This window comes from Aptenodytes patagonicus, chromosome 7 (assembly GCF_965638725.1).
Source record: "Aptenodytes patagonicus chromosome 7, bAptPat1.pri.cur, whole genome shotgun sequence".
Classification (NCBI taxonomy): domain Eukaryota; kingdom Metazoa; phylum Chordata; class Aves; order Sphenisciformes; family Spheniscidae; genus Aptenodytes; species Aptenodytes patagonicus.
The window spans coordinates 70,282,797-70,352,479 of NC_134955.1; the positions used below are offsets into that span (position 1 = coordinate 70,282,797).

At 57.6% G+C, this 69,683-nt stretch overlaps 1 protein-coding gene across 6 annotated transcripts; it reads right to left on the minus strand.

The window, feature by feature from the left end:
- Nucleotides 1-4,887: 4,887 nt before the first annotated feature.
- Nucleotides 4,888-44,346, minus strand: FRMD6 (FERM domain containing 6). Of its 6 annotated transcripts, XM_076345764.1 has the most exons (15): nt 44,182-44,346; nt 43,874-43,946; nt 15,732-15,914; nt 14,818-14,908; nt 14,395-14,537; nt 13,616-13,692; nt 12,696-12,882; nt 11,313-11,468; nt 10,252-10,317; nt 10,075-10,143; nt 9,704-9,878; nt 8,527-8,862; nt 8,288-8,413; nt 7,466-7,557; nt 4,888-7,346 (listed from the first exon to the last, which is right to left on the minus strand). In XM_076345764.1, exons 3-15 carry the CDS (start codon nt 15,828-15,830, stop codon nt 7,062-7,064), a joined length of 1,902 nt encoding a protein of 633 aa, XP_076201879.1. In that variant the 5' UTR covers nt 15,831-15,914; nt 43,874-43,946; nt 44,182-44,346; the 3' UTR covers nt 4,888-7,061. The 6 variants fall into 6 exon arrangements, with proteins under 6 accessions (XP_076201879.1, XP_076201883.1, XP_076201882.1 ...); XM_076345768.1 differs by lacking the exon at nt 44,182-44,346 and having other exon boundaries at nt 14,458-14,537; nt 43,874-44,102; XM_076345767.1 differs by lacking the exon at nt 44,182-44,346 and having other exon boundaries at nt 14,422-14,537; nt 43,874-44,102.
- Nucleotides 44,347-69,683: the final 25,337 nt, after the last annotated feature.

The window sequence follows — 69,683 nt, forward strand, 5'->3', positions numbered from 1 at the left end:
GCCGTGCCCGCAGCAGCAGGAGCACCGCTGGGTCCCGTGGGGTGCAGCTCCCCGCAGGCGGTAGGCACGGGCATCCTGCAAAGGGTGGTGGCAGCAGGACCCCCCCCAGGGCTGGCAGCCCTCCGCTGTGTCACCCCTCCGCTGGCCAAGCTCTGCAGGGTTCCTGGCAGAGAGGCGCTGGCTGCCATAAACCGGGTTTCCCCACCCGTTTCCACAGCAACGCTCGATGACTGATTTCCTTCGCTGCCCTGCGAGCCAGACGCAGGAGCTCGGCCCTGGCATGCCGCCCCGGCACCCACAGAGCCCACCCGCAGCTGCCCCCCGGGGCCCTGGCACCGCCCCCCCCCCCCGGGCAGCACCCAGCACGGGGCCGGGGCTGGCAGAGTCCCCCCACCCCGTAAACATCGAGCCACCCACCCCAAACCCAACGCAGGGGGACGTGCGATGCTGCATTAAACAGAAGCGTTGCATCCAATGATAATTTCAGGGTGCACAAGGTCCCCAGCCTAAAGAGACACCGGCACACGGGGTATTTTTGTAATTATCATCAATGAGTCGTCGGTGCCCGATTGGGGTGATGTCGAAGGGTATGTGCAGCAATGCTTGCTGTGGAAGGGCTGATAAAAGGAGGGTGCTCTGCGAGGCACCCGCCTGGGGACAGCCACCGCTGCATTAACGGCAGGAGGAAACACCGTCCGTTTCGATCTGGCGGCAAAATTTAAAAAAAAAAAAAAAAAAAAAAAGGCTACGACTGCAACATTTCCCTTTTTTAAAATGCATTTTGCAGTTGGCTCCGTAAAAGTGGCGTTTGCATGTTGTCGCCCTACAAATCCCAAGTCTTCGACTTCTCGGGCTGCCGCGAAATGATGGCAGGAGATGCAATATCTGGAAGCGGAGCGACCGGAGATGAAATGGCCCAAGTGCAGCCTTTTTGTGAAAGCTTAGATTTGTGAAATGGTAACGCAGAGCAGCAGAAGGGCTGCCAGCACCGGGGAGCATCCCGGGGAAAAGGCCAGCGTGGGTGTACGCCGGGATGGGAACTGGAGGACCTTTCCCCCCCTGGGGACCTCTCCCACGGTGAGATGAAGGAGCGATGGGGGCCAAGCCATCAAATGACTTCAAATGGGGGGGGATTCATTTAAAAGCGTAGCTGGGGGTACTAGCCTTTGCTAAACACAGCCTATGAGGAGGGGGGTCCCCCTCCCCTCCCTCTCCCCCCCGGGCGGCGGGGCTGGCTCACCCTGCGGGCTCATGCAAAAAAAAAAAAAGTCAACATCTGGTTTTAGGAAAATTTAGGTTTTTTATAGGCCAAGGGTGAAATCCGAAGGCTATACTTAATAGCAGACGATGCAGCCCCCCTCCCAGAAGTCGCTCGCTCCCTCGTGCTCCTCCGTCCTGCGTGAGGCAGTGAGCTGCCCCGAAAATGTCCGGTGGTAGCAGCAATCGGCACCGAGACCTGTGGCCGCCCGACGGTCGGCGCCCGCCTCGCTGAGGACGAGGGCTATTTTTAGAGGACAAAGGGAAATGGCTGGTAACGTGCAATTATTTTCGGAGCCCGTAGAAAAGGCGCAGGATGCTCCCTGGCACTGCTCCACCGCGGATGCCGAGGGTGCCAGGGGAGGGGGGGCAGCGGGGATACCCCACGCCAGAGGTGCAAAGCCCCGCATCTCCATCCCCATCCCTCTCCCAGGGTGTCTGGAGGAGGGGTGGATGGCAAAGGCGGGCAGGCTCTAGTGCAGGTCGCAGGGATGTCCCAGGCTGCTGAGGGGTGGCGGCAGTCTCAGCGGTCCCAGCGTTAGCGTGGCACGTGGTCGCATCCAGGCCCGCAGGACAGTGGCACGTGCTGGGAGAAACCACTCGGGAAGCTTTACTGATGCTGCTTCCCCATAGGAGAACAGGTGCTTCATCTTCATCTTCACCTTCACCTTCATCTTCTGCAGGAAATTGGGATTTTGCTGCTAATAATGGCCAAATCATCACATCAGACCGAGCAGACGGCCCTTATCTTCCTTCTCTACCACTTGTGTTTCAGCAGTTAGGAGCGGGCTGGGTGCGAGAGGCTCAACACACTGAAGAGCACGAGATGCTCAGGTAGCAGGGAAGGGGGACACGGAAAGGCTGCGGTTATTAGTACCTCACACGGCAGCTTTCCCTCGCCGGAGGAAGAAGGCGCCAGGATCAGCAAACCCGGCAAAACCAAGAAGAAAAGAGCTGCCTAATTATGTTCCAAGTTTAATTAGTGCTAGTGGCATGGGAGATGGGAAGGTGGCCCTGGGTGTTGGAGAGGGGGAAGGCTGCGGCACTGTGCTGGTTTTGGCTGGGCTTAGGGTTAATTTTCTTCCCAGTAGCTGGTACGGGGCTGTGGTTTGGATTTGTGCTGGAAAGTGCTGATAACACAGGGATGTTCTCGTTACTGCTGAGCAGTGCTGACACACAGTCAAGGCTTTTTCTGCTTCTCACCCCACCCCACCAGCGAGCAGGCTGGGGGGCACAAGAAGTTGGGAGGGGACACGGCCGGGACAGCTGACCCCAACTGACCCAAGGGATATCCCACACCATATGGCATCATGCTCAGCGTATAAAGCTGGGGGAAGAAGAAGGAAGGGGGGGACGTTTGGAGTGATGGCATTTGTCTTCCCAAGTCACCGTTACGCGTGATGGAGCCCTGCTGTCCTGGGGATGGCTGAACACCCGCCTGCCGATGGGAAGGAGTGAATGAATTCCTTGTTTTGCTTTGCTTGCATGCGCGGCTTTTGCTTTACCTATTAAACTGTCTTCATCTCAACCCACTAATTTTCTCACTTTTACTGTTTCGATTCTCTCCCCCATCCTACTGGGGGTGAGCGAGCGAGCGGCTGCGTGGTGCTTAGTTGCCGGCTGGGGTTAAACCACGACAAGCACAAACCCTCTATCAGACATTGGAGAAGCCACACACTTCACCCAAAAACATCAACTCGGGAAAGAGAAAATGAAGAGTCTCCCCTGCCCATGCGCTTGCAGAGAGCGGGGCCTTTTGGGAAATCCCCGCCGGGCACCTCGAGAGGAGCTCTCGGAGGCGGCAGCTCTGCCAGCGTCTCCACGCTCGGCCCGAGGCTGGACGCTGTCCCTGGCTCTCCGGCAGGTTCCTGCTCGGGGTCACGTCTTTAACTAACACGGTGGAGCCTCCCCCCTTGGGGAAACTCACCCCGGCGCTGGTACCAAATACCCATCCCACCCTCCCCAAGCGGAGCTCCGAGCAGAGGAGAAAGGGGGATTGAAGAGGTGGAGCGTGGTAGGCAGAGGATGGCCTCGCTCATCGCACTGGTGGCTGCTGCCTCTCCCGCTGCCCGAGGTGGGGAGCCGAGCCCCGGCTGCCGGCAGCCCCCGGCCCCAGCCCGCTCCCGCAGCCCCTCGCCGTGCTGCGGTGCCGCAGGATGGCAGCAAATGCCGCCGCTCGGCGCTGCCAGCCGGGCTGGGGTGAGGGGGAGCGGGGCTGGGGGGGGGCCTGGGGACAGGCTATGGCCCCCCCCCCCAGCCCGCTGCGGTCCCCGCACCCCAGGGCCCTGCTGCCACCATCAGCTGCCCAGGCTAAGGGGTGATGCCCGCGCTGGGCTTCTCTGCTCTGGAAAACGGGGGAGCATTTTTCGGGGAGAATCATTAGGAAAAAAGCGAATCGCACCTCGCCCAGTAGCCTGGCCAGGGCCAGGCGTGCCTGGGGCCAGCGTGGGGACACGGTGAGCCGTCGGCTAATGGCCCGTGGGGATGCTGGAGCCCGGCTGACGCCCCAGGGTGGCCCCTGCTGCAAGCGGGGGGGTACCCCGGCCCCGTGCAGCGCTGACCCCCACCCTTCCCACTGGGACTGCTGGGCCCACCCAGCTCTGTGACGGCAGCCACCGAGGAGGGGGTCAACCCTTTACGCCACAGCAAAGCCCCTCCAGCTCCTACAGGTCGGGGACCCCCCCTGAGCACCCCGCATGGGGCTCACCGGGACGCACGGCCAGAGCCACTGGCGTACCACGGCTGCAAGGAGAGCAGGCACCCCCCTCCGCAACGCTTACTGCGGCCATCCCCGTGCCCCCACTTATTTCAGGAGCTTAACCCCGGTGACGGCTCCTGCAGGTCCCCCTGTGCCTCCTCCCAACGCGGGAGCGCTGGAACCGGGCACCGCTTTCACAGAAATCACCAAAAAGCAGGATTGAAAGGATCAGCCCATCCATTCCCCCACCCGAGGCAGGAGTTGCCTTAACCCGCTCTCCGGAGCCGGGCGATGCTGGAGCAGAGAGCACAATAAATGTAACACGTTCGTTAAATTCATAAGTGTTTCACCACTCGCTTAAGCCCAGGAGCATTTTTAAAGAGTCAACGTGATGCAAACAACTGTCACTTTATTGTCATTTCCAGCCGTACCGCAAAAGGCACACAACAAACTTCATTGGTACAAAATAATTCGCTGCGGGGTTTTTGTACAGTTTTCCTTGTGTTTTTCTTTTGCAACACAGTCACTGGCTCTCCCATCGCCCTGATGGAAAGATCCTTTCACAGAAAGGACTATTTCGTTCGTGCAGACAGATAGCTCATTATTGCAGCGGCAGCGGCACGAAGGGCAGGCGGGCACGGCCACCCCGGCCCCCGCGGCCACCCCGGCCACCTGCGGAATAAATGGCACCTCTGTGCCCCCCCTGCTCCCTGGCACAGCCCCGCCGGCTCGCCCGGCACCGCTCCTGCTTGCCACGGGGTGAGCTCCATCGCAGCCCCCGACATCGTTCCAACCCTGGCTGGGCTGCTTCGGTCCGGGTTTGGCTGCAGGATAATGGGGCAGGGGGGGCAAGAAACGGAGAGGCCCTGGTCCAGCTGCCTGCCCCCCCCTCCCCCCCCGCCCCCCGCCACGCTTTTTGAACAGCGTCGGGCGTTTCTTTACACAATTTACTTTTTCGCTCCCTCCAGCTACGTGTTTCTGCAGAGTAGTGGGCGAGGGTCCCACGGAGGACACCCGGGGCTTGCCGGCGGAGGGGGTGCCAGCAGGACCCCCCGGCTGGGTGCTGTGGCCCCAATGCCTCGCAGGGGCTGGCACAGGGGAAAAAAAAAAAAAAAAAAGAGGCTGGGGATGAATTTAGGGGATTTTCCTGCCCGTACCAGCCCGTGCGGTTCCAGCACGGCAGACCCACGTTGCTGGTGGACACACCAATCCCCCCCCGGCACGCTGTAAACCCGGCCGTGGATGGGGGTCTGGAGTGGGGCTGCTGCTAGCAAACCCCAGCATCCCAGCCTGGGATGCGGTGCCCACAAGAGAGGCTTTTGGGGTGTTTGCTGCGGTCCCCCCAAAACCAGAGCGGGGCACGTAGCCCTGAGCCCCCAGCGCAGCATCCCTCCGGCTGCCCCGGGGCGGCTTTAGGGGCCACCAGCCTCCTGCTCGCCCTGCCAGCATTTGGCTATCATCGACTTTATTTTCCTGGAATATCCCTCGTGCCGGGTGAGATCAAGCTCTGGGGTGGGGACACGCTGTGCCGGTGCCACGGTCCCGCAGTGCAGAGCCACGGCAGCGCCCGATGCTCTCCCCTACCAGCTCCCCTACCACAGGAACACCGATTTTTTTTTGCACCGTGCCAATAGCTGTGCTCCTTTTCTTTTGGTACCAGTTCCCCCTTCTCGGCTCCCTCCTCCATCATTTCTTAGAAAAATAAGATTGTGCTTATTTATAAAATAATTATTTTTTTTTTTTTTTAAGAAAAGTTTCCAGTTAAAAAAAGGTAGTATATCAAAATATGGCAAAACTTTGGCTGTCAATCGCTAAACTCTAATTAAAAATATCAACTAAAAAGGCATTGTGCTGTGAATATTAGCTGCTGTAATGCTTCACCCTCCGGTACCGATGGTAAATATTACACCTGGGCAGGTTAGCTTCCCTAGGACATACTCAGAAGCCGCCCTTGGGTTTTTCTAGCACATCACCATCATCCTTTAGCAGATCTATTCAAACTGTAAGAGACTTAAAGACGCGTGAAAAGCCTTGGTAAAATACAACGGAGACTGCACCGGGAAGAGCCACACTTACAACGCGGTTGCATACATATTCTTCTCGAGAGGAAAGTCTATTTTCTCACCTTAGTGCTTAGAAAAAAATATGATTGTTTATATGGTTCGTTAAAGAAGAGAGGCAGATCCTTTGTATAAAAGGTATTTTAGAGCAGAAGTAAAATGCAAATGGGTCTATAAGATCCAGACATATATAAACATACATACCTCGATATATTTATATATGTAATCTCTATATACTCAAAGTTCGGGATGCATTATTGCAATATCCTTACAGATGACCTATTCTTTTCCATTCTCCTTTGCTTTTGGTTTTCTTGGGTGGGGTTTTTTCCCTCAAAAAATAAAAAAAAAGATGAAAAAAACCAAGCTGCAGACGGCTCCGAGAGCTCCCAGCCGCCTCGCCGGGACCGCTCCGGCCCGACCTCCGGCACGTTGTTTTTTGGAAGAACTGTGTTGATGCTCTGCCCCAGCAGCTGCTGGCCGTGCCTTCCTCCACGGTACATCACCCACGCCCGGAGATCCCCGCCTGGTTATTGCTTAATTCTCCCCTCCCCATACTGGCCTTTAGGGTATTTACATTTCTTTGGCTTGACTTGAACACAAGAGTCTGGCACGTCCTCTCCGGCGGCGGCGGTTGTCACCAAGGCACCGCCGGAGCCGCCGGCAGCGCTGAGGATGGGGGCAAGGAGGCAAAGAGGCCACCTCGCCACGAGGCAGTGAGAAAACACGGGCTGCCTTCTGCTAGCGCAAACGAGTTGTGCTTCTCCCCGGTCGAAATAAGACAACTTGTGTTTTGCGCAAACTCATCCGGAGGAGAAAGGATGCTGGGGGACCGCCGGCGGGACTCCGCCATGCCCGCGGGTCTCCGTCCCGCCCGCCGTCAGGGCGATCCTCCGAGTGCAATGGTTTCCACGGCCTCGGTTTGCAGGGAGCGGGGCGGGGCGGGGGGAAGGCGGCGTTGGCGGCCCCCGATGCAGGGCAGGGAGCCCCAGCCTCCCCCCCCCCCCACCCCGAGGGCGGGCAGCCAGTCCTGCCCCCCGCGGCGCTCAGACGACGAACTCGGGGACTTCGTCGTGGGTGAGGTCCAACGAGAAGTATTTGCTGGTTCTTTTGACGGGGAAGGTCTCCTGGATGTTGATGCACTGCTGGGCCAAGCAGCCGTTGCAGTAGAGCCCTTCCTCCTCCAGCCCGTGGGCGCAGCCGAAGGTGTAGCTCTGGGCTGTATCCTGGCAGAGGTTGGCCAGCTGCAAGAAGTCCTTCTGGTAGAGCCGAATGTCATCCAGGCTCAGGCTGTGCCGGTCCGTCGACGTCTTCGGTTTCCTGCACGTCGTCTGGGCAAAGCGGAGAGGAGGCTCAGGACCCGCCGGGGAGCCAAGGGGGTCGGGGAAACCCAAAACCCCGGTGCCAGCAGGGCTTTGGGTTTCACCAGAGCTCCACCAGCACCACGTACCTGGGGTAAGGAGTCAGTGCTCTGCCCCCGCAGCTTCACCACTGTCTCTGAGGAGCTGGAGGTGGAGGAGCTGATCTCTTTCACGATTAGCCCTGCATGGGGGAGAGAGGAAGAGGAGGGCGCAAAGGTTATTTCGAGACTTCTCAGCTCTCTTGGGATCCGTGCCCGCCGCCCCTGGGGGCCTACCCTTGCTTTGGGGCAAAGGCACCCTCAGCTCAACGGGGCCCCCCCAGTGGCTCCGCTTGCAAACAGCTTTACCTGCAAGGCATCCCAAATTTGCACCAAAATAGCATCCAAAACCTTCCCCAGGGAGCCTGGCACCCTGGAGACCTCCTAGTAGCACCCAGCACGAAGCTGGAAATGCGTGCGACTCTCTGGGTGCAGGCACAGCTCCGGAGAAGCCAGGCTCACACGTGTGATAACAGCACCCGTGCTCATGGGAACAAGCAAAGGGTTGTCCTGAAGATGAGAGTGGGGGCCAGCAATTGAGAACATCGCCAAAACTATGTCCATTGCCTGTGGGCAGCTCCTGCCATCATCCCCTGGTATCTCCAAATAATCCGGCGTGCTCGGGCACACCCCCCCGTGCCACGGGGCGGCTGCACGGAGCATCAGCCCTGCTCCGAGTAAAACCTGCACCTTTCCTGAGCAACCCCTTCTTTTTATAGCTTCACCAAATTTACCCCATCTCTCCTTCAACACACTGGGTGAACAGCTTTTCCCGGCGTCCCAGACGGACACCTCGGAATAATTTCGCTCTGCCGAACACCAAAGGTGTGACTGGCATTGGGGAATTGGAAATAAAAGCGGCCGCCGCCTTACCCGAGTGCCCGTTGAACTTGCGCGACAGCAGCATGTCCTCCGTGATGTAGACGCACATGTCGGGGCTCACCTCCATCTCGCCAGCCTGCTCCAGCTCCCGGGGGTCATCCACCAGCATCTCGATTTCTGCAAGCGGGGAGGAGGTGGGACGAGTCATTGACGTGCACCTTCAGAGCACCCTCCAACCCAATCACCCGGTGAGACCCAAGCCAAAAAGCCCGTGCCAGCTGGTGTCTCACCGTCATCCTGGGAGTCCTCCTCCAGCCGGTCCTTCCCACTGCTCTCCACTCCGGAGGTGTGGGAGCTGCCGTGGCTGGTCATGGAGCTGCAGGTCTTCAGCTTGCGGTGAGCGCCGGCGCCCGAGAAGCCGTCCTCGGGCCCCATCTCCCTGGGTTTGGGGTCGGTCTCGATGCCCGAGGTGTGGGAGCTGCTGTGGCTGGCGGTGGAGTGCCGGGAGAGGCGCTTGTGCCGGATGCTGCCGGCGCTGCTGCCGCTGGCCCGCGAGCGCTTCTCCAGCTGCTCCATGTCCAGGTCGAGGGTGTCGCTGATGTATGACTCGCGGTACTGCTTCTTCTCTGCGAGGCCAGTGGCACGCCGTCGGCACGCAGCAGCCTGCACCCCAACCCCCCCGGGGTGCCCTGACCCCCCTGGGAAGGGCCCGGCCCCCCTGCCCCCCCCGACACCCAGGGGTGCCGTCACCCAAGCCCGGCGGGATGGCACACCAGGAGCCAGCCCTGTCCCGGCGGCATTTGGGGATGACGAGGTGGGGAGCCTCAAACCTGCTGTGCTCTGTGCTGTGCCATCCCTCCAAAGGAGGATGAGGAGGAAGAGGAAAAGGAAGAGGAGGAGGAGGAGGAAGATGACGATGAGGAGGAAGAAGGTGAGGAGGAAGAGGAGGAGGAGGAAGGAAATGAGGAGGAAGAAGAGGAGGAGGAAGATGAGAAGGACGATGAGGAGGACGAGGAGGAAGAAGAAGAGGAGAAGGAAGAGGAGGAGGAAGAAGAATAGGAGGAGGAGAGGAAAGAGGAAGAGGAGGAGGGGAAAGAGGAAGGTGAGGACGAAGATCTTCCATTTGCACAAGGGCTTTCTGAGCTTGGAGACGGGACGCGGGGCACTGGGAAGCGCTGCATTGAGGCACTGGGAGGACCATCAGGGACCGCAGCGGGGCTCGTGCCCATCCCTAAGCAGCCGGGGAGGGGGAGGGGGGTCTGTGGGCACCCAGCCCAGCCGGGAGAGGGTTTGCCTGTCGGGCAGGGCCAGGATGCACCGATGCATGGTCGAGGGGGGACGTGGAGGCAGCCACCCCCGACACGCTCCCAGCCACGGGGCTGGCGCAAGGACCAGGCGCTCGTACAGACAGAAAAGCCGAGCGGGAGCTCGGCACCGGTGGGATTCACGCCCCGGGGGGGCACCTACCCTCGTTCTCCTCCAGCTTGCGGACCTGGCGCAGGACGGGCTGCAGGTTCATGTAGAGCCGGTGGCTGCTGCTGAGCAGCTGCAGGAGGTGGCGGGAGCGCAGCGGGCAGCCCGTGTAGTAGATGAGCTTCCTGGCCGAGGGCAGCCCGTCCGGCAGGATCTCAAACTTCTTGCCCTGAGTGGGAGAGGGGGAACATCAGCCCCGGAGAGACAAATACTCTACTTCTCGCCCAGTCCTGTTGCAGCCCGCCTATTAACCCCCCAGCTTGCAATCACCCCACTTGAGGTCTGTGCAACACCACCCCGTGCCCAAATCAAAGCCCAGCAGCGACACGGGCAGAGATGCTCTGCCTGGGGATGGCGGCACTGACCACGAACACCAGTTTCCCCACGTTTGTCCAGGGGAAGTCGTAGAGCAGCTGCTTTTCTTCATCCAAGTTCTGCAAAAAGAGGAGAGGCAGGCCCGGCTGAGGATGCCGGCAGGGGCTGCCCACGCCTGCCTGGCAGCGGGCAAGGAGCCGAGCCGTCGCCCTCGCTCAGCCGCCTACCTGGAAGATCTGGATGCCCCGCGTGGTCAGCCCCAGCGTCAGGGAGGCCTCCACCTCCCTTTTGTCCTAAGGGGGAAAAAAATTAGATGGTTTTAAATACACGATTTGCAGCACAAAGTGGATAAATCTGGCCCCTCAGCCCAGGTATCCTCCTCTAATCACCCCATCTCCCGTGCAGCAGCAACAGCCGCAGACAGTAGGTGCCACATTAATCATATAATTATTTAGGTTGGAAAAAGACCCTTAAGATCATCAAGTCCAACCGTTTAATTAATGACGCACACACACCGCCCGGTCGCACCCTCCCCAGCCTCACCTCCCAGGCACCTGCCACCCCCCTCACCGCCCAGAAACACCCCAGCTTAAGGGTCTGGAAAAGCAGTTTAACCTCAGAAAACTTGGCAGGACCTTCAGAAACAGAGCTGGGGCACTTTTACGCTTGAGCCCGACCCGCCTCTGCACCGGCGCAGAGCAGGTGACGGTGGGGCAGCCCACCCTGCCTGCAGCAGCGTGGGTGGCACTGGCCACGCACATGGCCACTGTCCCCCACGCACATCTCCCTGGGGGGCTGGAAACAAAGTTTTATTTTTTTTTTTACAGCCCTTTTTAACAATGTACCCCCTTGCCGTGCTCAGACACTCTCTGTATTTGCCATTCCCTGTGCTCTCCCGAAGGCAAACTTCTCTTTAACTTAAGGATGCTACAAAATGGTTTGCGAAGCACCAGCTCCCAGCAAACAAATTGCTTTGTTCCCAGGAGAAAAACCCAGCATATATTTCTTAGGGAGGGGATACCAAAAAATAAGATCCCGGAAACCTCACGGCTGCCTCCTCGCACCCTGGCAAACCTCTCGCCTCTCCATAGCGTGTAGAAAACGGCAGGACTATAAAAAGCTGCATCTCCCTGCCTCTGGGAGCGAAGCACTGCCCTCGAGACCGCTCTGCTCCAGCCAGCGAGTGCCAATTCAAATGCAGCTCTTCCCAAAATACCTTAGAAATTGCTCGGCAGTTGCTCCTTTCAATAAAAAGCAGCCCTGAATCCAAAGCCCAGCCCGGGCTCACCTTGTACAACCTGTAGTAGTGCACAGCCACGTCGTCCAGCCGGACGGCCTCCTTGATGTACTTGAGATGGGCTTCGGAGGCCGTCAGGGCAAACTGATCTTTGTGCATGTTTGGGACGTGCTTCAGGATGTAGTCCTTGCCCCTCTTCGCAACCACCTGTTTGGAGGAGAAAAGAAACTCGTCCGGGGGAGCCGCTCCGTGCTCGCCCGGGGCCGGCCGCCAGCCCCGGCGCTCCCGGGCAGCGGCGATTTCCAGGGAAGAGGGAAATCGGAGCAATACGCTCCATTATAGAGACCTGCAAGCAAAAATAAAATAGATAGCAGCAGCCAACAACTTTTCGCCGGCAGGATTTCCCACTGGGAAGTGGACGTTTGCTCCGCGTGCCCGTCCCACGGAGCTCACACCACCGGTGACACCCATGCCGGGGCAGGGAGAGCCACGCACGGGGTCCCTGCACGGCTGGGGACGCGGCCCCGGGGCCATCGCTCCTCAGCGACACGTACAATAAAAAGGGAAGCTGGTAGATTTGGGGCAAACCCCGGAAAGCACATGAAGTGGGCAACGGTGCCTACATCTTTTATTAATCTTCCCAGCATCCGCTGGCAGCCGTGGCCACGGGGAACCACGGGGGAGGTTCAGCTGTTCGGGGTCCAAGGGCACATCACACGCAGCCGTGCAGCCCCTCGCCGCTCCTCTCTAACTGATATTTACCTGTCTGGTAATAAACGGACTTGTTTTTGGGTACCCCGCAGAGGCTGGCCCAGGCCCTCGCTGCGGGGAGGAGGGTCCCAGCCGAAGGGGGTCCCGGCCGGGAGCTGCCTGTGCCACTGCCGTGCCATATGGGACCGCTCCCTACTCCACTCCTGCGCAAAGTCGTCGGGACGGCATCGCCCCAGTGCCTCACTCTGCCTGCCGGTCAGAGGTGACCTGAGGCTGGGTGTCACCCTGTGCCCTGCCTCAGTTTCCCTCCAGGACTGTCCCAGGAGCTGCCTACACCCATGGCCGCTGCCAGCACGGCAGACACCAGTTCCCAAAGGGCTGCAAAGCCCCAGGGGGTGTACACGACGATGGCTGGGGTGACGCCGCAATGGCACGTGGCATGCAGGGAAGCCCCCCGCGGGCATCCCTGCAGCACACAGGGAAATCCCCAGCAGCGGTGTGGGCTGCCCCAGCCACCGCACCGACCCCAACCCCAACCCCCCCTGCCCGCAGCTATTTGCAGCCCCGCAGTTGTCAGAGGTTATTAATAACCGGGACTAAGCCGGGAGACAGGGAGGCAGCAGGAAAGCCGCCCGCCCGGGAAGCCTCCGAGCAGCCCAGCATCAGCAGCCTTGCGGGGGTTCACGCGAGCTTAGAGCGGGGAGCCCATCACGGCGCGCTTACCCAGGCGGGGAAATAGGCTTCGGGCTCGAAGTACTTCCCGTAGTGCTTGTTGCGCTTGAAGTCGCCCAGGTCGGCTTGGAGGGCGAAGGCGGTGAGGAGGAAATAAGCCTCCTCGCGCAGCACGCACTGGGAGTGCAGCACTTGCTTCCGCAGGTGCCAGTAGTAGTAGTAGCGTGCCGTCCGGTCGCTGCGGGGGGAAGCAGAGGAGAGAGGGGAGGAGAGGGGAGCTAGCGGGACACCTACCCACCACCCAGGCCAGGGGGTGGGAGACAACTCCGGCACCTTCCTCCCGGCGGGAAGCTCTTACAGAGGGAGCAGGGCTGGGCGCCGAGTCGTTTGCCCCCTTTTCCCCCGTTCATTAAAGCCGGGGCTCCCATTAAGTGATGCAAAACAGCAGCCGCTTCGCTGTGCTGAAATTCCCAGGCCTCCCGCCGCCAGAATAAATCCCCCCGAAAGCAGCCTTGCGTGGCTGCAGATGCTGCAGATGCCGTCATGTCCCCAGGCGCCCAAGACCCTGAAAATCATTTCTACCCTGAAACGGGACCTCAAGCTCCCACCCAGCCACAGGCACACGCGTGAATTAAAATCAGGCTGTGCCGCGGGTTAAGCTGTGACAAAACCCTAAACGCCGATGTCCCCAGCCCCCCAAAACACTTCCTCCTCGCTGGCTGGGAGCAGCGTCCCCACCTGCCCCCGGCACCCAGCCACAAACGGCCCCAACAGAAGGGCTGAGCTTTTGGGTGCACGAGCAGCATCCCACGCAGCATCCCGCAGCATCCCGCGCAGCATCCCGCAGCATCCCGAAGCTGCGCAGCCCCAGTGAGCGGTGCCTGAGCCAGGGGCACCCCGGGGTGCTCCCCTGCCAGCCGCTCGCCCTGGCTGGGTGCCCACCGCGGTGGGGACGGGTGGGTGCACCCTACCTGATCAGCCTGCCGTTCTCCACATAGTACTGCACTCGGAAGTGGATGATCATCGGGGGGCCAAACTGGTCGATCCCCTGGAACGGAGGAGATATTCAGGGCTGCTGCGGAGACCCCAGCATTGCGCCCCAGCCCCCGACCCCTCGCTTCGGCTCGCCCGGGGCCGGGTCCGTCACGGCCACCCCCTTGCCCCCCACAGGGTGAAAGCCGCAGGGGAGAGTTCACTCGCTAACGCCAACCACATTTTTTTCCTGAATTAGAGTTTGACACCCGTTTTTTTTCCCCAATATGCTGAAACATGCAGGGGATTCGGACTTAAAGAAGCAGGCGGCTGGGTTCGAGACCCCCAGGGGTCTGCAGCCCCCCCACCACCACTGTCCCTCCCCAGCCCATCACCCATCAGTCCCCGTCTCAGCACCAGCACGGGAGCCTTCACACCAACCCCCTTGGCACGTTGCATTGAAATAATTAAAAGGTGCTTTCGGAGGAAAAGAGCCAAACGCTTGATTTTAGAAACTGGAAGAAAGGGACACCTTAAAAATTCTGCTAATATAAGGAAACGAGGGAGGAAAAAATTCCCACCGCTGGGGTGGGGAGCGTGGAGGACGCGTCCCCAGCTGGGGCGTGTGGTGGCACTTGGGGTGACGGCCATCAAACATCATCCGGGTTTTTGTTTTGCACGCCCGCCCCCGCCGCCCCACGCTGGCTAACAGCCAAGTGCCTCCCCCCCCCTCCACCCCCCGCCCCTCGGCTGCGTTTTCCCGTGTCCTGGAAGTGACCTGCGATGGGGACAGAGGTGGCCTTACTGCCGTCAGCTCTCCATGCAAGACCTCACCGCTGACCTTGCTGGCCTCCTTCTTCCACTCCTTGGGGCAGTACTTGTAGAGTTTCTGGGCCAGGTCCATGTACACGTGCTCATTGTCTGGGCGGGACAGAGGTGGCATCAGCATCCCCTGCGTGTCCCCTGTGTCCCACCGAGCCTTGCCCTGGCCCCCCCGACCCATCGGCGGGTGGTATGGGGGGGGGGTCCATAACCTCCTCACCACTTAACAAGAGGCCACCAAAGGGCTGGGTAAATTTGCACCCACCTTTGGGCAAACATGCACCCCCGACCCGGTGGCATCGTGCCTTGCCGAGCCGTGACGGCATCGGGCTGGACCGGCCACGGGCACCGAACCCACGGCATAAGCCCCCCGACTTACTCTGGATGACGCTGAGCCCGAAGAGGTGACAGTCCTTCAGCCTCAGGAGGTCACACACCCGCACCAGTAACTCGTGGCACAAAATCTTCACCTGCAAAAAAACACTACACGTGGTCCCCGCTGCATCTGCGCTGTGCCCAGCTGAGCCGGGCAGGTGGCACCGAACCCCCCGCCGGGTTCCCGAGCAGGACCGGGGGGTGACAGGCTGGGCTGCAGGGCTCATTTTTCCACGGGGCCAACGTGGAAGTCCCCAAAAGGAGGCTCCCACCCCGGGGTGCAGGACCAGAGTGGAAGTCCCCAAAAGCAGGCTCCCACCCCGGGGTGCAGGACCAGAGCTCTCCCGGGGATAAGATGCACGGGGGACCATGGGGCAGCTCAAGAGCAGCAGGCGGTGGTGGATACCTCGCTGCAACCAGCCCGGTGCCGGGGAGATGGCTTTGGAGGCAGAAAACAGAATATTGGGTGGTGGGGAATTCAAAAAAACCAAAAACTGGAAGAATTTTATGTTAAATACTGCATCTGAATCAGAGCCAAATCCCCCTCCTGCTTATTTGCTGGGGGACACGAGGCCAAACTGCCATCCACAATGGATGCGTGGAGTGAGGACCAAAGGAGGAAGGACTGCCCGCTCCTCGTCGTGCCACCCCTTGGGATGGCACGTGGCAGGTCACCCGCCGAAAATCACGGCCGCTGCCAGCAGCACATCGAGTCGAGAAGCAGGAGAGCCTAAAACGTTGCCGCAGCCTTCAGGGGGAATAACTCGCGTGCATTTCTCCGGCAGGGCGAGAGGCAGGGAGGCTTAAAATTAAAAACAGAAGCAAAACCAGCGCTTGCAAATGCACCCGGTTGCAAGCCCTGGGTGTGATGAAAACCTCAGTCCTCAGGGGGGTTCCCCAGCCCCTGCGCCGCCTTACGTTGATGATGATGTTGAGGGAGTCGTCGTTGGGGAGGAAGATGCAAACGCTGCGGCGGTCCTGCATGACTCTGTTGTTGTGGAAGGTCAGTTTGTTCATCGTGGTCCGGGCTCAGGGCTCGGGGCAGGCGGCGGGCACCTCACCGGTGGGCCGGGGCGGCCTCGGTCCCCGCGGGCGCCATCCCTGCGGGCGAGAGGGGGGCTGAGCCCCACGCGTGGCACCCTCGGCTTCCCGCATCCCAATGCAGGCATCCTTCCCACCCGTCAGCATGTCCCCCCAGAAGCAGGGTGTCCCCCAAAACTCCCGAATGCACCCCGCCATGGCCGCCCCGCATCCCAACCCCAGCGCCGCTGTTGGGGCAGCGCAGGATCGCAGCTGAGCCCAAAAAACCTGACCCAGCAGTTTCATTCTCCCGGCTCGGGTTCAGAAAAACCTCAGGAAAGACTTTCCTGGCATCATTAAAAAAAATAAAAGTCTATCTGCTGGGAACAAACCCGGCTCTGCCGGAGAGGAGCGGCACGGTGGCGTGGGAGGTTTTGCTGCCAGCAGCAGAAAGGCGAGGGGCTGGTGCGGGGTCCCGCGGCAGGACCCCCCGCAACCCTTCCAGTATCATTCCCCCCCAGCCCCAGCTCTTTACGGGGGTTAAATAAAACGAAACCAAGCGCTAACAGTGATCTGCAGAGAGGAATCGCCGCCTCTTGCCATTTCCCAGCGTTCGCCTAAATCCTTACTGGGGCCGAGCGGGTGAATCCATCCTAGCGCTAACCCCAGGCAATTCTTATTTTCAAGAGCAAGTATTCCTTCAGCCCTTTTTACCCCATGACCATGCCCAGGGACACAAATGCACGCGTGACACAATGAGCAAGGATCTTTAACCTCTAAACTAGTTCAGCCTTTTTCTAACCCATAGATTTATGCTGGCACCGAGGACAGTATAGTGTCTCCCTCTTCACCAAATATTTGCTTTGGTCTAAATGAAAATGCCTTTGGCTTCCAAAATAGTTTAACTTGCATATTTGTACAGCAGGGAAAAAAGTGCCCTGAGGTGACTTTGTGTTAGGTAGTTACTGGGGTTTTGCAGAAGTTGGGAAATCCAGAGGTGATGCTCTCTCGCCATGCCACTCTGGGTTTGCACCAAGGCCCCATGCAGCTGTGCAGCGTGGCCGTGCATTGCAGCCATGCATTGTGGCCATGCATTGCATCTATGCATTGCATCCATGCATTGTAATGGTGCATTCTGGCCATGCATCGTGGCTGTGCATTGCATCCGTGCATCGTGGCCATGTATTGCACCTGTGCATTGCATTTGTGCATCGTGGCCATGCACTGCACCTGTGCATTGCATTTGTGCATCGTGGCCGTGCATCACGGCCGTGCATTGCATGTGTGCATTGCATTTGTGCATCGTGGCCGTGCATCGTGGCCGTGCATCATGGCCGTGCATTGCACCCGTGCATTGTGGCCATGCATCGTGGCCGTGCCTTGCATCTGTGAATTGCAGCTGCGCGTCGTGGCCATGCATTGCATCCGCGCATCGTGGCTGTGCATCGCAGCCATGCCCAGACACGACTGATCCCAACTGGGAGCAAACAGTGCAGCGGACAGGTTGGTTTCAAGGTTCATTAAAAATCACAGCGGTGAACAAAACGGGGCTGAAGGTATTTGGCAAACATCCTCGCCCCAGCCGGGCGCCCGGCAGCTCTCGTGCGCCGACGTGGGGCTGGGCGTGAAGCGACTTGCCACAGGCTGTGGCAGGGAGAGCGCCGCGTCCCCGGCAAAGCAGCCGTGCCCCGGGGCACCCTCCAGCACCCTCCGTGCCCTGCTCCCACCCAAAGCTCTCCTGCAGCCCCGACGGGTGCACGAAAGCACCTTCCCACCACAGCCCCGTGGGCTACAGCCAGCTCAGAACTACAGCCACAGGTACAAACCGCCCCTGATTTATTGGTAAAACCATCACCAGGAGGTTGTTCTCTGCCGCCAGCACCGCGGCGTCAGCCCCGCACACTCGGGGCCCCGCAGCATCCCTGCCGTGGGAAAGAGCCTGGAGCAGCCGGTCGGGAACGGGTCTCTCCTCCGCCACAGCCTCTGCACCAAGCCCTGCTCGCAGTGGGATCCCCGAGGAAAACACCTTCTTAAAAGCACTTGGAAATGAAAACAAGTCTTCAGGGCGCTGGCAGAAACCCCAGTGTCACAGCTCATCACCTCACTGCCTCCAAACTGCCTTTAAAAACCAGGCAGGGGCTGGGCATCGGGCCCCACCATGCAGCCTGTGCGTCCCCCGGGAGAGCTCCCCCGCTGTACCACGCTGCTCTTGGCATCCCAGGGCTGTTCATTCCCCCGGGAGCCGGGCCAGTCGATATATTTACTCCTATTCCTGCAGCCTGAATTGGTCCCTGAGCATCGGGGATTAAAACACACAAGCTGGTGTCAGCGGAGCACGGGCGGCTCGGTGGGGATGACACCGCCTGAGCCAAAGAAAACATCTCCCCCAGCAGCAGCTCTGCAGGGCCCTACCTGCGAGAGCAAGCAAAACACCGCAGGAAAAAACCCCACGTACTTTGGTATTTGTACATAAAATGCTCCAGTTCCTGCTGCTGAATAAGAATGTCCCATCAGACAACCTCGCTCTCTGCATAGGGCACCACGGGGGTGGCCGGCGGCTTTGCGAGACCCCCCTTAGCTCCTGGAGCTTCCCCCGGGGCTCTGCCAGCCCTCCGCGAGCTGGAGCCACGGCAGATTTAGCGAGCGGGCACAAAAAGCCCTTTCCAGGGCAATGTGCCTCCAGCAGCCTCGGCCAGACGCCGGCAAATTCTTTCCGAGCATCTGCTGCTCATTCCTACAATGTCAGCTTTGATTCCCCGGGACCCCGTGCCGCTGCCCTCGCTGAGTCGCTCCTGCTCCGGCGCAAGCGCCGACACGAGGCACGAACATGCCCGTCTCCGAGCTGGAAAGAGCCTGGATTGCAGGGAGAGCCCCCCTGGAACGCCGCACCGGGGCGGGGGGGGGGGGGTGGTGACCTGTGTCAACCTCCACCCCGGCCAGTTTTGCGAGGGGTTTTCCATCTGGAGAGCAAAGCCGGCTGGAAAAAACACTGGGAATGAGGACTCGGGCATGGATCAGCCTCCGCAGCGCCGGGAGATCCAGGTCTTCCAGCCGCGCTTTCCCTGCTGTAGGGAAAAGAGCATTAAAACTCCATAGGAAGTCATTGCAAACCCCTTATGCGCTTCGTAACTCCGGGGCTATGTGGAGAAAATCTTTGGATCCACCGTGTTTTTCATCCCCGGCTGCTGTTTACCAGTCTCCCTCCCTCGTACCAACGCCACGGGATAAACCCCGTCGCAAAGCTCTGCTGTAAAGAAAACATCACGCAATAAACTTGCCGGCCGGCGCGGCTTGGAAAAGCAGCTCGGGCCGTCGCTGCTGACTCGGCGGGGGATTTATTCAGCACAGGGTCTTGCAAACGGGGCTGAGGGCAGGCAGAGGCTGGGCCCGGTTCAGCCGGAGGTGCCGGAGCAGTGTGCCAGGCTCTCATAGGAAATACACATTTGGATGCAATTCCAGGGTTGGGGATTTAACATCGCTTGAACTTGCCGGCTGAGGTGGGTTTTTCTTCCAAAGAAGCAAGCGCGCAGCTTCTGTGCATGCGAAGCGAGGCTGGTTTGCATGTGCAGCGTTTCTTCCCCCCTCCACGTATTTAATTACATTTAAAAGAAGCGGCTGAGTCTCCGTGCCCGCGGTTTCGGGTCAGGTTTGTACCCCTGTGGTACCCACCAGACCATCACAGCGCCGACTGCTCAACCCAGCCGCAACCCCCAGGCCCCAAACAGATCCAGCCCATTTCTCCATCACTCAAATTCATCCTCCCCTTGCCAAAATATCAATTTTTAAAAAAAAATTCTGCCTTATCAGCCATCTAACCCATCACCAGGCTTTTCTTCCAGCCCTCCCGAGCCACCACAGGGGTGAGGGAAGGGATTCGGCACGGGATCCACACATAGGCACGGGCTGTCCTGCAGCAAGAGGCAGCCCAAAGTGCCGGGCGAGATGGGAAGATGAATTCACGGGGCAGGAATTTCTTGTTTTTAAGAGTTTAGAGTTGGTTTTACCCCACATCACAGGGTGCAGGTATGCGCAAGCTGTTATTACAAGTTTTAAGGCCGTCACTTAATGCAGCCTCTACTAACCCAAAAGCTAGATTAATTCCTGCTTGTGGTTGCCCCGTAATTAAAATCGTCTCCAATTCTTCATGAACTCAACAGTTTCCTCCTAATGAAGAGAGGCAGATGAAAGAGACCTTCACTGGGAAAAAGGACTCGGTTATAAATATTACATTACTTCATCCGCCACAAAAGCTATTTGGATGCTGGAAACTCAGCCTGGGCAGCCGGGGGCCAGCCCCACCAGCCCCACCAGCCCCAGCAGATGCCCCCGAGCGCTGGAGGTGTCCAAAAAGCCTCTGCAAGGAAGGTCCCCCCAGGAGCTCGCCTGTCTCCACCTCTGCAACACTCCTCTTCTTCCTCCTCCTCTTCCTCCCCTTCAGCTGCTGCAATGGGACACCACCAACGGGCAGAGCGGGTGCTGGGGACACCCGGGGACGGCTGCAAAGGGCCGAGCCAAGCGCATCATCCCAAAAATGGGATAATGGCCCCTCTGTCACCTCCTATTTGCGTCGCAGCTGCAATCGCAGCCAGCACTGGGGACGAGCCCCGTGGGACGTCACATCAGGGCATGGGGAAACACAGGCAGAGCCACAGCAGCTCGGGAAACCGCTCCCCCTGCCCGTCCTTCTGCCATGTACGGAGCTGAATCCGGCCTGGAAGCGTTGATTTTCCATCCGCCTGCGATCCATGGCACAGCCATTCCAGGCCTCTTCATTCCCTTATTTTGGTGCACTAAAAACTAAATAAAGCTGCCCAGCCTCCGCCGAGGATGCACACAGAAATGGATTTCGCCTGGCACAGGCTCCAGCGAGGGAGGGACAGCGCCTGCTCTTCCTCTTCCCTCTTCTGCTATTGAACCAGCCCCTTCCATTTTATTTCCTTCCGGAAAACTTTGCCCCGAGCCTTTGGGATTAGAGCAGTATCTGCTGAGAGCATCCAGTTGGGGGGGACCGCGCTGGGGGCCAGCACAGAGCCCCGCAGGGCACCCCACGTCCCGATGAGGCCTGTGGCTCTGGATCCTGTCCCCCCCCACACGTTCCCGGGGGCTTTATGAACCATCCCCTGGCATCGCCAGCGAGAAGCCAAAACTTCCCAGTGCCCAGGCGCAGCTCCCGGGACCACAGGCATCACTCCGAAGGATACATGTGGATGCGAAGCAGCACCTTCGCTCCCCCCTCCACGGGCAGGCTGCAGCCCACAACAGCAGCATCCGTAAATCCCTTGGGATGCGGCCCTGGGCCTTGGCTGCGGGATCTGCTCCCTGGACCACAAAGCAGCCACAAGGGCCGGTGTCACCGTCCTGCATCCCCACGCCGCAGAGAGCACAGCCCCGAGTTTCCAAACCATGGACGTCCCTATTTAATAAACCCTTCCCAAGATGCTCCAGCCCTGGGCAAACCCTCCCTTCCTGGGGGAAAGCGCTTTTGGGGAGCCCCATCCCCAGCGTCCCGCTCCCGGGCACCCTCCTGTACGTGGGATCGGCGCCCAAACCCATCCCCGCTCCGGGGAACGCACAGCGCTTTGTGCACATGGGGAGGGGAAGGAAAAAAAAAAAAAAAAGGATGCGAAGCGCTCCGCAGACAGCCGAGAGCCCGAAAACCAGCTCCATTTTATGCCGAAACGCACATAACTGCGCCTGGACTACCCAGAGCCCCCTCCACGGCCCGCGGCGTCCTCGCCTCCAGCTCCAGATCCGGCAAAACGAAGCCAAATCAAGTTACTTTTTTTTAATCCTGGAGCGGGCAGAGGGGGGATTTGTCTCTCCGGCTGGGAGAGCTCCTCGGCCACGCCAGAGCCTCCATAAACTTCCCTGCCCCAGCAGCAACGGGGAAAAGTTTTTTGGGGTTTTTTTTTTTTTTGGTTCGAAAAATATCCTAAGCCCGCTTTTCAGACAAGAAAAAAAAAAAAAAAGCGTAAAACTCAATTAACAAGCAGGCAGATATTTTAACCACCGCCATCATTTGTGTACTCCATCTGGAGTCCAAAGGCTGCTTTTTTTTTTAGCAGGAGGGAGCTGACATCATCTTAATTTGAAATTCACATTTATTTTTACATCTGGTCTGAATTAATCTTTTTCAGCGTACTGACTTTCATGTAATGGAATAATTGCTTACAGACTCTGGGTTTAAAGAGCCTGAATAAACCCAGTTTAAAAAAAAGAAACCCCTTTACGAAACGATAGTAAAAAGCCAGTACCTATAACCAAACCCCAATACGCCTTCGGGACTGGGAGTTTTAAACGAAACAACATCGCTTTCAAGCAAGAGAGCTCGAATTAATCCCCGCTCTACCCAAGAATCGGAGAGGGCGAGCGAGCCCCGTGGAAAAACACTGACACAAACCAGCCCGGGAATTAGGCAGAGCGGCAAAGCTCTGTGTGCCCGGGTCCATCAGCGCCACGCCGAAGCATCTCTGGAAAAGCAGAGTTTGGCTTAGAGGGAAAAAAATCCTCATGACCAGGAACGCGTCGGCCGTGAGCAGGGGGAAAAAAAAAAAAAAAAGCTGATTCAGGACTGCAGGACGACAGCAAAGGTGGCGGGGGGCCGGGGGCACAGCGGGGACGGGCACTGCCTTACTCCCCCGCGCCAGTCAAAGGACACGGGAACACCAAGCATGGTCCTGGGAAACCTCAGCTCCGTCCTGGGAAACCTCAGCCCCGATTTCCTCGCTGCCACGAGGGCACGATGTCAGTTAAAGCCCAATTCAAGAGCTGCATGGGTTTATCCTTGCCGCTTCCAGAACCTGGCGGGGATTCTCCGTGTTTCCCACCGGGGATGCGAAGACCATTAGTGGCACTACCAGGCATCAGCCTGCACTCCGAGCCACGGCACCCCCACGGCCAACCCATGGGTGGGGGCACCCATGGGTGAGTGGGGCCCATGGACAAGGGGGTCCCATAGGTGACTGTGACCCAGAAACAGGAGGATCCGTGGATGAGAGGACCCATGGGTGAGGGGACCAACAGATGACGGGACCCATGGGTGAGGGATCCCATGGGCAAGCACAACCCACAGCCAAGAGGACCACGGGTGAGAGGACCAACAAATGACAGGAACCGTGGGTGAGGGTTCCCCATGGGCAAGTGCAGCCCATGGGCGAGGGGACCCATGGGTGAATGCAACCCACGGAAAAGAGGTCTCACAGGCAAGAGGACCCACGAGTGAGGGGACCCATGGGTGAGGGACCCACTGGCAATTGTGGCCCATGGGCAAAGGGACCCACTGGTGAGTGTGATCCACGGGTGATGGGACCCCTGCGTGAGTGTGACCCACGGGTGAGGGGATCTGTGGGTGAGGGTGACCCAGGGGCAAGTGTTATCCACAGGCAAGGGGACCCACGGGCAAGGCGACCCACGGGTGAGAGTGACCCATGGGTAAGAGGACCCACTGGCGAGGGGATGTGTGGGCGAGTGTGACCCACAGGTGAGGGGACCCATGGGCAAGCGTGACCCAGGGGCAAGGGGATCCGTGGGTGAGTGTGACCCAGGGGTGAGGGGTCCCACAGGCCAGGGGATCTGTGGGCCAGCGTGACCCAGGGGCGAGGGGTCCTGCAGACGAGGGGACCCGTCGGTGAGTGTGACCCACTGGTGAGTACGACTCATGAGCAAGGGTCCCTGTGGGTGAGGGTACCTACTGGTGAGTGTCACCCATGGGTGAGGGGACCCGTGGGCAAGCGTGCTCCACGAGCAAGGGGTCCCGCGGACGAGGGGACCCATGGGAGAGTGTGACCCACGAGCAAGGGGTCCCGCGGACGAGGGAACCCATGGGAGAGTGTGACCCACGAGCAAGGGGTCCCGCGGGCGAGGGGACCCGTGGGAGAGTGTGACCCGCAAGCAAGGGGTCCCGCGGGCGAGCGTGCTCCACGAGCAAGGGGTCCCGCGGGCGAGGGGACCCGTGGGCGAGCGTGCTCCGCGAGCAAGGGGTCCCGCGGGCGAGGGGACCCGTGGGCGAGTGTGACCCGCGAGCAAGGGGTGCCGTGGGCGAGCGTGACCCCGGGGCGCGCAGAGCCCGCGGGCGAGGGGCGGGCGGGGCGCGGCGGGGCCGGGGCCGGGGCCGTGGCGGGGGCGGCGGCGGGGCCGTGGCGGCGGCGGGGGCGGGCGGAGGTCCGGCGGAGCAGCCCGGCCGCTGTTCGCCTTCACCTCCCCGCGGGCGGGCGGAGGAAATGACTCGCATTCCTGCAGCCGGAGCCTCTCGCACTTCTCCGGCACCAACTCATCCCCCAAGCGCAACAAGCAGCCGAGACGACCCCACGCCACCCCACGCCGGGCCCACCCGCGGCAGCCCCGGGGGGGGCCGCGCCGGGCCGGGAACGCGGCAGCTCCGCCGAGCCGAGCCGAGCCTAGGCGAGCCGGGCCGGGCTTAAGCCCGGGCCGGGCTAAGCCGGGCCGGGAGCGCGGTGCGGGGCGCCGGGAACGCACCTACCTGCGGCTCCGGGGACCGCGCTGCCTGCCGAGCCGCGCCGAGCCGAGCGGAGCCGAGCCGAGCGGAGCCGTGCCCAGCCCAGCCCAGCCCAGCCCGCCGCCCCCGCCCCTTCCCGGGCCGCACCGCCCCGAGCGGCACCGGCGCCGCCTCCCGCCTGAGCGGGGTCCCCGGGACAGCCGGGGGGGGGGGGGGGAGGAACCGGGCGGCCCCGGGCGGGAGGGCAGCCCCGGGGAGGGGACCCGAGCAGCCCCGGAGGGACCCGAGCGCCTCGCCGGCCCCGGCGAAGGGACCCGAGCATTTCTCCCGGAGGGGACGCGGCAAGTCGGGCATCCCCCCGAGCCGGTCCCGGGGGTCCCGTGTTCCCTTGGGGGAACGCGAACCCGCCCTGGAAGGGACCTGAGCATCCTCCGGGGAGGGCACACGGGCACCGTCCCTGGGGGACTTGAGCATTTCCCGGGAGGGGACCCAAGCCTCCCCAGAGAATGTACCGTCCCCAGAGAATATACCCACCCGAACATACCCACGGAGAGGAGCTGAGCATCCTCCTGGGGGGACCTGGGCATCTCCCGGGGAGGGGACTCACATGTCCCCCGTGGGGACACAAGCATCCCTGGAGAGGGGAGCCCAAGCACCCCCTGCACCCAGCTCAGCATCCCCAGCCCTGGCTGTGCCGCTGACATATTAAGCCCAGTACTTGGGAGTCGGGTTGAGGCAGGAGCAGAATTACGGCCAAATCCTGTTCCCCTTAAAGCCTCCGCTGATGTCCTGGCAGCTGGATCAAAGGTGAGTTGGGCTCGTTCGTGTGGCGGCCAGCCGCCGCTCAGCGCACGTGACGGAGCTAATGGACACACGGGTCTCTCTCCGGAGGTGACCCAGGACGGCAATAGCAGCAGCAGCAGCAGCACCATAAATTAGCAGCAAAGCATCTCCGAGCTGCTCCTTCTTCAGAAGTGCCATCTGGTGAGATTGTTTTTGGAGTAGTTATTTATTCCTCACTTTTAAGTGTCTATAGGCATTTTTCGGGATGACCTGCGAGGCCGGCTCTGCCCCCGCAGTCTCTACGAGGCTCTGGGAGAGAGCAGCCGCTTGTTCCCAGACCTAAATAAAGAGCAGCTCTGCTGCGAATACCCTGACACTCATTTCTGAAATCTGTTTGCAGCTCAACAGATTGTGCTGGGTAATTACATTATGCGAGTGCGTGGTACCAGCAGTGGGAATCCAACACGCTGCTCTCCTCATGGAAAAAACCAGCCTGGCTTTCGGCAGAGCTGGGACTGGAAAACCCTCGGCTTTGGGCTCGCTCTCGTGCTCTTATCCATGCCATGTGAAATTCGGAGAGCATTTCCACCCGGCAGCTCGCCCCTGCTTGTGTTGTGCCGAGTCCCCGCGAAGCCACCCGTGCCGAATGCCACCGCAGCCGAGGGCACGGGCAGCGTCGTGGCTGAGCGGGGACCACCACCCCACCCAGAAATGTCTTTTTTTTCCCCAAATTCACTCTGGAAACACCCCTCCCGCAGATAACACAGGGGGATAGCCAGGTAGAGGCCAGGCGCGTGGCAGAGCTGCCGTTCAGCTCGTTTAACCCAACTCATAAAACATTTTAGGGGTCGGGGAGGGCGCAAGCGGGACACGGCCCCGTCGCTTTGTGTGCTGCTGAGGGGGATGAGTCAGTCCTGCTGAGCGTGTCCTGCACGGCCCCTGCCCCATCGCTCGCACCCCCCCCCGCCCCCCCCCCGGCCTCGTGCAATACAGAAATACAGTAACGCAGCGCCTGCCTTGCCGCAGAAGCTAAATAAAGCAGCAGGAAGAGCTCTTGAATACCAGCAAGGCGATATATAAACATGTACGTGGATGGCACGTATGCTAATGCTGTTATATAGCCTAAGAGAAATGCCGTGTCTCGTATCGACGGGAGATGCTCTCATGGCCGGAGGACAGTCTCCGGGAAAAGCCGCGCTCGGCATGAGCCGCCCCAGGCTCCGACGTGGGGAGAGCTCGGAAAGATGGACGTCAGCCAGTGTCCGGTCTGCCTCTCCTCCTCGTGAAAGGAAAAGCCCAAAGACTCTGGTGACATTTCTCTTCAACAATTCTGGAATTAATCTTGCTCAAAACCCCAAGAAGCGGAAACACAGATGGAAAATGTAATAAATGGAACTCTTTTTTTTTTTTTTATTTTTTGGACAAGGTTTAACTGAGCTAATTGCATTGCTAGGCTTATCTCACACAAAAAAAATAAGGTGTTGTGAAAATACCATTCACATAAAATATACAGATTTTTCTCGCACTAGATATATTTATATGAAGAGGACGGGAAATAGCAGCTGTTCACTGCGATCCTGCATTATCACCAGCCGAGTATCCTCCATCCCAGCATTTCAATAACCGCATTGTTACTGGCAGGGGTGGTCACACAAACGTGCGAGCTCTCTTATCTCATACATAGTTTCCCTGTGAGTTTGCTAATGGGATGAAAATTATAAACAAAGCAACAGGGTAACAGCTCAATCCATCCGGGTCTCAGCACCCTGCTCCCTTTCCCAAGGGCTGACGCTCTTACGGGGGATCATTTAAAAATCCCCTGGGGCCGTGCCGACCCAAGGGGAGCTCGCTGACGGTGCTCAGCATCCACCCGGGTGATTTTTAGGACATCCTGCTAGGAAAATTTACCCTGGACCGGCGGCACGGGGACCTCGGTGTCCGCCGGCGATGCTCGGCTTTCAGGAGGGCAGGCAGCGAGCCTTGTGGGGTGCGTTTGGGGACAGGGGTGTCACCACTGCTCGACGACGCCTGGCATGGCATCAGGGCCCGGGCTCCGGCTGCAGCTGAGGTTTAGAAATTCTTCCCTGAACCAGATAGGAAAACAAATCCCAGCTACTGTGAACGGGCTGTGCTCGGGCCCCGGATGGTTTCTCAGCCCATAAGGGGAAGAAAATAAATAAAGAAACCCCGGCGCAGAGCCACAACAGCCGGCGTGTTGCTATAAACTCCAGCGAGGAGCTGGACCTTGCTCTGTTTCTTGCATTTCACGGGGGATTTCCAAGGGAGCTCTTCCTTCCCTCCCCGTCCAGGCTGGGGCGGACGCGTGTGTCCCCCCAGCATGGGAGCAACTGGGACGGAGGGACCCGAGCCACGTGCCGGCGAGAAGGCGCTTCCTCCGGTCAAACCGTGGCGTTTGCTGCGTCCTTTAGGAGAACGCCATCTGATTTTGTGCCAGAAATACCCATTTCACAGAGACACAAGCAAGCCTACACTTTAACTGGGTTTATGATTAAGTGCCTGGGCATGCGTCAGGACCCCTCCTCAGGGTTTTTGCCCCGATGCTGCCCCGCTTTGCTATTTGCCTGGGTGTACCTGCCCGGGGCAGCGACCCCCCCGACAGCCCCGACTCCATCCAGCCCAGTCCATCCCAGTTGAACCGCCAGCGAGCTGGGAAAGCCGGTACCCAGCGTGCAGCAGCCAGCACTGGATGGTGCCAAGCATCCCCGGCTGGCCCCAGGGAAAGGGGGGTGGCCTGGGGACACCCCAGCTCAGTGACGGGGCGGGGGGGGGACACACAACACCGGACCCATCAGTGCCCGGGTGGTGGCCGAGAGCAGGACGACCCGTCGAGTGTGTCGGAGCGACCGGCAGTGACACGCAGCCATCAGCGCCGGGGAACCAGCCCTGGCTCCCCAGCCATCCCACGCACCGGGGACCCGGGGGATGCTGGCAGAGGGGGTGCTGCCATCAGGTTTTGTCCGGAGGGGGTGTTCGTATATTTAACTGGAACCCCAAATCTCCCTGTTTACCCCGATATCCTCTCTCTTTGCCTGGGAAGTCAGCAAGGATGAAAATAAAAAGGGGTTTCATGAGATCTAAGTCAAACGCGGCTGGAAAGAGAGAAAATCCAGCCTGAATACACAAGTTTTGGAAACATCAGGAAAATCTAAGCGTGCATCCCGGCGGGGAGGCAGCCCCCCCCTGCCTGCCGCTCCGCCAGTAGTGCTGATACAGTATATTCTGCTAATCTACCCCACAGTATTTACAGCTGCCTATAACCCAGGATCCTCTTTAACATCAAGTCACAGCAGCCGGATGCGATTACAGCCTGTAAGATTCCTCGGGATGGCTGGATGGAAAGGTGGGATCGCCTTCCCCCACCGGACCCCCAGCTCCTTGCCTGGCCCAGGACCCCGAGCTGGGTTTTATTACCAAGTTATTGATAAACCTGGGGCGAGATGGGCAAGGACTTGCCACGGGGCAGGTCTGGCTTTGCTGCAGCCCCCCCGGCCCATTGCATGGCGAAACACAGGCTGCACTCGGCATCTCTGCAGCCCCCCGGCAGAAAAGCCCATGCCCCCCGTCCCGTCCCCCATCTGTTCCCTTTTCCAGGACCCTAAAGGGGCTTTTTGAGGCTCTGGGCCTAGGGGTTATTCCCAGGGTTTGCTCTCAGCCTGCCTGAGCTCCTGAAAAGCCCGTGGAAATGTGTTATAAAGCAGGAAAGGCAGCGGCCGGCGGGGAGGGGCAGACGGGGAGGAAAGATCACAGAAGCGGGGAAATATTTTTAGCCTGCCTATGTGCCTGCTTGCTGGCGTCCCTCGGCGAGCTTCAGAGCCGCTCGGCTGACTTCAATCACATCTGACAGAGGGGCAGACGTCTCAGGGCTGCTCCTGTCCCCCAAAACAGGAGAGAAACCCCAGCAAGGGCTCCCCCGGGGGGTTGCCAGCAGCCCCAATGCTACAAGACGTCAGAGAATCCACACCAGCATGGTGGGGCGGGAGGAAAACTGGTCTTTGAATTTCTCTGCCGAAAAATAAATGCGATTCGTGCAATTTGGGTGGTGAAAGCCTGCAGGGGCCTGGGGCACCCATCAGGATCCTGCAGAGGAGGGAGGCACGGGAGGTTCATCCCACCCCTGGCAGCCCGGCGATCCGGCTCCCCGCTCGGTGCTTACCGGTGTGCACGTGCTTTCCATCGCAGCCCTTGGCCAGCGGGTTTTGATTACGAGCTTGCAGAAGTCAGCTAACCTCTCCGCAGGGCGAACTCCGGGAACGGAGTTACAAAGCCGCACGTTTGGCTGCAAACCTGATCCGGGAGCGGAGGGGAAGGGGAAAGCGCCGCTCCGGGATAAAGCCAGGATAAGGGGCCAGCGCCGAGCGGGGTAGGGGAGCGGGGCTGGGCTTGCTCTGTCCCTGTGCAAACTGCAGCGACATCAGGAATGAATTGTGCACGAGAGGTCAGGGACCGGCCTCCCATTTGCACTGGGGGAACTGGACATACTCCAACGCGCTTCCTCTGCCGGAGCGACTCCAGTTGCACCCTCGTGCCCTAAGCCTGTTAGATTATGCTCTCGACATAAATATATTTAAACCAGCCACAACTCCAATGCAGGAGGACGCGAAAGGCCCCGTTGCACGGGGCAGCGCGGGCTCAGCTTCGCCTCCGTCCCCAGTGCCGTGCCCCGGGGCTGCCCCAGCACGCCAGGGAGATGCTTTTCTTTGCACAGCATGGTTTAAAACAACCCGCAGCTGCCTGTTGCCAGCGCAGGTTTTAGGCATGCTTTGCAAGGTGGATGATGCTGTTTGTATCCCCAGGGAGGGTGGGCAGCCGAGGGTGCAGGCGGGCACCTCTTTGCGCAGGGAAACGGGACTCTGGCCTCGTGCTCCGTAAATACGCAGGATTGCAGCAGGGAAAAGCCAGCTGAGGCCACCTGTCCCCCCCACCTCCGCCAGCCCCAGGGACAAAGCACCCCAGGGAGCCCGAGGCGGCGAGGAGCTTGGCCGTGGCCCCATGTATCCGTCACCCACCTATCAATGATTTACCGCCGCTGTGAAGTGGTGTTTGTGCTGCCGTGGCTTCCCACCAGCCCCAGCCAAGGTCAGCGCTCTGCTCGGCGGGGGGACAGACAGATGCCAAGGGGGAGAGGGGCCGGGAGCCCGCGCGGTGCCGGTGGGCACGAGGCAGGGGCAAAGCAGAGCCCCCTTGCACCCCATCATGTACGATGGGCTCATCCTGAGCATCCCTCCGCCCTCCGTGCTCGGGTACCCCGGGGCAGCTGGGGACATCCATCTAACCCCGCTCTTACGCCCCGAGGGGTTACGGGGCCGGTGCAAACAGCCCTTGTCAGGGCTCTGCATCACGGGGGGGATGAAAACCCCCTTTGGAGACAGCGGCTGCCGGAGCTGGGGCTGGGAACCGCTCCCAGCCAGGGTCACCGACACAGCGGCCGTCACAGCCTAAAACCGCCCCGGCGACTGCGAGGCGCTGGGGTGTCGGGGCTGGACCGAACCAGGCGCCTCGCACGAAGGGTTCCAAAGGTGCCGGCGGTGCAGGGCAGGATTTGTGCAATTTACTCTGCTTTTTGAAGCAGCCGCAGCATCCTTTAAATGCCCGACCAAATGCAAATTTATTTTTAAGAAATGGACTGAGCAGGCCTCCACGAGGATCCGTAGCTTGGCTAATATTTATCTAATGGGTTCTCACAAATAGCTTGTTAATCCCTTTGTATTTAATTAATGGCATGCAGGACCCAGCCTGCTGCAGCTGAGCTCCCCGGGCACGTTGCTGGGGTCCCCGCAGCCCCACGTCCCTTCGCTCTGGCCACCTCCTCTTTTTTCTCCCCCCTCCACCCGGTGCCTCTCCTTCCCCCCTGCCTCACTCCATCCCACCCCCACCTGCAGCCCAAGGAGATCCCCCTCTGCTCCGTCGCCCCCCGGGGCCAAAAGAGCCATTTGCCTGGCGCATGGTGAATCAGCGCCGGGGAACCAGCTCAGAAACAGCCGCGGGCTTTGCTTGCACCCCGGCCGGTTCCCCGGCACATCTCACCGGAGACACATCACCACCAAGTGCACCAGCACCCATAGGGGAGGCTGGAGGGGCGCACCGCGTCTGGCCCCCCGCCCGGGAAAGGCTCGAAACCCCACAGCTTTAGGCACTGATTGCAAATATCTCACCTCTGTCGCAGCAAATGCTTTACTTATCTATTTATTTACTTATTTAGCTGTGAATTAAAATCGGAGGCTCGAGAGCATCCTTATAAACCTATGACAAGTGAGCAAATGCATTGGAGGGGTTGGAAAACTGCGGTGCATTATTTCAGTGTATTTGCCGAGGCAGTATTTTGGGTTGCTCCTTTTGCAGGGGACGCATGTGCGTCTGCGTGTGTATATGTGTATGTACATATATATATGTACGCACACCCATATATATATATAAAGCCCAGGGAACTCAGCATTCCCCCAGCGCCTGCAGCTGCCACCTCCCCTGCCAACGCCCGCATCATTCGATTTTTCAGGCAGCTCGTGCCAGCGTGCCCAGATCCCCGCCACCATGAGCTGAGCTCTCCCAGCCCGCGGGCTCCCCAAGCCCCCAGCTTTGGGGTACCCCCCCCTCCAGCGCAAAGGGCTGCTTTGGGGTGCAAGGGGGGAGCTCCCCGCCCCATCAGAGGCGAGTGGGGTGGCTGGGGCGCTGCTTCGGGGGCAACCTCGCTCTTTCAATTACCGGCCGCCGAATTTCTCGGCGTGATGCTGCCGCCAGACCATCGCCCGGCACGAAGGCAGAGGGTGCCTGAGATCAGAGCAGCGCTTCCAGCACCCGCTGCCCTCTTTCTCTTCTCTGCAGCACCAGCAGCAGAGAAACGCGCCGTTTTGTTTTGGTTTTAAGGGCAATTTTCAGTGGAAACATTTCCCAGACACGCTATTTCCCCGGGAAGCGGCAGCTGTGCAGTCTCCGTCCGGCTGCGGGTTTCCCCTGCCAGCTCGCACATGCGACTCCCTGTTAATCGCACAAAGCAAAGAACATGTTTAAATGGTGAGTCAGGCGCAGGCACGGCCCCGCGCCAAAAATGATCAACCCCAGCGTTCCACCCGGTGCGGTTATTCTGCCCCGAAGAGCAATGTACCCCTCGGGAAGCCGGTGCGTGGGAAGGCAGGCGCAGGCAGGGCGGGCGGGCAGGGCTTGGGCCAAGCGCCGCCTCTCCAAGCATCACCGGATTTAAACTTGCTGGAAAATACGGCCCTGAAATTACACCATCTCACCTCGCGTCTGGGACGTGCGGGGTACCCAGATGGGTCGGGGGGACACACCGAGGCTGGGTCGGGCTCGGGGATGTCCCGGGGACCAGCCTGCTCGGGGAGGAGCAGATGTTTTCCATCCCGGATCCCTCCAGCTTCGGCTGACGTGGATGAGAGGCCCCGGGGTGAACGTAGTGCCCAGGCCACCCACCGTTGGGTGCTGTGGGTGCCCTGGCATCCCGCGGATGGAGAAGTGGACCCAATGCTGACCCCAACCCAGGGCCCTACATCTCCAGGAGGGAGTTCGCTCGTTTTCAGACCCCTGAGAACCCCCCTCCCTCCCTCCCCGGGGTCCCCAGTCACCCCTGGGCTGGAGGAAGCTGGGGTGCTCGGCGGGACCCCAGGCTCTGGTTTCATTAAAGCAGACTGGGAGGGAAAGAGCCAGCTCACCCTTCCCCGAGGCTGCGTCTGGGAGCCGGTGCAGGGCGGGAGGGAGGAACCACAGCTTCGGGGACCCAGCTGGGCCACCCCAAAAATGCCCCAGCCCCGTGCCACACCGGCAGCCCCCCCTACCCCTTTTTTGGGGTCCCACCCCAACAGCCGGTGCTGCAGCCCTCGCCTACGTGCCCGGCGGAGGGGGTACTTGTACCGCAGCACCCATGCCCCCAGGTGGGGCGTTATCGGTGCAAGCCCTGACCAGCAAAACCCTGATCCTCTCTCACGTGTGCTCACGTTTTCATGACACCCTAAAAATCCCCGGGAGGTTTTGGGGCTGCGGGTTCCCTCCGTAAACACCCTGTGGCAGCAGCAGGAGCCAGCACCGCGCCGCTGGCCCGGGCGCTCTCCACTTTGCAAACCCAAGCTGTTTATGAGCTATATGAGCACAATAAAGCAAAAGCAGCTGTGGCTACTACCTCTTTTTATGTGATTTTTTTTTTTTCTTCCCCCCTCCTCTGAATTTTTATGATCCAGATATAAAGCCCTGGGAAATACAGGTTTAGAGTAGAGCGCTGACACCCGTTAATGCAGGGGCATGAAATGCAGTGCCCTGACTCTCATCCATCCCAGGAGCTGGAGGTCGGGACGGGGATTACGGCGGTTCGCACTGTGCCAGCCTGCACAGAGCCTCCGCGCCCCAGGGCGCTTATTTCCAATGAACTTTTGTTTTTTTTTTTTTAAAGAAAATACTAAAAATAAAGTGCCTGGAAGCCGGTGACGGGCAGCGGGGGAGAAATCCCAGGTGTTTCTCGTTCGGCCCTGCCACGGCTTGTGTTTGCACAACACTGCCCCGTGCCAACATTTCTTGCCCAAGGCTTTACCTGAACAAAGGCGAAGGGGTGAAGGATGCTGCAGGAATCCCAGGAAAGGACTGGGAAATAGTACCGTCACCCTCACTGAAACCCTGCTTCCAGCACCGTTGCCGGCTCCGATTGCTTTGTCAGCACTTGCTGTATTTAGGATTAGTGTATTTTTTGCTCTTTTTGGCTTTTGGAGAAGCGCGCTCAGCTTTGGAACTGGGGGCAGGAGGGGAAAGTTAATATTAGAGCATCGCCAGCCGGCGCGGGATAACCCTGCTACGCTGGGGCGGGGGTGGCCGGCGGCTAAAGCCGCATCCCTGGGGCCAGGGACCCCCTCGGGGAGCGACCGCAGGAGGGGGTTTGCTCCCACCAAGCCCCCAGCGAGCCGGGCCAGGGGCCGTGGCCTGGCAGGGGAAAGCGTGCTGGAATATAGATATATTTTTTCGAAGTATAACAGAAAAACAGGATTAAGCTGATTTCCCCCCCTGTCCTTCGCACCCCAGGCTGTGGCAAAGCTGCTGTTTGCTCCCCCAGCGCTGCTTGACCTTGGGGCTGGGGTGGCTGCGAGTGGCACGGCGGGGACCGGGCGGCCTGGCTGGGACAGGGGCTCTGCCCCCAGCACCCGCCCTCTTGCAGCTGTGAAATACTGGAGCTTTTCTAACTCAGCTGAGCAGGCTCCTAATATCTGCTGGGAACCTGCCCGGGCTGTGGGGTGCATACCCCCACGGGCGAGCTCAGCTCTCCCAGTGCTCGCCCTCCACGATCTCGGTGCTGTCCCCTCCAGCGCGGGGCAGAGGGACCAGGGTCCTCCTGCGTTATCCCACCCAATAACCCCCATCCCGGCTGACCCACACACCCCGTCCTGCTCCAAAGCACAGGGCAGGCGGCACAGATGCCTCCTTCGCCTCCAGCCACGCTTGTCTCTGGCACAGGGCACCCGCGTTGCACCTTTTTGCACCCTTCCCTGTGCAAACGCAGCCCTTAGACCCCTCGCTCTGATGGGGTTCATTCATTTTGGCGCTTTACAGGAGAAGGGGGTGCCCCCAAGCACAGCCATCCCAGCCAACTGAGCCCCCCGCGCCGGCTCCCCCCCCCCCCCCCCCCCCGATTTACACCCCTCCTGCCATTGCATTTGGCAAGGCAGTGCATCCCCCTCCCCTGATTTACGCAGACCCTTCAGCACACACTTGCGGCTGGCGGAGCGGCTCTTTTTAGGTCGCTCGTGATTAGAGAGATGCTGCATTGCCCCGTAGCCTAATTAATAATGAGAACTCTGTGCTGACCCGGCACTTCGCATCCGCAAAGCTGAAGCGGCGCTGCCGATGCAGGCAGCAGGCTGTCTGCAAGCCCCGGATCCGGCCGGCGGCGGGTGGCTTTGCATTCTCATGGCCGGGGCATCCCGGACCCCCCCCCGCCCCGGGATCAGGCAGCAGCGCTGGCTGGAGCTGGGCAGCTTGCTCCCCGTGAAGGGCTGGAGGTGGGCTGGGAGCCTGCATGCACCCGAGCACCCCGCAGCCCGGGCTGCAGCTTGTGGCCACGTTATATGAAATGGCATCTCCTCTGGTCGGCGGTTTACGCCGGCCCTTGCTAGCTTAATCAGATAGTCACTGATTCCCCGCAGCGGGGTCCAGCTCCCCTGCACATCATTGCTGGGACCCTCATCCCTTGGCTCGGCCCCGGAGCTGTCGGGTAGGATGGCTGTCCCTTGCACAGCCCCTCTCCGCAGCTCTGCCTTCCCCACCCTTTTCCATCGTTAACCTTGAAGAAGGGAAGGATTTGGCCTGTGAGAGCGGGGCACGATGGCTCTAACCAGCACTGCGGTGCTCCGGCGAGCCTGGGGGTCCCCAGGGTTACCCTGACGCCGGCCGCTCTGGCTCATCACCCAGAAACCAAAAAGCCCCCCAAAACAAAACTAAAAAAATCAGAAAGCCCCAAATTATATGCTCCATATGTAAGAGCAGCAGCAGCATCCCCTGGAGCAGCCGGGACCCCCTGTGCCTGGCACAGGCTGCATCCCTCCAGGCTGCGCCGGCGGCTGCCGGCTCTGCCAGGGTGGCTGTCCCTGCGGCGAAGGCTGGCGCTGCCTCTCCCCGCCACCCCGTCGCCCCACCAGCTGGGCCGGTGGGGACGCTCCGGTGCCGGGAGGCTGTGGGCATCCCCGGCGGGGACCGGCCGCGCTCCATCAGCTCCATCAGAGCCCCTGCGCCAGCTTTCAGGTTTCAAGAAGAGCCTTTTCGTGATGGTACCGGTGCAGGGGGCTGGGGCAGGACTGTTCCTCCCGCGGTGGGACCCCCAGCCGCTGCACCCAGCCCAGGAGGGAACAGCCCTCGACCGCGATGGGGATTTTCCCCTTTTTACAGCACGGCCAAGGAGCGATATGTCCCTCGGCTGGGGTTTCCTTAGCTCTCCAGGGGTATGGGACACTCCTGTAGACATGCACCGGCCCAGCCAGTGATCCTAGTAGGTGATCAGATAAACAAGGCAGAGAAAATAATGCTTACGGTATATTTTTCCAAGGATAAATCCCTATTTTTCAGGTATAAGCAGGCCTGTTTCCAAGGCAGGAAAGGCCATTTCCATTTCTCCATCACTGAGCTCAGCAAACAACCCTACCTGTGGAGCAGGATCGGATGCTTTATCACATTCCCCTGTTTGTGTTTATGACAGGGCTGGATCTTAAGCTGTTGCATGAAAAATACCAGGCCTGCCCTTGTTTGCATTGGGTTTCACACCCAGCCCAAGCCGCTACTGCACCTCCTCCTGCCCCTGTCCATCAGACACCCCAATTACCCTCCGCAGTGATTGCTCAAAGCTCTTCCACCAGCACATGGGCTTGTGCTGCCCCTTCCCGACCCACACCAGCTCACTCGCCGCACGCGATGGAAGGAGATGCATTCACCCACGGGCGATCCCAACGACACCAGGAAAGGATAACACATCCGTGGGACCAGCAGCATTCCGTCCCGGCGCTGCCCTGTCCCGGCGCTGCCCCGTCCCAGTGGCGTGGGAAGCTTCCCGCAGCAATGCCCGGGCCAGCCGGGTGGGGTGAGCGTAGAGGAGACATTTAATTACACACCACCGGGTGTTTTTCCAGTTGCAGAGGGCCGGCCGCATTCGCTCTACTTGAGCCGGGTGCCATTCGTCCTGTTTGACAACTAATTGGCAATTAATAATATCTTTGTGTTAATGCAAATGGGTTATGAACGTTCTGCAGATCAATTTTTTTTTTTTTAATGCCTTTGCATTTGCTTCTAAGTACAGCGGTGTTTTGGGGCTCGGATGATATATTTTTTCGCTATGAGCTAGAAAAGCAGGTGTTCGGGGATGCAAAAGCAGGTAATCCTTCCCGCAGCACCTAGCATGAGTCGCCAGCCCAGGGGATCGCTGGCACAGGAGTTTCCACGGCTGACCCAGCGCCGGGTGACGGTTGTGAGGCAGGGCTGAGCCTGCTGGCAGCGATGCCGCCGCCGCTGCCGCTGCCCGCCTGATGAAAGGCCACGGGGACGCGTCTGTCTGCCCGCACAGGCAGCCGAGACGTGCCGGGCTGGCCTCGTCGCTACTGGTAATGCTTTAGGTGGCACGGTGGAGTAGGAAAGAGCATTAAAAATAGCCTCAAATACCAATAGGAGCAGCAGCTTAGTGCAATCAAAAAAAGAGCTTGCAGACAGCATCCAGCCAGCTTAGCTTTGCTTATGCTAATTGGGGAGAAGATGACTGCAAACAGCTCGAGGTGAGAAGATTGGGCGGCGAGGAGCGAGCTGGGACTTTCCACGAGCTGGCAGCCAGCGCCGTCCCTTTTATCTGCTGTTGGGAGCGTCTGGTTCCTCCGGGGCAGGCCGCCCGGCCGCCCCTCGCCCGGTGGGTGCCGTGCCCGAGGCGCCCCGCTGCCTCTCGGGGAGCAGCACCCTTGTGCCGGTGCTGGGGTTAAACTATGTCCACGGCCTGCGTTCCCTGGGTTGGGGTTAGCAGCGAGGTTTGGCTGCCCCCGAGCATCTTGTACCTGCGCCCACCTGCAAGAGGCTGGGGAGAAGCTGGACGACCAATACAGGGTCAACCCACGGTCCTCCGGCGGCTTCGGAAACGCTGCACCTGGGGTTTTTGGGAAGGGCAGGAAACACGGCGTCATTTATGTTGTTTTCTATTTCCAGGGGCTTTAATGGGGAGCATTGTGCGGAGCGGTCCTTTCCCCTCCATCTTCAAAGCCCCATCGCGGTGGGGCCAGCTGTGGCACTGGGGTCTCCTGGGCTTGCAGTAAGTAAAAGCCACGGCGGTAACGACCCCTGCTCAGCAATGCTCAGCCATTGAGCTGCTTTAAATTCATTGGGATGCAAACCTGAGATGCTTTTTCATAGCACAGGCTACTTTCTTATGCTCAAAGTTGAGTTCCCGCCTTGCCATTCCCTTTGATTTTGGGGGAGCAGATAGTTCGCGTCAGCCCTGCTAATGCTGCTGGCAGCCCAGCAAGTCTTGCTCAGGGCTTAAAGAGGCATCTTTAGGAAAGGTAAGCAAGATAAAGAAATTAAACCACCCCCCCAAAAAAAGAAGAGGCGTGCCGAGTGCAGTGTGAACACCTGCATTTTTGTCTCCCTGACTCTGGGACTGGTTTTGCAATCAGCTCTCCCGGCACATGAACTTACACAAAGAACATGGAAAACCAGCAAAGGCCCCATTTTTCCCCAGTCTGGGCAATTCCCAGCGACAGGTTTGCGAACCCAAAGACCAGGAAAATGTAAGTCACTTGTAAAATTGGCTGCACGATGCTGTCAAGTGCTCGGGGAGATGTTTCACAGGGGGAGAAACCATTTGGGAAAAAGCAAAGGTATTTTTTTCCCTGCCTCTGCCCAAACGCTTGGCCTTACACTGAGCAGACCCTCCTCAGAGGAACACTCGATAAACACTTTGCTTCCCAGGCTACGCGTGAACTTCACAAAAATCTGTGTTCCTTTGATAAATTGTTTGCATTCAAGGTAATTAAACTTTAATCAGCAAAGCCAAAGAAATTGAGATCTTTTTTCCAGCAGAGATGAGAGAGAGACGGACCCGATTACCTGTCAGATGTAACCCCCCGCACCATTAAAAGTGCCCAACTCCTACAGGTCTCTCCTTCCCTCTTGTAGCGTGGAACAAGATGGGGAAGAACGAAAGGCAGGGGAAACAGCAGGAAAATTCATGCGTTTTCCAAGTGAAATGCCACTGCTTAGTTCACGGGGATAAAAATTACCTGCTTGTTCCCATCTGCTTTCTCATGCCTCAGTTGCAAATCCTCAGAGCTGGAAAAATCCTCCCCACCCAGGCAGGGAAGCCGAGGAGCAGATAACCTGCTTATTAGCTGAGCTGGATGAGCCAGCGAGCAGGCAGGACTGCAGGCAGCCTGTGCACCGTGGGCAGGAGGGTGCTCCCCTTCCCCATCCCTGTCCCCTTCTTCTTCCCCTTCCCCATCCTGATCTCCATCCTCATCCCCATCCCTATCCCTACTCCCTTCCCTATCCGCATCCCCTTCCCCACGGGGGACAGACCCTCTCCTCCAGCAGCCGGAGCGAGATTGCAGGTTTTTTAGCCAACCCTGGGTTTTAGCAGTTTTTTTAGCTAAAGCCCAGATATTCGTGGGGAAGACAAGGCTGGCCGATGTGCAGGGCTCAGCTGGGCGCCTGCCTCGTCTGCCGGACCCAGCACGTGGGTGACAGCCTCGCTCGGCCACTTCCCCAGGGATAAAACCTCCCGAAAGCAGAGAAGAGCGTGGAAACGGAGCGAAACCAGCCCTGAGGGACAAGCTGTTTGCAAAGCCACTGAGCATTCCTCCTCTTCCCTGCAATCCTTAACACACGTCCGTCTCCGCTAATAACTCGTTGGGATGCCAAAAAAACAGCCTGCACCCTTCCTGCGGCACGGGGCACACCGGCTCCTCAGCCAGCATCCTTGTGCTGGAAAATGCGGATGCTGAGAAGGGCCAGGAAATAATGGCCAGAAAAACAAGTTAAAAAATGACATTGTTGGGGTTCTTTGAAGGGCCAAATGTGGGTCTCAGTGGGGGAAAGGCTGGCAGAGACCCCGGCATCTCCTTCTGGGAGCAGCGGGGATCCTGTCTGCCAACCATCGCACGGACAGGGGACCAAGAGCCAGTGTCCCGGGGCCTCTCTGCGGGAAGCCAAGCCCAAGGGTGATGCTTTCGGGGGGGGGGGGGGCGGTGCTGGGAGTGCTTACGGGGTGGAGGTCCCTGGAGTACGGGGGTTTGCTTCGCCTCTTTGCTTTGAGAGAGGGGCAGGCGAGACGGGGGAGAGGGCTTGCTGCAAAGGGAAGGAAAGAGAGGAGGAGGAAATGAAAAATAATTAACTAATAAATGTGCTGGGTTGGCTCAGGGGCAGCGGGAGAGCAATCCAGAGGGCTGACTCACTCTGACTCAGTCTGCAAAGAGTGGGTTGAAATCTGGTGCGGGCACATCTCCTGCCCTGGCCACGCGGCCAGGCTGCGGGCACCAAACCCAGACCTGCCGGGGCCCGAGCATCCCCGCGGGGACCTGCCTCACGCAGGCGCTGCTTTCTTTGCAGGAGAGAAATCGTTTTCTCGAGGGAAATGAAGCCAGATTCCCCGGCGGGTGCAAGCAGCTCGAACGGAGCCAGGCCTTTTGGATGCAGCTCCCTGCCTCCCTATTTTCACCTTAAAACTGGCCAAGTGCAGGGCGGGTGGGAAATCCCCCTCTGCACAGCCAAAGCCGCCGCGGTCGTGGGAGAAGAAGACGTTACCACCAGCGTGGGGGTCCCAAACGCTAACCTTGGGGCCGGCAAGCACGTCCAGAGCCAGCACGGTGACCAAAGGGATGGCTTTGAAGGGATGGATTGAACCCTTTACCGAGCAGGGACCCTGGCAGGGAGGCAGTGCCGGCACCGGCAGCCGTGCCGCCCGGCGTGTCGGTGCATGCTGGCGGGGAGGCACTGCATTCCCCTCCGCTCCCGCGTGCCCCGGCTTCGCCTCGTTCCTGCCCGATGACAGGGCACGATTGCTTCACCCCACAGGCTCCGGCCGCGGGGCGAAGGTCCCCCTCGCCACCCTGCTCCCTGGGGTGCTGCCCCGTTGGGGGGGGGGGGGGCATGGCGGGGGGATGCAGTATTTGGGTGCATGGCAAGGAGAGGGGCGCAGGTTTAGAGGCGGTCGAGAGCATCGCCTGAGGCTGGGGGGCGTCACCTCTCTGCACCCCCATTTCCAAGGGGCTGTGCCAGAGGTTTCGGAGAAGACGGGGCTCCTCGGGGGGGGGAGCACAGCTCCCATCTCCCCCCTCCGACCCGCTGGGGACCGGGTTTAGCTGACACTGTTGTTTGAGACGGCTGAGTTAGGTGAGAGGAGTCCCACCCTCTGCACAGGCATGAAGAAAAAGAGAGAGAGAAAAAGTTCTGCAGTCGAGTTGGATTTTTCCCACCCCTGGAGGCTTTGGCACAAACTTACTTTCTTTTTTTTTCTATTTGTTGTCGCTCTCTTTTTCTAAAAAATATTTTCAACCAATGCATTACTGAAGTCTCTCGCCTCCTGACAAAACCCGGGCTCCCTGCCAGCACATATTTCTGATAATTCATCCATTATTAAATGAAATCAAAGATACGAGTTAAAAAAAAAGCCATAGGACTGCTTGCAACCAAGGGCGGCTGTTTACAGCTGGGCTGGGAGTTTCTTTAACTGCAAAAGGATCTCTCCAAGGAAAACCCACCCAAAATGCTTGCCCTGCTCCTCAAACTGCAAACATCTCTGGGTGGCCATGCCAAAAATCGGGGGTCCTACGGCGTTTTCCTCCGATTCCCTCTCTGCTGCGGGTTGGGCTGACGGAAGCCCTGACTCGGGTGGGTGCTGGCTGGATATGATGTCCCCTCCCTGCCGGCGGGCTCCCCGGGGAGAGCCTGCAACCCATGGCCGGAGACAGCCTGACTGGATCAGCCGGTCCTCTCCAAACCGGAGAGAGAGGAAAATCTGATGGAGAGGGAGGGGCACAGCAATTACAGCCTTTTCGCTTTAATAACCTCGCGGCTTCCCCGAGTCCATATTTACATCCTTCTCGGCACAGAAGTAGTAATTAAAGCCTCTCCGCTCAGGTCTAAACAACAGCAGACCCTCCTGTTATTAAAAGCAGAGAGCCAAAGCAAAAATAAACCCAATTTTTATGGCCAGGGAGCCTCAAACCCCTCTCTATAGGCTGGCTAATCAAGGGGGGCAGCAGGATTTAGAGCCACATGTCCATGCTCTGCCAGGGCATCGATACGCTGCATTTATCTCCATGGGATGCCAGGGATGGAAAAGTGCTTGGAAAACAGGTCTGTGCCGCTGGTCCCTTCTCAGCCCATTTTTTGGCTGTTTCCACCACCCATCACAAGGGAGCAAATGGGTCTCGGGGTCTGCGGGCACCGGCTAATGGGCAGAGCCACGGCGGTGCCGGGAGCCGCTCACTGGCAGCTTGTTCCCTCCTCTCGCTTTAAAGAAGCTATCAAAAAAATTCGAGAAAATTAATTATTCACTAAGACTGCTAATTAAGCTGATTTTCTCTGCGAGGGCATGGAAGGAAATGAGCTGGAGCAGCTCTTAATTGTTTAAAAAGAGCCGTCCTACAGGCGTTCCTCCCGAGATGCTCTGCCTGCCGAGAGCACCCGGCCCCGTGTTTCACCAGGACGGGAGGAGTTTGCTGGCGTCGGTGCCGGCCTCACACCTTGCAGATGCTTTCAAAGAAGCAAAGGTCAGCAGCGAGCCGTAAAGTGCTCCTAAACTCCCGTCCTCAAACCGGGTGACCCAACGCACCCAGCACCACGCTGCTGGATCACCGTGGGGTGCTGGTGCTTTCCCCTGCCCCATCCTTTGCCCTGGCCCCAGTGCCACATCCAGGCGAGGCCCCTGGCCAGGGGAGCAGGGTCCCCATGGGGCAGCTGGGAGGACCCCCCCCCATTGCCACCAGGCTTTCAAGGAGGGGTTGAAACCGCAATGGCACAGTCAGCAAGACACCCGGCCTACCGATCCCCGTGGCCAGAAGGAAGCCCGAGCATCAGCTCTCCATGTCATGATGGTTTGGGCAATCCAGAGGTGATGCCTGCCAAAAACACCCAAGCCACGTCTGCCACGTACATAAAAAAACCAAAGCTACAAGCAGCTTAATAGTCCAGCAATCTGCAACCCCAGCTCATTTCCCGGGTTATGGTGCATGCATGAGGGACCTGCCATCGCTCCCACCTTGACCCTAAGGCAGAGCGCTGCACCCACTCCCCAAGAGCACCCTTGGGTGGCTGGGTGGGGGAAGAGCAAGCCCTCGGTGCCCTGTGCCAAGGGAACCGGCTTCCTCCTGGCTGCTGGGGCGCAGCGGGTGGGAGCGGAGGAGCCCAGGGACAGCAATCCTCCGGAGGTGCCCAGGGATGGTATCCTCTGGCAGCCCCCAGGGACGGCAATCCGGCGGCGCCCCAGGCCCTCCGCCCAGCCTCCCATGGCAAGGAGCGGTCCCGCTGCCCACGCCGTGCCTTGCCCTCCCGCTCCCACCGCCATTTCATTCCGGTCCCCCTTTACCGGGACCTTCCCTTCTTGTCCTGTAGGGGTTGATGGAGAAAAACGCCCCGGGATCTCACATGGCGGAGAACAAAAGGAGTTATTTTAAAACAAATGGATTCGTCTCCGAGGCGCTTGGCCAAGAACAGGGCGATGCTGCGCCAGCCTCGCTTCCCCCATGGAAATCAGTCCCGGTGAAAACATGGTGGGCTTGTGGCCGGGGAGCATATCGCCTCCACCCCAGCCCTTCCCCCTCCGGCAGCTGCCAGGACGGGAGAAATCTGGGGCTTGGCGCAGGCAACCGCCGGAGATCGTGCAAACAAAACCGAGGGAAAACCGAGCAGATCCAGCCGAACGGCATCGCACCAGGAGCTTCAGGTTTTCCCGAGACAGCACCATCATCCACAAGCATCCCCAGGGACCTGCGCCGTTCCCGGCACAGTTCTTGTGCCAAAATGCCGTGATAAAGGAAAACGTGGCCCCAACCAATGCTTGGCCAACCGTGTCCTCACCAGGAGAAGACAAAGCTTGGTAACACCACAATTGCCCTGAGATCCTCTGCTGAGTTACCAGCAGCTGGAAAGCATTTACAACCGTTCGCAAGCCACAGGTAACGCACGGACAGGCACTTCTCAGTCAACGCCGCAGCCCACGGCTCGGCTGGGAGCCAGCTAAGATGGCCCCTCGAGCACCAGGTCACCATCTGCACCACCTTTCCCTTCCCTCCCGCAGCCCAATGCCGTTAAAAACAGGCACTCATTTTCCTACCTGGTGCTGGGAACATCTACGAGTCGGGTTCCTCCAGCAGCTCCATGGTGAACTCAGGGGTATCTCAGCAGAGCTGGAAGATAAAACCACCAAGAGAAAAGCTCAGTGTCCCTGCAGAGGTGGGATGCTTCAAGGCAAGTTCCTCCTGCGTGGCTGACGGGAGCCCATCCCCTGGGAGCCGGTGGGACCGTGGGGTTCTCCACGTCCTCCTGGGCTGGTGAGGCACCAGGATTCCTGGGAATCGTGCTCTGCTCGGAGGTACCTACCCTTTTTTGACTGGTGTCCAACCCTAAAGCACATGTTCTTACCTGCTCGGTGGAAGACGGGGGAAGGCTCGAGCACCTTTCTGAGAAACACATGGGTCTCAGCGGGGTGTGGATCTCGCCCGGCTCCTCCTGCTCTTCGGCCAAATGATGGTTAGGAAAAAAGGGGGATGCAAAGTTGCAGCAAGCTGGAGAAAAGAGGCCGGTGGTGCAAACGCTCCCCGCAGCTGGTGACTACACAGCTCTGCCGGTTGGTTAACAGTGGAGCTCTGATCAACAGGTACATTGATGTCAAGCTGGGACTTGTCTCCTCAGCGAGGAAAGGGAACAGCAGAGATTACTAAGCAATGCAGGAATGTGGTTTGTTTAATACGAGCCATCAACACAGAAGAGTAAAATAATGACAGATGTGTAATCACATTTCCTGAGTCTAAAACCATGAGATAGAGAATTTAAACACCACTTTTCCCAAGATCAAGAAGAGGAGCCGTTTGGCTAAGAACTCATTTGGTTACTAATTTCCTCGGCATTAAATCAGCTGTTCCCCGAATCTCTTGACATACTTTGCCGAAGCGCTCCGAGGACGGGGCTGCTCCCTGGCTTGCTTTGATGTGAGGGTAAGCAGGGCGAGAAGATGCTTTGGAAACACAGATACACCGGCTGACCGAGCTGGCCCGGATCAGAGGTTCCTGAACGTTGCTTAATTGGTTTATTTTAATGAAAGATGGCAAGATAAATTTCACGTGGCTCTTTATCGGGGGAGTGGCGAGTGATGGGAGACAGAAGTCAGGATCTGGGTTAAGCCAACCCTTCAAGGGCAGGCTGGGGGGGAACATGGAGCCGTTTCCCCAGGAAAAGCCTGGCAATCATGGAAAGCCAGAGTTTGCTTTGTTTTGGTCTCTCCTGCAAGGTTGGTCTGCAGAAGGCACGTGGCCGAGGGACACCAGACCCGAAGCCCGCCGAGAATGGGGGAAGCAATTGCTGCTCAGCCTCAGTCTTTGCCTCCGGCCGCGGCAGTTTCCCGAAGGTCAGAGGTGCAGGACCTGGAGGGGAGCGGTTACGCGCCGTCCCTGCACTGCAGATGGCGGGGAAGGGCTGGGAGGGAACGGTGTCATTTGCTTGTTGGGAGTTTTTATTTGTCTCTTAAGATCAAAAGTGGGAAAAGCACCAAGCCAAGTGGGGAAGGTGCCGCCGAGCGCAGGAGCCAGCTGTAGAGGGACTCCCTCCGGCCTGCCTCTTTTCTGGATTTAGGAAGTGTGTTGTTCGCCACTGGCCAAATTATCAGCCTTTCCTCTGCTTCCCCTCCCTGGCTTTGCAGGACCTGTGGTCCCACGTCACTTCGCTCCTGTGCATCCATGGAATTTCTCAGGTGGCCTCAGATAGTTGCAGAAACAGTGCTGGAGTGGAAGAGCCCCCAGCGTATCCCGTCCTCCTGCCCCGGCGCTGCAGCGAAGGGCAGGAAAGCAAGGCTCTGCAGACCCTGCAGCAGGCTCTGCTGAGAAACAGGGGCCTCCAAAGTATCCCCTGGCATGGTGGTGGTCATGGAGGGGCCGCTACACTGGCTTGAGATGCTGGTGAGGGCACCGTCAACATTAGACCCAGGTCACGTGTATTTTTCGTGTCCAGGAACAGGCCTGGGGTACATGGTGAGCCAGGGGCAGAGCAGAGCAGCACCTCTTGGCCTTGGACCCTCCATATTCAGCTTCATCTTCTGGATACTCAGATCTCCCCAGGGACCCTATCTCCATGAAACCCAGCCTGGTACCAGTGAGGTTTGCAGCTGGCCCCCACACCAGCTCTCTAGGTCACCACAGTCTGGAAGAAGCTCCTGGACACTCATCCAGAGAGCCTGGAGAACATCAAGAGAGCAGCTAAGACTTGGTGGCCCTATGCCCTTCGCGAGCCCCTCTGTGGTCTCCCTGGAGCTTGGTGGGGTGTCTGATCCTGCCTGTTAGCCAGTTCAGGGGAGCAGCACCCAGATGGGCAGGGAATTTCCATGGCATATCCCCATCCCAGAGACACCGTGGCTGCCAGACACCGGCAGAGACACCCAAAGCTAGGGGTTTAGGGAGCTGGGGAAGCTGAAAAGGAGGTACTCAAGGGTGCAGGACCACTCTCCCAGGCTGTAGGAGACCTTGCAAGGCTGCAGTGCGCTGGGGCTGCTGCAGCACATGGGGAAAATGCATCCCCTAACAGGGAGCTCGGCCAGAACAGAGTTTATTCATTTATTTTGTATTTGCCATCATGTCCCTGTGTTGGGCACCCTCGCCGGTGCTGGCAGGGCTCCTTCTTGCCCGCTGCCAGAGGAGCTCTGCTGACCGTACGGCTGATGTCCTTACAGACCAGGGATGCCATCAGCTCGCATCTCCCTGGAGTGAGCTGGGAAATGGTCCTTTATTTCCAGTTAATTGGACAAACAATGGTTCCTCCCTCAAAAGCACCTAACGAGCCGCGTCCCCGTATCCGTGACCACGTCCACGCCTTCCTCCCTGACTTTATCTGAGCGCACGAAGCTGCTGCCTCCTGCCATGGGAAAAGCAGCTGCTTCCCCTAAATGGACTTTAATTAGTCTGACTGCCTGCCAACAGCTATTCTGGTGACACCCATGCTCCAGTTAAGTCTTGGTTTCACCCCAAATGGTGCAGAACCCAGGCACGGCTTGTCCCTGGCCCGCGGTGCAGCGAAACGCCTGAGATGGTGCTGGCAGAGCTCAAAGGCCATGCTCAGCCTGGGGAATTGGGGGACAAATCCCCCCTCGGCCAATGTGGGGTGGTATCGCTGGTCGTTGCATACGATACAAAGGGATAATTTGGGATACAGGGAAAACGACCCATGCAGTGAATTTGGGAGCCCATGGAAGGGTTCATGGAGCAGGAGCAGCCATCGGAGGCAGAGCAATCTGCCAGCCCTGCCTGCTCCACCACAGCTCGCCCCATGCCCGGGGCACAGACGGGTTCTCGGGTGCGTCCTGCAGCCCCATGGCTTCCATTCAGGGCTGCAATTTCATCGCCACTTACTTTATTAAGAGTCACCTTGGGTGGGATGCAAACATCGGCTGCGAGCTGAGCTGAATCACACCCTCCCAGCCGGTCCTCTCTGCACAGGGAGTCTAGACGGCTGGCTGATGTGGAGACATCTCCTCTCCGAGATACCTGCATGAGGTCTGGGGCACTCCCCACATCAAAGGGCCCCTGAGCTACTAAAGTGAGGTTATAATTAAGCCACCCCAGGGCAAGAGGGAGAGAGTTTCTCCCAGCACTGGCTGATCTCCCTCCATGGCTCCATCACTTGGGGTGGTGTCTTCTGCCACCATCCCGGAAGGCTTTGGTGGCCGTAGCGGGGGCTCCTCTCCCACAGCTCGCGGGGATCGTGCCTGCTTCGTGCTGACCCCAGTCTAAAAACCAGAGAGCCAAACCCTCCTTTGCAAGCAGGCCACGCTCCGCTGCCGGCTTCTTGGCTCCCTTGCACACAAGGAGAGGAGCCCAGTGCAGGGACAGGGACGCAGATGTATCAGGAGCTCTTTATACCCATTTCGCTGCCAAATTGCCCCAAAAGACAAGAGACAGCCTGGGCAGCCATGGACTCCGGGAAGGGCTGTCCCAAAGGGCAGAAGGAAGCTGAAGCCCTGGAAATCCTTGCAAACACCACCGCGGCCTGCCAGCGACTCACGCCATAGGTGACCGAGCATTGCAATGCAGCAGGTTGCAATTTTGACTTCAGAGAAAGCCCAGGAGAGCAGCCATTTAATCAACCAGAGGAACCTGCTTCATGTCACTCCCTGCTGTAAAGTGCGTTGGAGTCTCATCTTTAGCTATGCAAAAGGCCCCAAGAAGTTCAGCGCCTGGGTAGGACCCACAGCCTTGCAGGTGGGAGATGCTGGATAATGATTTCTCCTTTTCGTGGGGTTTTTTCCAGCTGGACCATTTTTCAGAGCCAGCGGGTGACCACAAAAAAAGAGAAAATCAGCACAAACAAGAAGCACATAAGCTCCGGTGGGCAGGGAAAGAGCATCGATAAAGCCCACATTAAAGGATTAAAAACTGGCGAGGAGATCCCAGCAGGCAGTTGTCCACCAAAAAGCCTCCTTGAAGTGGAGCGTTGCTCCTGCGGGTTTCACCGGGCCAGGCACCGAGCCAGCCGCCGGTCCGCCTTTTCACCCGTAGTCCGGAGATCGCTGCAAAATCACTGCTGGGAAATGGTGTGTGGCATCCCCCGTGCGTGTGCAGAGCACACCCAAACCAGCGGGAGGATTTTTTTGTAGGGAGCTTAAAAATTATACAAATTTAAAGAAAATAAGGCATTAAAAGGGGGATCACTCCTCCAGCCAGCCAGCTGCTCAGATGAATAACCCCCCAAAAGGGGGTTATTTGGTAGAGTGACATTCCCCCCCCCAATACACAACATTGACTGGCTGAGCCTTAAGCGACGTGTCCAGCATCACCCCGCAGCAGCCCCAAAGCTGGAAGTCAGACCCGGTGGTCTCAGCACATCAACAGCGCGTCTTCCCAGCACGGCCCTCCTGCCTCAGGGATAACCACCTCTCTGCCAAGACGATGCCCATTCCAAAATGCAGGGCTGGCTGCTCAGGCTGTAATTAATCTCCACGCAGGGAAAATCCCTGTTATTGACTGGCCCTCCCCAAGCAGACACGCCAAGGTGCACCAGGCAGACTGCTTCTGCAGAGCGATCGAAGCCATCCTGCTGTCCTTGCGCAGCCCTGATGGCTTCATGGTCATCTTCTCTTCCCGCCACGTCATTCACTCTCTGGATCGCCTTGGAATTGACTTTCCATTTCCCAAGAGAAGAGTTTTCGCTTCGTTGTTTCTTTTCCCTATCAGCTGTTAAATCCAAAAGTCTGTTGTGAACAGAGTTTGGGTGCACGCTCACAGCTATGCAATTGCCTCATTTCCCAACAGAGGCAACTGGGGAAGGCTTACTTGGGCAGCACACTGGGATAAAAAAAGAACAACCCTTTTAAATGTGGAAACCTTGCTTAAAGCTGAGTAAGGATTTAAGGTTAGTAATATGCAAGGAGCAAGCCAATGCAAAATGACTTTTATGATTCACTCCGTCTCCAACCTGGTCTAGAAGTCGCTGCAGACTTTGACTCAGATAATGAGCTGCGTTGAGATGAGAAGGACAAAATAGATATAAAGACAAAATAGGATGCAGTGGCATGACTTTATGGACTCATTTGTATTAGCCCCTGCCCAGCCAGAGTTCACCCATGGTTTGCTGTGTTCATCCCATGGGGTACAGTCGTGCTGAAGGGGACGGGCTGGAGCAGAGGACAAGAAGTCGGAGCTGTTCATTATCCACCCTTATCCAGGAGCATGAGGGGCGGAGGGGCAGCAGCATGGGGTGACCGGGAGAACCGCTGGTATGATGCTCTGCTCACAGAGCCGTTCCCCTTCCTCCCATGGCTTTTGCAGATTTGCTCCTCATATAGCAACACTGGTTTGAATTTGAGGCAAGAGAAATGACCCAACCTCACTGCCCTGAGCAGTTCCAGGGCAGTGGGTAAATGCAGACACTTGTCAGTGCTGCAGTTGATTTGCAGATTATTTATTTGCTTATTAGATCACACTTGGCTAATAGTTTCTGTGATGCTCCATAGTACAAGCTAATAAATATTCCCTGGAGACCCACCAGCATCTTGCTCGATGGCCAGCTTGAAGGCATCCCTAATTAAACCAGTTTTGCCTTCCTAATAGAGCCCTAGAAGTCAGCCAGCGGAGCAGAAGGCGTTTACCTACCTGCCACCCTTTGATGACAGCAGTGGAGGTGAGGAGGAGGAGGCTGGCCTGCCCGATGCCACGCCACATGTCTCGTCACAGCCCCGACCTGCTGAGACCTCCTGCGGTGCCTGAGCTTGGGTCTGCGTGGGCGTGCGTGCTGCATGACCGTGGACGTGGGTCCTGCAACCGCTGCTCCTCTCCCACCACCTCTTCTTGCATGGGATGGGGCGGCTGGGGGCAGGCGGAAGGGGCTCTCAAGGCAAACGGGGAACGGTGGCAGCCTCACACACAGGGTTCCTGCAGTATTTTCCCGGGGGGAAATGCTTTGTGTATCCTGCCCACCTCCGATGCATCGGGCACCCTCTTCCCATCCCAGCTTCTCCCCGCTTGCAACACCACCCGATGGGCTCTTCTCCAGGGACCCGATGTCCCTCCCCAAACCCTGCTCTTCCCACCCCACCGAGACCTGCGCCTTGTCTCCTCTTGCCCCATTGAGGCGCTCACCCCTCTGGCATGGGGAATGCCTCTTCCTGACACAGCTCAAGCATTGCAAAAATGTGTCCCGGCTGGCTGGGGCTGAGCGAGCAGCACACCACGGGCAGGCATCCCGAATCCGCCTCTTCTCCAGCCTGGGGCCAACAGCCCCATCCCACCATCCCTCGCCCCTTCCTCGCCTGCCTCTTCCTCGCTCCTCTCCCCCGCCTGCGAAACAAGAAGCCTTTGTCTGCTCCCCCCCGTTTGGAGGAGCACGAACAGCTTGAACTTTCCCTGAGTGAGTTTTTCCCCGCCAGCAGGACTGTGTGCTGTGCCGATGCCAGGTATTAACTAAGAGGATGACTCAACGAACCGGTTCAGACCAAGCAAGAACAACCCTTCACTTTTCTTCCAAGACTCCGGCTCAGCCCAGCACAGGCTGTTCTGGAGCATCAGAAAAGGTTAGTTAACTTGAAATATAACTTTTTAAACGGTTTATTACATCTCCCCTCCTTTGGGTTGCAGCTGGTATGGGAGGATGATGGAAATGCAATCAAGGAGATCATTCCAAGGTAGTTTTTCCCTAAATTTTTCGAGGTTTCTCTGTGAGATCTTGGCATGTATTTCGCAGAAGAGGTGTACTACGTAGCATGTGCTATGGGAAGTGGCACGTGCCACGGGGTGGATATGGAGGACTTTGGGAAGGGTGAGCTCCCCAGTTTGCATATTTCCAGGAGATCAGCGGAGACTCCTGAGCACCCCAGCAGCCTCAGTGGGACGGCTCTCGCTTGTGATGGGGCAAAGGCTTGTGGCACGGAGGGACCCTTCCTGCTCACAGAGGGTCAGCGGCTCCAGCCGTGACGGGGAGCAGAGGCAGCACTGGAGGCTTCAGCTTGGGAAAGCTGCAACACTGAAATGGGCTGATAAAGGCAGTAGTTAGAAGTAAAAAACAAACTAGAAAAGACTACAAAATGCCAAGCAGCACGCGGCCTGGGAAACACAGCTGGGCAGGGCCGTGCTGGAGGCTGGAGCTGCTCTTTGGGATTGAAGCTGTCATTTCCACAGAAAGCATCGTTAACACTGTGTTTTTCTCTGCTGCTCCAGAGCTGCTTCCAAGCTCAAGAGCCCCGGTGCTGCCAGGAGCCCGCCGGTAACAACCCACACCGCTGGGGATTGCACCAGCAGCCCTGGCTGACGGGGACACCGCAAGAGGTGGAGGGGCAGCCTCCAATTTTCATGCTGCAACCTCTCCTCTGGCTGGTGGTGGGGTCTGCGCTGGCTTCAGAGCTGCCGGCGTGCTCGCTCCCATGGGCACTGCCCTGCGCATCCCAGCCAAGCCGTCTCAGCTGCTGGTGGCCCTGCAATGTCTAAGTCACTGCAAGGTGACAATGCATCCAGGAGACATCTCCTCCCTTTGCTTTCTTGCGGACGACATGGACAAGGAGAGGGAGGCAAGACAGGAGCATGGGGTGTGAAGCAGCAGTGCCCAAGTGTGGAGCAGAAAAGCCTCCCTGGGTTTGAGAGCATCAAGGGAGGACAAGGGGTTGATTTGTGCATGCCGACACACTGGAGGTTTGTCCTGCCCGTGGCTCAGCAGCATTTGGAGGTAAAGGCTGAGAGAGTTGGGGTTGTTCAGCCTGGAGAAGAGAAGGCTTCGGGGAGACCTTATTGCGGCCTATCAGTACTTAAAGGGGGCTTATAAAAAAGATGGGGACAGACTTTTTAGCAGGGCCTGTTGCGACAGGACAAGGGGGAATGGCTTTAAACTAAAGGGGGGTAGATTTAGACTAGATATAAGGAAGAAATTGTTTACGCTGAGGGTGGTGAAGCCCTGGCCCAGGTTGCCCAGAGAGGTGGTGGATGCCCCATCCCTGGAAACATTCCAGGTCAGGCTGGACGGGGCTCTGAGCACCCTGCTCTAGTTGAAGCTGTCCCTGCCCACGGCAGGGGGGTTGGACTAGATGGCCTTGAGAGGTCCCTTCCAACCCAAACTATTCTATTATTCTATGAAGGAAGCCAGGAGGTCTCTAATGGCAACGTAACATCCACGCCCCACTCCACCAGGAGAAATCCTGCAATCAACTGGGACCGTCCCAGCAGAGAAAGGAGCAAGACCAGTTCAGGAGGATTGCGCCAGACTGGGCAGCGACCTGCAAATGCAACCCAGGGAGAACAACTTCAAAGTGATGCGGAGGTAGGAAACCAGCTCCCCCTGCATCTGCAACGGGCTCCAGACCGAGGAGGTGCCCGGAGAGGGGGCTCTGCAAACTGCGTCCCGTGGCCAAGCGGAGGGCGAGGAGCACACAGCCACGAGCACGCTGAGTGTCGGCACGTCCCCAGCCCTTGCGGAGCCCAAGCAGAGCCGTGCCCCCAGCGTCACAGTTAGCCCCCCGGCAGCCTGTGCTCCTCACCGCCCATCTTACCTCCATCCAGCGAACAGATGGGCTGGGAATTGCTTGCCCTGTATTATTCCATGGGGACAGACAATTTCTGTGCAGTGTTACCTGAACCGTCACAATTCCAGCCCGATGGCTTTGTTTTCCTCTGTGATACCTGCCAAGCGTGGCAGGCGCCTGCTTTCAGCTTGGGAAGGAAAATCAAGGTGTTGCCTTCCACTTCCAAAAGAAAAACCCTCCGAGCTTCCCGGCGAGCTGACTCGTGACCGAACACACAATATCGCCATGATGGGAGGCACACCGTGGCCATGCTCATCACTAAAGCGCTGGGTGGCAGGGCTGGGGCATGGCAAATGTTCGGCGAGAGGAATGTGCCGTGGGAAGGTGCCTTGTGCCCCAGGCAGAGCAGGGGGACAGGGATGAGCTGCGGGTTTGCAACGGGAGGGGGCCGGGGAGCAGGAGAGCTGCTCCGTGCGGAGAACCGAGCGAGGCCAGGGTGGGAGGGAAGGTTTCCCAGTGTCGAAACGTTTCGTTTGGATGTTTTTCTACGCGAAGCTTTCTGCTTCCAAACAACCAGCGCTTTCTGTTCAGCGGCTGACCTCAGTGGGAAGAAAAATTGCTGCACAAAAGGGACAGCGAGCCTGACGCCAGAAGCATAAACTCGGTGCTGGTCCCACGAGCAGTTCTGGGTGGGTCCAGACAAGGCATTTTTCTGAGCTTTTGTTACAAATAGTGAAACAAAAAGCCCTCAAAAACCTAATTTTTTTGAGAACTCTAAAGCATGCTTGGTTTGGACCCCCTTATGCCAGCACCCTCCTAGTTTTCTACACCAAAAGCATCCGTATCCGCCCTGTTACTTCGTCTTCTAGAGATCCTTTTGCTCATTCACGTTAATAGAAAAACATCACCCCACTGAATAAACTCAGAGCCTCTGAAATCCTGAGTGCCTCATGAACCCTCAGTGCGCTAGCCTGTTTTTATTCCTCTTTCTGTGTTATTGCCTCCTTTACTTGGCTGTGGAGATCGCTGCAATTTATATTCATGTTTTTATTAACTGCAGAGAGCGCAATCACCTGTTCCGCGCAAAGCACTGGCCGTTTGACCCTTCTGCCCACGCAGGGCTCCCAGACACACGTCCTCCGAGAGGCCACCTGCCTGTTGGGCACGCACGGCTGAAGGACCCCAATGGATCTTAACGACATTAAAAATAAATGTCCTGCCCAGGGGAGCAATAGCATTTTGGTGACTGCCGATGGACCTGCCCAATAAGACCTTCTCCAGAAGGAGGAGATGTTTCCCAGAAGATGTTTCACTATTTTGACCCATGAGCAGTCGATTCGGGGTGAATTGCGACGTTTTGCTCTCCAGGGAAGGCCACCACGGAGCACATCGGTGGTGGGAGAGACCCAGGACGTGGCGATTGCAGGTGGAATTTCCCATTACGATGGCCGACAAAACCAAGCTGAGGAACCAGCACCAGCTTTTTGTCTGGAAGGGAATTCCAGGAGAAGAAAAGACACAGGGAGAAGCATCACTTGCAAGAGAGGGTTTGCTTGGGTCGACCTCTAGTAGGAGCCCGTTCAATTCAGCATCATTTGCATGGATGAACCGTTGCAGGCGGAGGGGTTTTCTCCATCCCTTGGATGCTCTGCTGTAGGGTGTTCAGAGCTGCTGCCTGCCAGGATTGCTAGGAGCGTGCTCCACGTTTGCAAACTTGTTTCAAAAACATTTTGAAATTTCCCAGGAAACAAATTTCCAAAGGGGAACTGGACGTTGGGATGGATCTGGATCTTTTATTCCAGCTCTGATTAAAAAAGATAACCCATCTTGTCACGGAGAGAAAAGTTTGTCTCTAAAGGAAAAGTCAAAACGTGCCCTTGCGAGGATGGTCAGCCGTGTTCCTGCAAAAACACCTCAGTCTGGATGAAACCATCGTTTTCTGCCAGGAAAATTCCTTTATAACAAAATACCAGCCCATGGGAGGTGGGATGTGGCAGAAATCATCCATCACAGCCATGCCAAGGAGGAGTCGCCACAGCGAGCCGACCCTCCGGTACCAGGACCCCACTGCTCCGAAGGCGTGCTGGCAGATTACTCCAATTCCCCAAAGTTTACCTTGGCTCCGGAAGACCCTTCCAAGCAATTCACGTGTTTCTGAGCTGACGTTTAAAATGTTGGGAGGTTCTGGCCGGCTACGGAGTTCTTCTCTAATTACGTTCCAGTGCGTTGCTTGTCATGAACTCGTTAACAGCCTGATCCAGTGTGGGCAGATTGCAAGAGTCATATTTTGTCCGCAAACACTTGTGTTTTGGACTTCCTCCTCGTCGGAGACTTACCCCAGGAGGGCTTTGAACAAGAGCGACTTTTTCCAGTTTTCAGGACTTGCAATGACTTCATCGTGTTTTCTCAGTGCAGATCAGAAGTTTAATGGCAAAAAAAGTATTAATCCAGAGGCTAGGTTTGCAGGGAATGCGAAACAGCGGTGATCTGGGAAAAACAAGGTATAAGAAGACATGAGACGATCGGTTCAGTACCACAAGCATTAAAAAAAAAAAAAAAACCAACCCACAAACAAAAAAACCCCTAGAGAATGTGAAGAATTCCCACTGCTATTCACAGGAAGTTTGTTATGGTTTTTTTTTTCTTCTTAAGACTAATATTTTGATTTTAAAACCTCTGCCATGAGAACAAGTCAGCCTGCTGCATGCCCGGGAGCAAACCAGTCAGGCTTTGGACGCGCTCCCTTTCAATGAACCAGCGACCGGGTTTTGGGAGCTGCCAAACTCCCTTGGCTCTTCTGGGCTCCCCCCACCCACGGGCGCAAGGCAGGAGAGGAGCTGCAACGCAGTGGGTTGTATCTGCAACGGAGTGAGATGCATCCAGGTGGTGATTTGGGCTGGAAAGTCAGGATTCGCAGAGTTTGTTCGCAATGCGCAGGAACGATCGCCCATCTCGGACCAGCGCGTGGGGCTTTCATCCCAGCTATCAGCAAAGTGGGGTTGAACGATGATGCTGTTGCTTCTGCCCAGGCTGGAGACTACACAAACAGCCTCAGAAAGCTGTCAGAAGTCAACGGGGGCTGTGCAATGCTAAGCTTAGCCCAAAAAGGAGGCGCTTTGCTGCTCCCTCTTAATTACGATGCTCCTGAGCAACAGCAAAGTAGGAGCAAGGGCTCCTACTTTTCTCTCCCCAGTCATCTCTGTGCCATCTATCTCCCAACAGTTCATTTTAATTATGCAATTATAGTGTGTACAAAGCTTTCTGTGAGCTTTAGTGGATAATTAAAACAGATGGTGAGCTTAATGGGACCAACTCCTTTTTCTTCTTTTAATTAATGTGTTAACAGTTTATGGGCCAGCCTGTGGAAATCTGTTACTTAGCAGCTCTGCGGGTCTACAAGCCATCCTCGTGTGCATGGCCCTGCCACACGCATAGACACACATGCATGGACGTGCTGTCCCGAACACGGTGGTGGTCTCGAGCTGGTCTCCACACACCTCATGTATCACCTCTGCGGTGCCGTGTACCCCACTGGTAAGACACAAGCACCCTCGAGGTGAGGCTGGATGGATGCAGGTCTTCTAGGCATGCACCGATCTCTTGCAGGACCAGGACACCCAAGCGTCTCCAAAGATGTTCATCTCAAACCTCTGCTGGAAGCGATGGGGAGGAAGAGGAGTAGGCAGGTTTGGGTCGGGCACACAGATGAGCCCCAGGGCACGATTCCCTCCACCTCCAACCTCTGGGCAGAAGGGGGGATGCAAAACGCTCTCGGGGTCAGGGTGTGGGGACCAGCAGCGGTCAGGGAACAGCAAAGGGGCTCAGCAAGCCGGTAACGAGGAGCAGCCCTCCGAGGTGGAAAATCAGGAAGGGGATGAGGCAGGTTAGGTTTTGCCAGAGGCTGAAACAACGCGCCAGCATCCTACTATTGTTTCATGACATATGGCTGACAGCAGCCTCCAAAGTGACGCCAGGCGCTTTTGACACACGGTGCGGGTCTTCTGAGGCCAAGAAAAGCTGCAGATCTCATGTTTCCTGGAGGAGCTACCCCACTGGCAAGAACCAGGCGTCGGGATGGACATGTTGGGTGGGAGCAGATAGGACCTTGAAGCTGGGGTTATACTAGGAAGAGAAGCTCGGGGACAGGCAGGGCAGGGTGGCACGGTGCGGGGAAGGCGAGGAGAGCAGGGCAAGGATGGACATTTCTGAAGGAGCCCTCTGTTTGCCCAAGGTGCCTTGAGGCTGCAAGATAAGGCAACAGCAGGCTGTGAAATCTCGGTGGCCTCGGGAAGAAGGGGCTGTGCCCGGTCTCGGCCGATGCAGGATCAGGCAGGCATCGTACGATGCCAGCGGGAGCCCTCTTCACAGCACCCAAAAGAAGGTGGGTCTCCAAACAGCACGTATTTAACTTGCTGAGCTCCCCACCACAGCACGCTGAGGATGCCAATGGTTACATGGGTTCAAGAGGATACTGGAGAAGTTCATGGGATAGAAAGCCACCGGGTTGCTAAATTCACAGGAGCCCCATCAGGAAGCCCTCGAGCTGGACATGTAAGATGAGTATCCAAGTATCCATCGCCGAATGGCTCTCACGAGCCTTTGGCAGTGGGACAGGACGGGCCAGGAGGATTAACTTCAGCAGGGCAATGCACTGCTCTGCAGTCAAAAGTGCAAAGCCTGAGAGAAGCAAGCATCTGGAGAGCTGCTTCCAAGCCTGCGGGTTGCTGGCAGGCATGTTACAGAAGTGACTAGCCTGATGAACTGATAATTTTTTTGTAAACCAGCCCCGGTTACGGTAACAAACAAGGCACGGGGCATAACTGGAGGGGAATCCCATCCAGCCCACCATTGGATTAGGGATAAATCACGGCCAAGGCACTGGCTTGTGCCTTGGGCTCCGTTGGGCCACTGGGATTAGCTTCTTGAAAGAACAGCGGTTTCGTGGGAATGATCCCCGAACAAAAAGGGCCACTTGATGCCATTTAACAAGAAAACCTCCCTACAGAGGTTTGCTTTGCCCAAGCCCTAATGGTCTTCCAGGCGGTGGGGTGCTGAGCCACCCTCCCCACTGCAGGGAAGGGGCTGCCTCTCACCCACCAGGCAGCACATGAAGCTCTTGCTGCCAAAAGCACGGCCGGAGGATGAGCACAGCTGGTCCGAGCAAGCTGGCAAGCTGAAATAATAATTCCCCGGTCGAGGGGAAAAACAACGTGTGTTATTTCTGAGAACACTGGGGGTTTGTCCGCTTTTGATCTCATGCTTTTTATCACAGACTGGACTGCAAAACGTCTCTGCAGCCTCACGGAGGGATGCAGAGGTGCAAGATGCTGTGCAAAATTAAGGATGAGCCCTGTTCGAGGATGCATCCCCTGTGCGCAGAGGGCAGACGAGGCCGGAGGGAACGGGGACACGCATTGACGCTGCAGGCTGGCGTGGGCATCTCTGCCCATCTGCAGCCCAGCTGCAGGGCTACGGCTCGGCATTGCTCAGCTTTTCCAGCCCTCGCTTTAAAGCGACATTGGAAAATGTTAGTGGCAGGGAGAAGGACACCTCGGCGAGGAAAAGCGCGGCTCAGCAGCCGCATCCCGGCACCGGGAGCAGTTCTGCATGGCACTGGAGGCGTTTAGAGGTTGGGGGAATGGACTTGGAGCAAACCATCCAACCCTTTCCAGGACAGACCGCAGGGATGTACTCACCCATGCCAAGCATGCTGTCCCCAGCGAGGGTCATACAGTCCGGCTGGTATCAATCACCTTGTAACGAGCCCTGTCCCCCATCTGGGCTGCCCCGGCTCCCCCCGTGCCCCTCTCCGGCCGTGGCTCGCTGGAGGAGCACACGCTTCCCAGCCCTTCCATTGCATAAGGAGCTCGTTGCTACAACAGAAATTGCAAAAACCATGGAAACTGCTTGTCTCGGCCAAACCCAAACTTAACTGTATACACAGCATGAAATTTAGTTGCTTTAAACTTGCATTTTTTGGCTCAACTCTCCTGGCCACATCCTGAGCCCGAATGGATTGAATTACTGAGCACAAAATAAATTCCATCTGAGCGGACTGCGGCCCTTGTCTCCCCAAACAAAGGCCAAGGTGTTTGCTTTGCCTTTTTTTTTTTTTGTCTTCTGGAAGAAAATGAGCTAATTTTGTCCATGTGAAGGAAGAGAGGCCAGGGTGCTGGGGAGAACCGTGTTAGCCATGATTCCCTGACATCAGCCACCTTCCCTGCAGCTCCACGCAAGGGACCAAAGGCAAGCAGAGCTGGAGCAGAGCACACCAGGCCATCGTCTTTGGATCAGCCCCGAGGGCCACGATGCTACCGCCTCCAGCATCCTCCTGACAGATGTCATCTGATGTGGCAGTGCCACCGCCCTTTGCTCCGGGACCATGCGCTGCACAAAGATAGAGGGATGGAGGACTCCAGGCCTTTGGGAGGATGGGTAGCAGGGGACAGGGCTGCCTGTGGGCTCTCTTTTATCCTTAAATTGGGCGGGAGAGTGAGGAGGAAGGAGGAGGGAGAGGGAGGAATGGAGAGGGGAGCAGAAGGTGGTGGCAGAAGAGCTGGAAGGGAGCTGCAAACACCCACTGAGCACCAGCATCCTCTGCCAGCTGGGGGGGGGGGGGGGGTGTGTCTCTGAGCCCCCCACCCAGCCACGGCATGCGAAACCCGTACACACAGGGAGGGAAATGCCCCCAGCAGCCCCAGCACTGCCCAAGCCCGGGGGTGTCGTGGTGGGGCAGGAGCGGTTTGCCTGGGCAGGGGGCACGCCTGGGCTGCAGGAGACCACCATGGCGTGGGTGGGCTGGGGGGGTCCACCTGTGCAAGTAACAAGGCATCGTACACCCCAGGTGCATCCCGCTGATCCCCAGATAAACTCAAACCAAGGGGGGTTCAAGCAGCCAGGCCCCCTGCCGCCACCATACCCCGCTCTCACGGACGTGGGGCGAACACGGAGGGAGAAGCCGGAGAGAAACCCCCGTGGCCCCTCGCCGCTGCCTCCAGCCCACAGCCACCGTGGAGGGCCTCTCTGCGTGCACGCGTGGGAAGCGGCTCAGCCGGCTCTGCCTGTCCCTGCCCTCCTGCCGGCTGCACCTCGCCTGTCCCAGCAGCCGCTCCACCCCGGAGCTGGCACTCCCCAGCCCCGCGGCGCTGGAAGAGGGGGTTTGGTCCTCTGGCTTGCACACGCCTGCAGACCCGCTCCGTGGTCTCCTCCATGGAGGACATCTTCACCGCAGGGTCTCGTCCCAAGGAGCCACAAGAGCCCCTGGTCCACGCTCGAATAAGCCCACCAGGAGGGTTGACCTCAAAGCCATCCTTCATGAGAGGGTCCCCCAAAACATGCTTTAGATATCCCCCAGCTCTCGGCTCACAGTCCACCTACACGCTGTCCAGCCCTGCAGAAGCGCTGTGGGAAAGGAGTTTCTGAAAAGTTTTCCTTGATGAACCATAATTTGCTCGGAGCAGCCAAAATGCTTTGTAATTTGCCCAATTAATTTTCCACTGGTGGCTCACGGCACCCTCAGAGACTCTGGTCACAAGGTGAGGGCTGCAGCCGGGAGGGAAAGCTGGAGCACGTGCCCCACTCCAGCCTCCACGGCAGTTCCTCGAGGATATATTGGCTTATTTATTGACTTTACTATTGCAGTCCTTTTTGGAGAAAAACAAAAAGCAGGACGGGGTTACCACTGACACCCTCACTATGGGGTTTGTGCATCGCACTGGTGCGGAACCCGGCTAAGGGCTGGGGCTGTGGTGGCCACGGTTTGCTGTCACCCTACAGCTGCCACCACTGCAGAGGGCTGTCACCGGCTCCTGCGCCAGACCCTTCTCACAGCCTCCCCAGTGAGCTGGAAATAACGGGACGTCAGGCAAGGACATGGGGATGGTCTTCCGTGATTCATCGCATCCTATTTTGCACACTGGGAGAGCAAGCACCTCCTCAAAGAGAGTCTTGCCCAAAAGCGATGGATGCCCTGGAGCAGACACAGCCCTTCCGTTTGTGATGCCCCTCTTCAGCTGGGCTGAACCATCCGAACTCTCCTGCACATCAAGGTGTTAACATCCTTGGTGCTGGCGCTGAGCCACTCGGGGTGGATTCTTCCTCGCGCCTTCTCAGACTTGACATTCAATAATGATTTAGTAATCATTTAATAATGATTCACGTAAAACCCCTGGAGCTATGGAGCAATAATTGCCCAGTTCCTTTATCAAAAACCACATCTGGCCGGGAAAGCTTGGCTTGGCCGTGGCTTTGATCTCAGCTCCCCACAACTCCCACGCACCAACGCTTGCTGCATCGCGAGCGCCGAGGCTGGGTCACGCTTCCCCATCGTGCCGTGGAGTACCTGTGATCACGGTCTCAACGGGCTACTGTCTTTTCCCAAACCATTGTACGGGATTGACATCGCAGTTTCCACAAAATGACGGTGCCGCGGCGATTTCCCGCAGCAGCCGGGCGGCTCTACCCCCTCCGTGATGAGTGGGTATGAACAAAGAGGGCATCTGCATGGGGAAAAAAAAAAATAAATAAAAATCACACGGGGTTCCCTCATCCTCCTCCTGACCATCGGGTCTGCTTCTTGAGTGCCTTCTGCCTGGTGCTGGCTCTGCCAGGCCGACAAGGTGTGAGCAGGCAGCTCAGAACAAGCTCAGGTTCAACAGCGGGATGGGTGCGTGCCCCATGGAAGTGGATGGAGGAAAGAGGGACCTTCTCAGCAGAGAAGGTTTCCAAAGAGATCATCCCAATCAAATGACCAGCCCGATCTGAGCCGAATCCGACAGCTGGCTTGGGCTAAAACGGAAAGGTTCATCCTCACCTTCCCCAAGAGCATCCCACCCGTTAGGAAACGGGCATTCGCCTATGAGGGGAGATGGCCTGGCGTTTTCGCTGGCCCCACGGCCCCGGGACAGAGGAGTTGTCCTCAGTGCACGGCTCTTCTCCGGTCACAGCAGCTGACGCAGCATGAGGTCGGGATGCACCACGGGTGTCCGGGAGCTGGGAAGCAGTGGGAGCCTACAGAGAAATCTTCTGCCAGACCCGCAAGGAGGGAGCGAGGGAGAAACACGGCCGCAGACCTGTTTTTTACAGACAAAAAGCATACAGGATCCAGCCCGAGCCCTCATTACAGGCATCTCAGGAGCAATGTGCATATTAAAATAATCCCTTCAAAGAGACTGGTGAGGAGAGAGCACTGAAGTATTGATGAGCCAAGCTGGCACGGGGATTGATCTCGATGCATTTGTGAATTTTATTAATAACTTTAGAGAGGGCACACAGCACCCCGGCACCACCGCACACGGACACGTGTGTGTCCCCCGCCGGCTGCCCCACGCCGAGCTGCGAGAGCTCCCCATCCGAGGACGAGCCAGAGGTCTCCTCATCTGACCCCAGGCTGGTACATCTCTTGCCCCACCAGTCTGGCTCTGCTTCTGTAAGGCCCGGAGATTTGTCTTACGCTCTTAGGGCCTTGCAAACCGAGGCACAAACAAGAAACAGGGGCAGAATTTGATGCTGCAGATAAATACCGATCAAAACAAAACAAAAAGGCACGAAGCAGAGCCTCAAACGAGATTTCAGCTCTGCCTCCTCTGGGCTTTTTCAAGCAACGGCATGGGAATCCCCCACGTTCCCATCTTCACGGCTCCTCTCAGCCCAGGTCAACCTTTGCTCCCGCAGAGCATCTCAGCACCCACAAGGGGCTCTCGCCGCTCCTGACCCGAAGCGGTCGGAGCAGCTCTGCTCTGCCGTCCTCCGTGATTCTCGCCCCGATACGGATGGGAGGATTTTTGGGACTCTGCTGTGAGACTTGCTGCGTCTTGTTTCCAGACCGGCTTGGCTCTGCTTTCCTCACTGGGCTTTACAGGTAAATCAGATGGCTATCAACGAGGGCTGAAAATGCCCCCCAGCCCTTGCTGCAGATAAGCCGGTGTCTGGTGGGGCGAGTGGCGCCCAGCCCCGCACCTCCCGGGGCACGAGCTTGGAACATCCGAGTTGCTCCTGGAGAAGGGGTGGGCTGGATGCGGGGTCTGCTTTCGCCGGCCTCCTCCTCGCCCCCCGGTCTGCGCAGCCTGCCTGGCTGACGGTCCACACCAAAACCCCTCTGACCTGCGGGGAAGCCGCTTTCCCCATCCCCTTTGCATTCCTGACTGACGTTATCTGCTAAATAGCTCAAGCCTTGGAGAGGAGATGTGGCACGTCAGAAGAGCCATGGTTCCCCAGGCGAGGTCGGTGGGCTCAGAAGGACACCGACCCCCCCCAAGACCACATGCAGGACCTGATGCAGCACCAGCTCCTCACCCTCTTGACTGCAGCGAGCGCCAGCTCTCTGCACCGACAAATATTACCGAAGTCACTGAAAACTTCATCGTATGTAAAGAATTTATCCTCGCAAAACACCAGGAAGCCCAAACCATCCTGTTGTGGCTGTTTTACGGGCAGAGAGAGAACGGCTGAATGAATCCCCTGGAAGTCTGCAGTGAGATCCCCCCTCCCCGTGCTCCTGCCCTTACCATCAACTCCTCTTTCTCAAAGCAAAGACTGCCCAGGCCCATGGGACCCCGCAAGACCTCCCTGTCCCACACACCTGGGAGTACAAAGAGGCAAAGAGAACAGGAGGAAAGAAAAAGTATCAGTTGTTTTCAGGATCACTTCAAAGACTGGATTTACCTTTTCTCTCCCTCTTTTTTTCCAAGGCACATCTCCAACTCACTTGGTTCCTCCGGAGCAAAACTCTGCCAGCAAAGCCGTGCCCGGTCCCCGTGCAGAGGCACCTGCACCTCCACTGCGGGGGACACCGCGTGCCCCCCCAGCCCAGGAGCCCCCCTGCTCCTCCCAGCGCTGCAGCCTCCCCAGTTAGCAGAGCGGTCGGTCTCCGTTCAGCTCTTTACTCAACCTCTGACCCCTGCACTTGTAAATCCTGGAAATGCACACGGTGAGCAACCAGAGCGGTCTCGTCTGGGGCCGCTCTGACTCACCGTTGATGGACCCGAAACGGGGGGGGGGGACAGCCTTAAAAACACTGGGCAGCGGTGATTTACAGCCCGGTTCTCCGGCTGCTGCTGCCCGCCAGCCCCAAGGTGACACTGCCTACGGAGGAAGAAAATTTATAGGGCCAAAGCTCTTTCCTCCCACACCTCCGCTCTCCTGGAGGCGACACTGAGCTTGCCGAGCCACGCTTGCACGATGGCCAGCCCCCAGCCAGCCAGCGAGCTGGAGAGCATCCTGAAAGAGCATCCCCCATGCACGGTGCACATCACTCTCAAACTGGGAACAGAGGGGTAACTGTGTCTCGGGCTGCGTGGGAAGGGCGGCCCCTCCTCTTCTACCTCCCCATTTATCCGTCATTTCCAAGACGACTTCCCGGGGCTGGTAGCAGTCCCTTCCAGCTAATTATCTTCAGACTTTGAAAATTGAAAATTGCCCCAAAAGCCTGACAATGCCAAACTCGTGGGTGAGGAGCCTGCAGTAGCTGGCCTGGCTGCAGCAGACCGAACATTGCCCCGCAAGGCTGTGCCTCCTGCTCCGGAGACACCTGCTTGGCACTGCGTTTTTAAGCAAAATGCTGTCTTAATCGCATCCAGCTCCGGAGGGAAATGGCGATGCATCACACACAGCTCAAATCGTAGCCATGGTCTATCAGCTAAAAGCAGGGTGTTACGTTTCCAGACACATTCACCGCTCTCCTCTCCCCGTGCCCTGACTCTCCTCCTGGGCCATATTTGAACTCCCCGTCCCCACGGCCATGAATTATACAGTGACGCACAAGGCAGGATCGGGGACTCGGGGCGGGATTTGCAATTCAGAGCAGCCCCAAGACTGAATGAGACATCTCAGACTGGCAGATGGGAGAGGGCAAAGCCTGAGATGTGGCCAGTCAGCACCAAAAACAAAAACACCCTTGGGTGCTCAACCAATTGAATGCAAAGCGGTGAGCACCCCGTCAGAGCCCCAGCCAAGCACAGGGCCCTGGCCATTCCCACGGGGCACCCCGTTCATCCCCATGGTGGATGCAGGTGCCCCATGGGATGCTGCAGCGTTGGAGGGGATGCACGAGGGCAGGAGATCAAGCATCCATCCATGGGATGCTGGAGCGTTTGGGCGGATTTGGGGGGGTCAAAGACAGCAGCACTCGCAAGCCTGGAAACCTTCCTCATAAAAAACAAGGCTCCAGAAGCTCCATCTGACGGCGCTTTTTTGGGTTTACAGACGAAGCGATGGCTCAGACACAGTCTGCAGGTACCCAGATGGCAAAGGATTCCTGTCAGGCGCTTCCTCCTCAGCCTTGAAGAAAATTATTGCATGGCAAGAGCTAGAAGAGAGCAGACGACACAGGACAAATTAACTTGGGAGATAAAGTACAAGGGGCGAGCTCTAATGAGGTGAGAAGGAGGTTAGAAGCATTGACTACCACAAGTGTGAGGGAAATGACAAATAGACCCACCAGTGAGACATCTGAGGCAGGTTTTCATCCAAATACTGGCAGCGATTGCCACAGTACTGCCATACGAGCAGTGAAGAGCTGGTCCTGTGCAGAAACCACAAACATGAAAGAAGAGACAACAAGGGAGACTCCAAAACCGAGAATTTGCGAGGGTTTTGGGTGGGGATTTTTGTAAGGCAGATGAAGAAAAAAAAAATAAATCACAGTAGAGAAGCCTACCCCCATCGACACTTTTTTTGCACTACTACAGCACCACATTGTACCACGGGACAGCCCCGGGATGCAGAGCGGCTCTCAGAGGTGCTGGTGTCACCCTCTCTTTGGGCAGCCACGAAGCTCAGCAGAGCACCAGCTCTGGAGTCGCACAGGTGACCTGGAAAAGCAGCTGAACGCTGGTCCTGGGGAGCTTCAGAGGAGGCAACAGATGCTGAACCTTCCTGCGTGATAAATATTGCAGGAGAGCCTTGATTTTCCTTTGCAGATGTCTCTCCACAACTTGGGAGAGGGGGCGCAGAGTGAAATAGTCCACGTGTGGTTTGGAAATGGCCGAGGCACAGAGGTGCGCAGGCAGGAGACACTGTAAAGACTAGGACTAGCACACAGCAGAGACCAGCAAGGGGACACCAGAGGTGCGAAGTGATTTGGGGTTTCTCAGAAGGCAAGAACTAAGAGGCAGCTGGAGGAGTTATCAGGTGTCCGATTTAAAACTGACCGAAGGACAGACTCATGGCTAAACTGTGGAATTTGCTGGGCAGGATACTGTGGAGAGCAAAAATATTCATAAATGCAAAAAGGGCAAAGACAGGTTCACAAATGATAGCTCTACCAGTAGGCTTTAAGCATGAGGTTCCCGGCGCAGCTTCTCCGGCCCAGGATATCCTGACACCACGGACCTCGTCGACGGCCAGGCTGTGAACACGGGGGTCTCATAGCCGTTTGCTGCATCCCTTATTGCCAGAGAAAGGATGCTCACCTACAGGGGCTTTTTATCAGACGCAGGACGTGGTTAGCCTTGAACAAAAAGCCCGCTCTGCTGGTGATGGTGCTCCAGGGAAGACAAAAATTTGGCAACGAGGTTGGGATGTGCTGATTTGCAGCTATCCCAAGAAGAAAGGGAGAACAGCAGTTGTCTCCATCCCAGCAGCAAAGCAGTGCCCGTTAGCTCCCACCAGCTGCCACGACAGACTCTTGCTTTGACCAGCCTAAGATGGCCTTGAGTAGCATCACCTGAAGGAAAATGCCCAGATGATCTTGTTACAGCAGTAGACTAGACCTTTCTTGCCAGCAAGATCTGCTCTCAACTGTCCTCCCAGGCAGAGGAAAATGCTCCCGGTACCTGCTCAGAGGGGCTGGGAAACATTTTGGGTAGCCTGGTCTCCTGCCAGCCTTCCTGAGGAACAAGATCACCGATCCAGGTCTGCACTGAAGATGCTCATCCCTCTACAAATACGGAAAAGATACCCAAGAGATTTCGTCAGGAGGCACATTCATGCCAAATGCTTAGAAAAAGCCCTAGAAATCAAGTCATATTGATGTTTTGGCTGACACCACCAACCGGGCAAGAGCTTTCCAGTGACGGACTGACGGCATCGGAGCCAAGCCTCGACACAGGAGGAGGGCTGAAAGCTGCCCGGCTGCCCGCTCTGCCAACCTGCTGCCAAGGTTTTCGGGCCAGGAGGGATTTTCTCGCCGTTGGAGCCAAGCGATCGTGATCTTGCATTGACAAATGGGGTTTGATCCAACGCCCACGCGCAAAGATAATGTGCTGGCAAAAGCCAGATTCAATGACTCCGCAGCACTCATTCCAACAGAGCGCATCAACAGGTGCCGAATCTGGGGGGAAATTAAGGTCCAACAGTGACAATCATCGCTCTGTGAAATTTATGAGGCCTGTTAATGCTACACACTATGAGCAGGTCTCTTTTTCAGAAGTGATGAAACGAAGCCTTACGGGATGAGAGACAGAGGGTGACAAGCTCAGTTGGTTCAACAATTTCTTTCCAAAACAAGGAAATCTCCAACTGTGATCACTTTGGTTCAATAAATAACAAAAATAAGCAATTCAGCACGTCTGTTTTAAATGTATGTGTTAGCGTTGACGGTGTTAATAACAAACGTAATTATTTAAAAGCTCCTATGTATATCAGGGCAGTGAAAACTGCAGATGTCAGCAACCCTTGAGTATTCTTCTTTTACACCTGCCCTTAAATCAAATCAAAGTTCTCATCTCAACGTATCAGAATTAATTATGTGCTTTTAGGCGGAGATTACTGGAAGAGGACCTTCGTTTTGTGTTGCACAGGTCTAGCTAAAGGGTTGTCCCATCTCCAGTGCCCATACCAGGAGGGTGATGCAGAGCACAGGCGGGGACCAGGGTATCGGGGAGCGGATTCTGCATCACTCTGTGGCCACTTTTGCCCTGAAAGGTCTGAAGGTGCTCCTGGGCTCTGCCCCACAAACAGGTCACTGAGCACCTCTTACCCACAGCAGGAATGGAGTGGAATAGAATAAACTAGGCTATTTCAGTTGGAAAGGAACCCACGGCGATCACCTAGCCCAAGTGCCTGACCACTTCAGGGCTGACCAAAAGTTAAAGCAAATTATTGAGAACGTTGTCCAAACGCCCCTTAAACGCTGACAGGTTTGGGGCACCGACCACCTCTCTAGGAAGCCTGTTCTCCCTGCACACACACCGCTGCAGCAGAAGTGCAGTCATCCCTGCCCAGAAAAAAAGTCCATTCCTGGTGCACTTCAGACCCATGTCATGTGCTTTTGGAGTTTTTGTTGGGTTTTTTTTCCCCCCTGCTTTTTTTTTTTTTTAAAAAACCCAACCAACCAAGTTTGGAAAGTCGCAGGAAATAAAAGCAAGAAATTGCTGACAAGTGTCCCACTGTAATTGAGTGAGAACACAGAGCTCAGCTCTCTGGATTCCCAGAAATACGGTCCAGATGTGGCTCTCCATGGTGGTGCAGCCAAGCCGCAACCCCCAAAATTACTACCCCTGCGACTGGGAAACTTCCCCAGCGCCCCTTCCAGCCACGCACAGCGACAGACCATGCCCCAGACAACACCCGGCCAAAGACTTGAGAAAACACAGGGTTGGCAGCGGAGCCTGGAGGGGCCAGTCCCTAACGTTGAAGGTCTGCAGCAGAGGTACTGGAAGCAAAATCATTTGATCCACACAAAGCCCAGATTTCTCACCTGTGCTTGAAAACGTGACCCTTGACGGCTCACTTAAATCCCGACTGCCTGCAAACCACGGGAAACACATCGGGTTTGCAGCAATCCTCTGCTGCAGTCGTCGTCAGGGTCTGAGCGTCGGCTCGGCCCCACTGTCACCTGCCCCATTGCAGGAGCAGCTCTCTGGACTGGCGGTCCCCAGGCTGTCCGTCCGGTTTCGGTTGGACTGCAATCTTCCAATCCAGCTGTTGAGTGCAACGGCAAGATGCAGCAAGCAATTAGCCCGGCTCTCTGGAGCCCAGGCACTGACACAGAGAGCAAAGGCTCACCAGGCAGAGGAGTGCACAGAGCTGTTTGATTACCCTGGGAGAAGAGCCAAGCAGAAAACACTGCCTGCAGAAGTGAGTTATGATTCCCAGCATGAAGCCTGTTAGATCCGAGTTCTCTTTCCAACTCTGTCACAGGTGCCTTGCAAAACCTCGGGCATGGCACTTCATTTTCATGGAATAGTTTGGGTTGGAAGGGACCTCTCAAGGCCATCTAGTCCAACCCCCCTGCCGTGGGCAGGGACATCTTCAACTAGATCAGGTCGCTCAGAGCCCCGTCCAGCCTGACCTGGAATGTTTCCAGGGATGGGGCATCCACCACCTCTCTGGGCAACCTGGGCCAGGGCTTCACCACCCTCAGCGTAAACAATTTCTTCCTTATATCTAGCCTGAATCTACCCTCCTTTAGTTTAAAACCGCTACCCCTTGTCCTATCGCTACAGCAGATACCTCTTCCCTTCTCCAAGATGAGGTGGTCATCTCATGCTTGCTCAGTTTTCCCCAGGCACCAACTCACCCCACCTTTGCAACAGGTTCTCCCCCAGCAGAGCAGCTGAGCTGGAGGCAACAGCAAAGCCAACATAACCTTTTCTGTCCTCTGGCTGAGGAAATGAAAATGATGGGGAGACTGAGAAGCCCTGCGTCCCCTCCAGCTGAGTCTCAGCTGCACTTAGAGGTCAGAGCAAACCCACCAGGCAGGCTGTGGTCTGCCACAGGGAGAGCCAGAGGTCCGTATGGAGATGGGGAAATGAATGCACCCTCCCCAAATCACAGCCTGCGTTTTCTTCTCCAATATCGAACACGAAGAACATAACCCTGGGGTTAGGGGAAAAAAAGTCCCTCCCTCCCCTCCGGTGCAAACTCAGCCTGTGAAAACCAGATGGCTAACCAGTTCTAGGCTGGCTCTCCAAACGCCATCAGGATGGTGCAAATCACATGTTTTTGACAGATGGTCCTTTCGCCAAGAGTATTTGCCCAGCCTTGCCCTACCCGTGTG

Bases quoted from the DNA above. Each gene is read 5' to 3' on its own strand.
- FRMD6 (XM_076345764.1), bottom strand. From the start codon at position 15,830: ATGAACAAACTGACCTTCCACAACAACAGAGTCATGCAGGACCGCCGC. The intron at 13,693-14,394 runs GTCACTTCCAGG...CCTCCGTTCCAG, and splicing joins CACCTCTGTCCCCATCGCAG to GGGATCGACCAGTTTGGCCC. The intron at 10,144-10,251 runs GTAGGCGGCTGA...CTCTTTTTGCAG, and splicing joins GGGGCATCCAGATCTTCCAG to AACTTGGATGAAGAAAAGCA.